Source organism: Carassius gibelio, chromosome B5 (genome assembly GCF_023724105.1).
Source record: "Carassius gibelio isolate Cgi1373 ecotype wild population from Czech Republic chromosome B5, carGib1.2-hapl.c, whole genome shotgun sequence".
Classification (NCBI taxonomy): Eukaryota; Metazoa; Chordata; class Actinopteri; order Cypriniformes; family Cyprinidae; genus Carassius; species Carassius gibelio.
Window position 1 is genome coordinate 18446284 of NC_068400.1, and position 72089 is coordinate 18518372.

At 41.6% G+C, this 72089-nt stretch overlaps 2 protein-coding genes across 2 annotated transcripts; one reads left to right on the top strand and one right to left on the bottom strand.

Annotated features, from left to right (window-relative positions):
• Window positions 1-17968: 17968 nt before the first annotated feature.
• LOC127958744 (ADP/ATP translocase 2-like) lies at window positions 17969-48399 on the top strand. Its single transcript, XM_052557701.1, has 4 exons — window positions 17969-18129; window positions 38707-39193; window positions 46747-46887; window positions 47652-48399. Exons 1-4 carry the CDS (start codon window positions 18019-18021, stop codon window positions 47807-47809), a joined length of 897 nt encoding a protein of 298 aa, XP_052413661.1. The 5' UTR covers window positions 17969-18018; the 3' UTR covers window positions 47810-48399.
• Window positions 48400-49194: 795 nt separating this feature from the next.
• si:dkey-251i10.2 (uncharacterized protein LOC562682 homolog) lies at window positions 49195-51063 on the bottom strand. The gene is made up of 5 exons (XM_052555396.1): window positions 50815-51063; window positions 50325-50437; window positions 49845-49954; window positions 49586-49650; window positions 49195-49451 (listed from the first exon to the last, which is right to left on the bottom strand). The coding sequence occupies exons 1-5, from the start codon at window positions 51005-51007 to the stop codon at window positions 49318-49320; spliced, it is 615 nt and encodes a 204-aa protein (XP_052411356.1). The 5' UTR covers window positions 51008-51063; the 3' UTR covers window positions 49195-49317.
• Window positions 51064-72089: the final 21026 nt, after the last annotated feature.

A 72089-nucleotide genomic window follows, 5' to 3' on the forward strand; every position in this document is an offset into this window, starting at 1 on the left:
ACGTTACCATGCTAAACATTCCAAGAGTCATCATGACAGAAATATTGATGTTTTGCAACCTTTCTTCCTTCCAGTATGACACGGGTGCCACTACAAAGTTGCCCAGACTTAAGACATCTTTCAAATTAGAACAAGTTGGAACAGAGAGGGATTAAGGTAAAGTAAAGTTGAAGATGAAGAGAGGTGTGATGACCAATTATGCTGCTACGTTCTTACCCCAAAATGAAAATTCTGTCATTAATTACTCACCCTCATGTCGTTCCAAACCCATAAGATCTTTGTTTATCTTCAGAACATAATTTACAATATTTTTGATTAAATCCAAGAATTCTCTGTGATCCCTGCATAGCGGTACTCTTGATAATGGCAGAAGACTGCTGACTGAACTTGATGGGGTAATTGTTAATGAACCTAACTGGATGGTGAAATTGTGCTGTACAGTCAGGGAGGAAGGGAAGATGAGAAGTGCTGTTGATCTTCTTGTGGAAATATGAAGATTATTTTACTATTTGACCATCCAGCTATAGGTTCATTAACAATTACCCCATCAAGTTTTTGTTATTTTAGTATAAAATATCTGTGTTTATTTTTGTCAGCTGGATGATTGCTCACACAGTCACTATTATTGCTGGTTTCACATCATATCCCTTTGACACAGTATGTTGTTGTATGATGATGCAGTCTGGATGTAAAAGAGGTAATATCCAACAATCCTCTAATGTTCCACCCAAAATTCATAGGCCTTTTTGGTGTTTGGTTCAGTCCAGTCTTAATATGATGTAAAGAAAATTTTAAGCAAAAATTGTGCATTATGTGAAAGGATTCTCACTTAACTTGTGAAGCCTGACTATTGTTGTACTAATAGTTATATAAAAGATAATATGCTTAGAATGTTTTCTTTTCTTTTCTTAAATGTTTCTTCTCTTCCCTAGCTTACATTATTGCATGTGCAATGAATGAACTTGGAGCAATACAGCTGCAGTCTTTTGTTGTTGTTGTTCAGTCGGGTGACGGGATGGGGGGGCTTATGATATTAGACTTCGTAGCCTATAATAAAAGATAATGAATTTCAAACCTTAACTAAACACATGTTTATTCAAAGATCAACGGTCTGTCATTACTCTTTGGTCTGCCACAAGAAACAACAACATTAAACTCATGAACTCAAATGTCATTGTAAATTTTGACTGTTGTAACAGTGCGTAAATCAGACCTTTCTGTAACGCTAACGCTAATGAGCTTAAACTTATTTTTTGTACACAGTGCCGCGAACTGTCAATTACTCCTGTACGCGTGCATCACTGTCCTCCTCGCAGCTGCAGCAACTTGCACTCTCTTCATCAAGCTTTAAAACATTATTTCTTCAGATTCTATCAGACCTTGTCCAGCTGCACCAGTGGACTGTCTCTTAATGGGCCCTGTTGGGTTACCCCTTCTAATCCAGCATGCATTAATTGACGTCTAGTTCGAGTCGATCTTGTTCGGTTCATTTGGATTTTGAGACTTCGTTTTCGCAGTTTAGGCTACAGCATTTAATGTCCCATACACACACAATTACTAACGAATAAGGCCCAGTGCAATTCATTAACGTGTACACGATTTGAAAAAATTGTGAATGTGCTTCACTTCACTGAAACAAATGCTTTTCAACAGGTGTCTGCAGAGTAAAGAATTACATTAATGTGCAGCATTTTGTTCAAATGGAGACATATTTGTAAATACAAATGTTATAGTTTGTATTAAAAATTATCATAATTTGTGCATGTAGGGATTAAAATGTGCATTTATGGATCAGGCGACGCTTGTGCATTCATCCAGGTCTCTTGTAAAGCGATTCTATTTGATTAATTTTAATTTTGAGACTTTCATTCCGTCCTTTAAGCTTTGCCCAATCCACACACACACAACTTGCGATCCACGCGCATTTGAGCCAAAAAACACCCCCCAAAAAAACAGTGACCACTAGATAGCCCTATAACCCCACTAACATGCGCATTACATTGTGTACAGTTTTATGAATGTTAAATTTGTGTTTTCTTAGTTTCTTTTTGGTATAACTATTCTCCTCTGCCCATAGAAATACAATAAAGATGTTTCATTGAACTTGTTGTAACTTAACTTGACTTAAGATACAAAATTGCTAATAATTTTGCCAAACAAGAACTTTGTGACAATAGCCTACCATGTTTTTTCTTTTCTCGGAGAATTGCCTATGAGCACGCTAACTCTTTTCTGAATTAGGAGTTCTCCTTTCACGTGGAGAGTTGAGTTCTCTGATTTCCAAGAAGACCTGGAATAAGCAACATCTGGCTAACCTGGGCCTTCCTCTGCCTCCCTGATGCACCAGCAATTTCAATACATTTACCCTTCAGGATTTCTGATGGACCGATTGTAGGTTAAGCCTCCCTCTTTTGGCTGAGAGCTAGGTGTTATGCTCCCTCAGCATTACACCATAGATTGAGTTGATGACTTCTCAAATAAATTGTTCTTGGGATGCACCATTTCCAGCTATGGGCTGCTCCTTTAGACTGCCACGAGGGCCCCTTAAAATGGTATCTTTAAAATCCATGTTACAGTGTGCACACAAAGTCCCTGTGCACTTTCTAAAATCCACACTGTGGTAAGATTGCACATTAAGCAATTTGTGTTCTTTCTAAAATCCTATGTACAGTATTGTTCAAAATAATAGCAGTACAATGTGACTAACCAGAATAATCAAGGATTTTGGTATATTTTTATTGCTCCATGTCAAACAGGTTACCAGTAGGTGCAGTAGTTTCTCAGAAAACAAACAAGACCCATAGCAACCGCTAGGGGACTCAATGTCTCTACAGTGAACAGACAGAGCATTAAATATAAATAAGTGTCAGTAACAGATACAATAAAGGTAGACACTGTTAAGAGTTATGAGGTACTGAGGTACTGATATAAGAACATTGGGGAAGAGAAGTGTCCAAAATGTCACTGTAGAGTGTCGCAGAGCTAGATTAAAGAAAATTTTAAGTAGCAGTGCAGATGCAATAAGTAAACTTAAGAGCAGCACGTATTTTGATTTCGTATTTCCGAGTAGAGCAGTGTCCAAAATGTCATTGTAGATTGTCACAGAGCTACATGAAAGAATATAAAAGTGTCAGTACAATAAAAATAAACTTAAGAGCAGCATGTATTCTGGTTTTAGATGAAGAATAGCTGGCTGTTAAGTAGTCTGATGGCTTGAAGATAAAAGCTGTTCTTCAGTCTGGTTGTCTGTGATCAGATGGATAGTAAGCGTCTGCCAGATGGCAGTGTGGCAAACATGTGATGAGCAGGGTGAGTAATATCCTTGATGATGCTGTGGTCCTTTCTGCAAGCAGCGAGTTTGATAGATGTCCTGTAAGGCTGGGGTCGAATGTCCAATGACGAGCTCTGCTGTTCTCACCACTCTCTGAAGAGCTTTACGGTCTAAAGAAGAGCAGTTGCCACTATACGTGGTTACATAAGTAACCTGAGACGTTTTTGTCCCAATAATGCCATGGCATTCATCTGATAAAATTTATATATGATAATTTACACTCAATATGTTATTGCATACTGTGTTTTATAATGTACTACAGTACTGAAGTATACATATTCAATGATGAACTGTCATTTTGCATTATTGAAACCTAATTAATGTTGTTCAGTTGCTTTGACAAAATCTTTTTTTTTTAAAGCACTATATAAATTAGTGGTGTCAAAAGTATTGGCATTCATTACTCAAGTAGAAGTATAGATACTAGGGTTTAAAAGGACTTTTGTAGAAGTTGAAGTATCAACTCAAGCTTTTTACTCAAGTAAAAGTGTAAAAGTACTGGTTTAAAAAACTACTTAAAGTATAAAAGTAAAAGTAATGTAAGGAAAAAAAATGGCTACATTTTTTACAATACAGTAAAAAACACTACCCCTCCTCAAAAAAAAAGTTTTTTCTAAAGGCCATAGGCCATAATGACTATAATGTTATATTAAAATGTTCATGTTGAAAAATTTGGGATGCACTAGGCTACCTCTTTCAGCCGCATATATGCCCATTGAAAATGAACGCACTTTAGTACAATGCAGATACATTAAAGGACTAGAGATATCAATAACCTTTAATTGAATGTAAATGTACATCCAAGCTTAGCTGCAGGAATCTGTGAGGGCAATCGACAAGAACACTGGTGCAGGCTTAGTAACAATTACCCTTGTATAGTTGTCTATTTACAATAAACATTATAGTGCTGTTAAAATGAATGATTAATCCAAGTGATTAATCAAAAACTAAAAATGAAAAATAACTCAATCCTGATACCTTCTTGATTGATAGTTTCCTGTATTCGTTACATATGTCTGCTATGTTCAGTGTTGGGGGTAACGAGTTACAAAGTTGGTATAGCCTAGTTATCACAACATTGTCAATTGCGTCATCAATCGCCAACGATAATTTATTAAAACATCTCACTACCGAACTACCTACAGTAGCTTAATTTGTGGAGGACGAACAGAAAGCACCCATTTGGTAAATAAGCCAGTGAGAAATAATAACTTTTAAGTAGGGTCCAGTGCCTTTTCAATACTTTTAAAATGGTACCGGCGTCTAAACATTGCCTGAACCGATACTTAAAAAAAAAAATAACCACAAAAAAACTATGGATAATATTAAAGAACATTACAAATATTTAAAATAAATCCATAGCTTTCACCTTGGATGCTCTCATTTCCCAAGTTGTGCTTCCCTTAATCTAAGGCTAATAAATGTATTTCACAATCTGGGTCATTATTTAATACAAAATCACACATAATGTTTCTACTGTATCTCTGTCACTCACTCTGATATTTAGTTAAGATGAGTGCTGCCTGTCACTGTCTTTAATCAATTTTGTGAATTACTGTATGTGTGGGGCTTAGAATAATATTCCCTGGAACGTTGATGTTAATGTTTAGAGAAAGAGTACGCCCCCCAAATGTCTTTATTTTATTTTTATTTCTTTTATTGTTCACTTAGTTCATATGTACTCTAAATTTGGAGTTAATGGAGTTAATGCAGGAAATGTGTTTAAATCGAGGTTGGTGCAAATGCATTAATTTATATTGAGTGATGCTCAAGTAGGCATGTTGTTATAGCGATCTTACAGGAGAGGGCGCCCCCAGAAGACAGGGGCGGGCGCGGAGAAGACGCAGAAGAAGAGTGGTTTTTGTAGTATTGTGAACGCACGCAAAGTTTTGTCTAATGTGAATAAATGCCGTGCAGTGAACCAGATTAAACGAACCCATCAAATTATGGGTTTTGTAAGAAGTGCGAGCCGGAGTGCGAGACGAAGTGCAAGCCGAAGGATCACTGTGAGTACGCGAGAGAGCGGAGAGTCTCGGCCGGGTAAGCGGATGTATATTAGGAGCGTGAGATGGATCTGGAAGCTCTAGCCGAACGGGTAACCGAGAGACTTTGGCTGTTGGCGCTCGACCAAGTGAAGGAGGTATGTGATTGTAACAAAATCCCTACCGCAAATGTCTCTACTAGGCGCGCACTTATCAGAAATATTACCGAGTCGATTGATGCTGCGCTTGAGAGGGAGGAGGAAGACGTGGCGAAGCACTATTTGTGTTCAATGTTGTCGTTCATGGAGGCGCAGAGTGAAAACGAGAATGGGGATGGGGAGAGATGAAATGGGAAAAATAAAAGTGAAAAATCAGCCTCAAGAACAGCATTAATTTATTGGCATAGCCCCTGAAGTCACTGTGAGAAGGGATTTCAAAGTCTGCGTGCGGTCAGATTGGAGAGAGTGGGCAAAAAGATAAACTGTCATTCACTAATTTGATGCACCAGATTGACAAAGGGCTGAGAAGAGGCCACAGTGAAGCAGAAATTATTGAAGCAGTAATAAAAGCTATCAGCCCAGGATTGAGTTTACGCAATATGCTGGAAATAAAAAGAGATCTCACTCTTTCACAGTTGAAAACAATATTGAAGGGACATTTCAAGGAGGACAGTTCTACAGATCTGTACTACAAATTGTTGAACATCACTCAAAGCACCAACAAATCACCACAAGCTTTCCTTTGTAGAGCCATTGAGCTAAAAGAAAAAACTTGTGAAGAAGGTGGTGAATATTTCAGTACAGATCACATACAGAAGAAGTTTCTACGCTCTGTTGGCACAGGTTTGATCAGCGATCATATTAAATTTCAGATGAGGCCATACCTGGACGATTCAAAAATATCAGATGATATGTTGATAAACAAAATGAATGAAGCCGCCGGTGATGAAACAGAAAGACTTAATAAACAAAAGAAGAACACTGGAAGTAAAGTGGCAAAAATACACAAATTGTGTCCAGAAATGCAGGTTCATCCATGCACGCGGGGTGAAATGACAGCCAAAGTGTTGGTTAAGGAACAGTCAAGTCGAGACACCAGCGGCGGAGGGGCGGAGAGACCTAGAATTATATGATATGGTTAAACTCTTGAGAGAGGAAGTTCAGGAGAAAGGAGAAGAGGATCGATGCGACCACTGCTTCAGATGTGGAGTCATGGGTCATGCTGCCCAGGGCTGTAGAGCGCCAAAGAATTCAGCAGAGGGCAGAAGCGATGTAAAAATATCTGTTCATTCCATGAGACCAGACAACTCAACCTCCCTTCCGAGTTATTGCGACCAACAAGAGAAAACTCAAGAGCACCTGATTAAACAGCTGGAGACGGAGTTAGAACAAAGAGGAAAAACAGAGCATGCTAGAGCTACCACCTACACCAACCACATACCTTTTCAACGACATCCAAGATTGGAAAACCTCATTGGTCCTAGATGTATGGTTGACTGTTTCTTTGAATGCGTGCCCGTGCAGGCACTCTTGGACACAGGGTCGCAGGTGACCATCATCAATGAGGAATGGAAGAATATTTGCTTTCCCTACATTGCGACACGCAAACTAAGTGAGCTGCTGGACGAAGGTGAAACCCTTATTGGCCGAGCAGCCAACCAAACTGATATACCCTTCTCGGGATGGGTGGAGTTGAAGTTTCAACTTGGGCCAAAAAGAGGGGCTCAGGCTGAACTCCTGGTACCTGTGCTTCTCTCCAGTGAGCCAGGCGTGGGGCAGCCTCCAATTATTGGTTATAATGTTATTCAACAGCTAGTGAAAAAGGGAATGGAGCTGCACCCTGATATCATTCCAGAAGTGGTAAAGGAAGCTTTCTCATGTGACTGCAAAAAAGCTGTCGTATTGATTAAAATGATGCAGGATAAGGACCATGTAGTAAAAGAAGGAATTGTGAAAATTGGACGGATTACTACTGTAGTTGCAGCTGGACAGACGAAAGCGGTGAAATGCAGAGTGAGAGCTGGTCCTATTGTTTCAAGACAGGAAGTCCTGTTTGAACCTGAAGTTATTCCACAGTGGCCTGAGGGACTTGATGTAACTAAGATGGTAATCAGTCTTCAGAAGAGAAACTGGACTAAAGTTCACATCCCAGTTACCAGCATCAGCAATGTGGACATTATGCTTGCTCCCCGCACTGTACTAGGACGAGTTCAGCAAGTCAGGTCCATTTATCCAGCAGACGCCAAACCCGCTACAGTGAAGTCAGGCTTGAATGACTTTGGGGAGGATGTTGTGGCGGCGGGAGTAGTGGTCACTGAAGGTAAGGACATGATAAGCTGTGAGGTGAAGGATCTGAACAAGAGTGACAACACTGGACAGGATACTAATAGAAAACTGTGGGACCCACCCAGTGTCAATTGACCATCTCACTCCTGAGCAACAGAGAAAAGTTAAACAGCTGCTGAGGGAGGAGTGTGCAGCATTTTCAATGGATGAAAATTATGTGGGGTGCATCCCGTCACTCCAAATGAGAATCAGGTTGAGTGACACGACACCAGTAAAGCGTACGTATGTCCATCCATCCATCCATCCATCATCTTCCGCTTATCCGGGGCCGGGTCGCGGGGGCAACAGTCTAAGCAGAGATGCCCAGACTTCCCTCTCCCTAGCCACTTCTTCCAGCTCTTCCGGGGGGACCCCGAGGCGTTCCCAGGCCAGCCGGGAGACATAGTCCCTCCAGCGTGTCCTAGGTCTTCCCCGGGGCCTCCTCCCGGTGAGACGTGCCTGGAACACCTCCCTGGGAAGGCGTCCAGGAGGCATCCGAAATAGATGCCCGAGCCACCTCAGCTGGCTCCTCTCGATGTGGAGGAGCAACGGCTCTACTCTGAGCTCCTCCCGAGTGACCGAGCTTCTCACCCTATCTCTAAGGGAGCGCCCAGCCACCCGACGGAGAAAGCTAATTTCGGCCGCCTGTATCCGGGATCCGGGATCTTGTCCTTTCGGTGACCCACAGCTCATGACCATAGGTGAGAGTAGAAATAGATTGACCGGTAAATCGAGAGCTTTGCCTTACAGCTCAGCTCCTTCTTCACCACGAAAGACCGGTACAGCGACCGCATTACTGCAGAAGCTGCACCGATCCGTCTGTCAATCTCACGTTCCATCCTTCCCTCACTCGTGAACAAGACCCCAAGATACCTGAACTCCTCCACTTGAGGCAGGAACTCTCCACCAACCTGAAGTGGGCAATCCACTCTTTTCCGACTACGTACCAAAACCTATACACAAGGAGGTGAAAGAATATGTGGAAGACCTCTTGAATAAAGGATGGATTCAAAAGTCTCGTTCCTCCTATGCATCTCCAGTTGTCTGTGTCCGAAAGAAAGACGGAAATCTACGTCTCTGTATAGATTACCGGGAGCTCAACCACAAATCCATCCCAGATCGTCACCCCATCCCACGGGTGCAGGACATGCTAAACAGTTTATGTGGAAGTACATGGTTTTCGGGTTTCTGGATCAGGGGAAGGCGTATCATCAGGGGTTTGTGGAGGAGGACAGTCGACCATACACAGCTTTCATAACACCGTGGGGCCTATATGAATGGGTCAGGATCCCCTTTGGGCTGTCCTCTGCCCCTGCCGAGTTCCAGCGCAGTATGGAGGAGTGTTTGGTGGGACTCAGGGATGACACCTGCCTTCCATACTTAGATGATAACCTCATACATAGCAAGACATTTGAGGAGCACCTCTGTGATGTTAAGGAAGTGCTACGCCGCTACCAAGCCCATGGAGTGAAGCTTAAAGCCAAGAAGTGTGCATTGTTCAGGGCTGAGGTAAAGTTCCTGGGAAAATAGTCTCTAGAGGGGGATACACTATGGACCCCAAGGAAATTGCACCCGTACAAGCACCAAGGGACCGTAAGCCTAAGACGGTCAGAGATCTGAAACAATTGCTGGGGTTCCTGTCATACTATCGCACGTACATTCCTAGTTTTTCCCAAATTGCCAGACCCCTCTATGAACTATTGTCAACAGGGAAGCCTTCAGGGAAAAGGACAAGCATTAAAAAGGACAACAGTAAGAAGGGTCAGGGTAAAGGGCGAAAACCAGCCCAACTTCATTCCAGATGGCCTATAAATTGGACAGAAAAACACCAGGATGTCATCAACCGACTACTTGAATTCTTGCTTCATCCTCCGATCTTCGGCTACCCTGATTTTGAACAGCCCTTCATCTTGCATTGTGATGCGTCGCAAGATGGACTGGGTGCAGTACTATATCAGAGGCAGAAAGGTAGACTGGTGGTCATTGGCTTTGGGTCACAGACCCTAACAGCTCCAGAGAAGAATTACCATTTGCACTCGGGGAAACTGGAATTCTTGGCGATGAAATGGGCCATCTGTGAACGATTCCGTGAATACCTGTATCACGCAACCTCCTTTGTGGTCTATACGGACAACAATCCGCTGACATATGTTTTGTCCACGGCCAAGCTCAATGCCACCACCCACAGATGGATTGCAGAGTTGGCTGACTACAATTCTACCATCAAATATAGACCAGGCTGCGTACACCGGGATGCTGATGGGCTGTCAAGGATGCCTCTGGACATGGAAAGTTACATGCAGACCTGTTCGCAAGAGGCTAGCCCAAGAGTCATAGCTGCTGTCATGGATGCACTTCTCCTGAATCCGGAGGAAGAGAGGCCCTGGATGTCTTAATAGCAATTCCAACCGTCTTAACAGCAATTTATTCTAAGGCAGAGCAGGAGCAAGGAGCAACACAAGAGACCAAAGTGACCCCAGAGGAATTGAAAGGAGCACAAGAAAAAGATCCAGTGCTTGGAAAGGTGCGGGAGTATGTGCTAGCAGAACGTTGGCCGAGGTTGGTGGGACGAGATGGTCGCGATGAGTTGACTGTTCTGTATAGGCAGAGAAACAGGTTGTATGTGGATGAGGAAGAATTATTGTGTCGACAATTGGCAGGACGTACCCAGACAGTGCTGCCCAGAAAATACCGCCAGTTGGTGTTTAAGGAGCTTCATGAGGAGATGGGTCACCAGGGAGTCGAGCGCACACTAAGTCTCATCCGGGACAGGTTCTATTGGCCTCACATGCAAGCTAATGTGGAACATTATGTCACCAAGGAGTGTAGCTGTCTGAAACGCAAGCGTCCAAATAGAGTGACGAGAGCCCCATTGGTCAATATAGTGACGACTTACCCTTTCGAACTGGTATCAGTGGATTTTCTACATCTGGAGTGCTGCAAGGGTGGCTACGAATACATCCTAGTATTAATGGACCACTTTACACACTTTGCCCAAGCGTACGCTTGCAAAAATAAGTCTGCAAAAACAGTGGCAGAAAAGATCTTCGGCGACTTTGTTCTCAGATATGGGTTCCCCACTAAACTCCACCACGATCAGGGAAGGGAATTTGAAAACAAGCTGTTTGAGCGCATGGAGGTAATCTGTGATATCTAACACTCCCACACGACCCCATACCACCCTGCTGGATATGGGCAGGTGGAAAGGTTCAACAGAACGTTGTTGTCAATGCTGAGATCCCTGCCGAGTCAAGCCAAGGCTGATTGGAAGAGCTCTCTAAACAAGGTCGTCCACGCGTATAATTGTACGTGCAGCGAATTGACAGGTTATGCCCTGTATTACCTTCTGTATGGCAGACACCCGAGGCTGCCCATTGATGTAATGTTTTGCCTGAAGCCAAGGGAGAGTGGAGTGTCACCTAGTGATTATGCTGCCAAGTGGAGAAAACGCATGAAAGAGGCATATGAAGTGGCATCAAGGACAGTTCAGAAAGAACAGAGGAGAGCAAAACAAGGCTATGACAAGAAGATATATGGAGCAGATCTCCAGCTGGGAAACAAAGTTTTGGTGAGAAATCGGGGAGAAAGAGGTGGTCCAGTGAAACTCCGGTCATACTGGGAGGATCGAGTGCATGTTGTGACCGAGAGGAAGTATGCAGACGGCCCAGTGTATGAGGTTAATCCAGAACATGGCCCAGGGGAAACGAGGGTCCTACACCGAAACCTTTTGCTGCCTTGTAAGTAAGTAAGTAAGTAAAATTTATTTATATAGCACATTTTTCACAGCAAAGCTGACCAAAGCGCTGAACATAGTCTAAGATAAACATAAAATAAACAGAACATAACAGATTATACAGTAAAACAATGGAACATAGATAAAATTCAATTTAAAATGCCTGGGAATAAAGATATGTTTTCAACTTCATTTTAAAAGTTGTGATAGATGGTGCAAGGCGAATGTCCAGTGGAAGTTGGTTCCAGAGACGAGGGGCCACAATAGAAAAAGCCCTATCACCCTTCGTTTTTAAGCGTGATCGAGGGACAACTAAAAGAGCTCTATCAGAAGATCTTAGAGATCTGGAGGATGAAACAGGAGTAAGATGATCTGAGAGATAAGATGGGGCTTGACCATTTAGAGCTTTAAAAACAAACAACAATTTTTTTTATTGAATTCTAAAATAGACAGGAAGCCAATGAAGAGAGGCTAAAACTGGTGTAATGTGATCTGTTTTCTTTGCCCCGGTCAACAGCCTTGCAGCAGCATTGTGTACCATCTGCAAGCGTGCAATGGAAGACTGAGGAAGACCCAAATATAATGAATTACAGTAGTCAAGGCGGGAGGTAATAAAAGCATGAATGACTTTCTCCAGGTCATTAAAAGTTAAAAATGATTTCAGTCTAGAGATTATCCGTAACTGATTAAAACTGTTCTTGACAACTGTATTAATTTGTTTAGTTAAACAAAGTTCAGAGTCCAGAATGACACCAAGATTTCTGACCTGGGAGGAGACTGAGGGGAAATGCTTGCCAAGCTCATTGATGAGACCACTTCTCAACTTAGGGGGGCCAAAGACAATTACTTCCGTTTTATTTTCATTAAGTCTAAGAAAGCTATTGGAAAGCCATTTCTTGATATCTCCTAGGCAGGCCAATAAAGGTTGAATGGTATCACCAGCTTTCAATGGTATGTACAACTGGGTATCATCAGCATATAAATGAAATGAAACATATATAAATTAAAAAGCAGTGGCCCTAAAATGGATCCTTGAGGCACTCCACAGATAATAGGAGCAACAGATGAAGAAAACTTACCTAACTCTACAGAAAAATACCTGTCTCTAAGATATGAATTAAACCACTGCAAAGCAATACCCCCAATACCAAACAAATTTTCTAACCGGCAGAGAAGAATATCATGATCAACTGTATCAAAAGCAGCTGTTAGATCAAGAAGCAGCAGAACTGAATTTTTACCACTATCCACTGCAAGCAAAATGTCATTGAATACTTTAAGCAAAGCGGACTCAGTGCTATGATGGGCAGAGAAACCAGATTGGAGAGGTTCTGTTAATTTAGCTGCATTTAAAAAGGAAATCAATTGTGAATATACAACTTTCTCTAAAAGTTTTGATAAAAATGAAAGCTTAGAAACAGGCCGATAATTATCAAGGCAATTTTCCTCCAAACCCTGTTTCTTAAGCAAAGGTTGAACTACAGCATGCTTAAAACATTTCGGGACTACCCCAGCACTTAGAGACGAGTTAATCAATGACTGAATGGAAGTCCCGATTTCAGAAAAAGAGGCCTTAATAATCTCAGAAGGAATGACATCAAGCGAAGAGGCAGTTTTCTTCATCTTATTGACCAAATCACAGAGTTCCCTCAAAGAAACATTTTGAAAACAAGAAAAGGAAGCCGGACTTGCCAGCGAAAACAGTGACAGATCTGATGACTGCAAGGTAAAAGAGGAGTGAATAGCTAACACTTTTTCTGAAAAAAACTGTACAATTTTTGCACAACGTTCAGTTGAGGGTTCCATATGAAACTTACAACCTGGATTAATTATTGAATTAATCGTGGAAAACAGAACTCTAGGTCCATGAGAGTGTGTATTAATCAAATCTGAAAAATACTTAGACCTAGCTGAAAGTTAAACAAACATTCTTTGAAAAACTCACAAGACACAGTTAACGAATCCTGTTTCCATTTCCTCTCCGCTTGACGACATGCCCGCCTAAGAGAGCGAGCATTGTCGTCGAGCCAATAATAAGATTTCTGCCTGGGTGACTTTAACTTAAAAGGTGCAATAACATCTAAAATATTAGAACAATTTGTATAGAGAAGAGAAGTCAGTTCATCAGGCCCAATGGAAGACTCAACAGCATTCAAAATAGATCCTTCAATAGCGTTAGAATGATAGAGTTCACTAAACTGAGGAGGAATCGATGAGTTTATACATCGAGCGTAATAGCCCAGATGTTTTTCCATAACTGCAGGATTCTCAGTATGCACATTAAAAACAATAGGGCTGTGATCAGAGAAGGAGACATTTTCTATGTTTACATCTTTTACAGCAACACCATTTGTCAAAATAAGGTCCAGAGTGTGACCATGAACATGAGTTGCTCCAATTATATGTTGCATAAAACCAAAAGATTCCAAAATATTACTAAATTCACTGACCAAGGGTCGACCTGGGCAGCACACATGTATATTAAAATCTCCCAATAATAACAGCTGATCATATGATGGCAAGATATGAGTTACAAATTCACAAAAATCTCGTATAAAAGTACTGTCAAAATTAGGTGGCCTATAAATAAGCGCACAGAACACTGCAGTGGAATCAAACTCTAAAACAATACATTGTAACTCAAATGATGCATAAGTCCCGACAGAAATGGGATGTATGTTAAGGGCTTGTGACTTTCTACCGGTTGACAATGTCCAGCAGAACAAGAGTAAAATTCAATCAAGGGGAAAAGTGACAGTGGAAAAGGGGAAAAAGGACATACACCAAGTGGATTCTGAGATGGAAGAGGATTCCGAGAATGAGGATTACTGGAGAGGCTGGACGACATTGCCGATAAAGCAATGCACAGAGAGAGAAAGCCAACCAAAAGCTGAGGAGAATGAGTGCCAATTAGGGGCAACAGAAGGAGAATTAGACCAAGAGCCAGAATGCGAACATGTACTGCCCATGGAAATGTGTGATGAAGGGGACAGAAATTCGGGAAGTCTGCAAGTGAACTGGAGGATGAAAATGAGGCGGCAGAAGGGGGAAAGGAGACATCATCCGATGAGGCAGACGACATCAGCCCAGCAGCAACTCACCAGCCACAAAGAATGTATCCTTTCAGACGAAGGCACCCACCAACAACACTGACATATGATACATTAGGCACCCCCTCTATTACACATAAAGTCATTTGATTTCATATTTGTTATGTAAAGTAGTAATAACACAGTTCACAGTTCATAGGTTCATAATGAAGAAAAAGTTAATGGGATTATGTTTCATTTAATACACATAAAGTACCAGTAAGCAGACATTGGCACATAGATTGCTTAAATATGATGATAAATTCAGAAGAGCACATATGTGGGTCTGTGTATAGAGCATAGAGTATGTTAACGGTTGAAACTTTCAGCACTTGATGCGGGGCCCGTCCTATGGCAGAGCAATGTTTCAGACATCATGTGGCCAGTGGTGTCTACTTCAACAGATGACATGAAATGGGAGACAAATGTCATTTACAGTTCAAGACTAATTAGCATCAAGTATAGAGACTGACTCCCTAATGTACTTTTTTGCAAGAATCTGTGAGACTTTGGGAACTATGGAATGCTGAGACAGCATTCATTTTTGGAGGGGAGAGTGAGGGGCTTAGAATAATATTCCCTGGAATGTTGATGTTAATGTTTAGAGAAAGAGTACGCCCCCCAAATGTCTTTATGGGAGAGTGAGGGGCTTAGAATAATATTCCCTGGAATGTTGATGTTAATGTTTAGAGAAAGAGTACGCCCCCCAAATGTCTTTATTTTATTTTTTATTTATTTTATTGTTCACTTAGTTCATATGTACTCTAAATTTATGATGGAGTTAATGCAGGAAATGTGTTTAAATCGAGGTTGGTGCAAATGCATTAATTTATATTGAGTGATGCTCAAGTAGGCATGTTGTTATAGAGATCTTACAGGAGAGGGCGCCCACAGAAGACAGGGGCGGGAGCGGAGAAGACGCAGAAGAAGAGTGGTTTTTGTAGTATTGTGAACGCACTCAACGTTTTGTATAATGTGAATAAATGCCATGCAGTGAACCAGATTAAACGAACCCATCAAATTATGCACGTCTTGGAATTGATTGATTTCGACATGCAACATATGCTCATTCTTTATAAAGTAGCAACAATGTCATTTTTAAAATACAGTACTGTGCAAAAGTCTTAGGCACATTAGTATTTTCACCACAAAAAAGGGTTTTAAGCCAGTTATTTATATCTTTTGCTGTAGTGTGTAAGTAGGAATTAGTTTGCCATTAACTTACAATCTAGTGTGATTTTGAATGCACAAGCAGTCTGACAACGGCAAAATTAATGTTTGGAAATGTAAACTGATATTTTATACTGACACACTTGAACAATATAAATAACTGGCCGAACACCATTCTTTTAAGTGAAAATACTAACATGCCTAAGACTTTTGCACAGTAGTGTGTGTATAAAGTACGTATGATTAGATTAAGTATATTCAAATAAGTGTAATTAAAGTATATGTTCGTTCATATATGTTAAGGGCTAGATTTTGGCTGGAGGAAACAGCTGTTTAGTGATGAGCTGTGAAAAAAACTTTACAAAAGGTGAGAAACCGACTGCTCCTCAGTGACCTTTTGTAAACTGTATTTATGACAAAGAACTGTACAGATACAGATATTCCAACAATCTATCGATAAACACATAACTTGTGTTCTCTGTTTGTATTTAAGTGCGCATGCGCTGCTTCGCTGGCGGTATGTGGATTGAAGAGTGCGCTGAAAGACGGGAGTAGACTGGTCTGACGCCGGTCTCATATGACATTTAAAGCTGCAGTAGGAAACTTTTGTAAAAATATATTTTTTACATATTTGTTAAACCTGCCATTATGTCCTGACAGTAGCATATGAGACAGATATTCTGTGAAAAAATCAAGTTCCTCTGGCTCCTCTCAGTGGTCCTATTGCCATTTGCAGAAATTCATCCGCTCCCGGTAAGAAACAACCAATCAGAGCTGCGGTCCGTAACTTTGTTTGTGTTCAAAATGTAGAAAAATGTATATAATAAGCGAGTACACCATGAATCCATTTTCCAAACCGTGTTTTTAGCTTGTCCTGAATCACTAGGGTGCACCTATAATAAGTGTTTATATTGGACTATTTTAGATTGCTTCGGGGATACCGCGGCGGAGTAACCCAGTACCTTTGATTGTTCATAGACATAAACAGAGAGAAGTAGTTCCGGCTACTATGTTCTTCTGCAAGACGCAAGCAGTTCTGTTTATTAACCGCTAGAGCGTCAAAAGTTACCTACCGCAGCTTTAAGGGGACTGACTCTGAGGCGATCGGATACCGGTTCCATACCCAACCCTTCTTTTTAAGAAATATATGTTTACATAAACGAACCCAAAACTGGTTATGTGCTTGCTAGAGTGTGATGTTATTTGTGTCATGTGCAGGTGCGATGGATCACGTACAAACCAATAGGGTGTCGGAATGGTATATGTTTATACTTCTCATCCAACCACAATCAAATTCTCTCCATCCGGATGGCGCGATTTATCTGGATAGTTTTAATTTTAATTTTCATTTTAATGATGACAAATGAAAACAAGCCGAAATGAAATAGAAGTAACGAACCTATTTTTAAAATGTAAGGAGTAGAAAGTACAGACACTTGCGTGAAAATGTAAGGAGTAGAAGTAAAAAGTCGGCTTAAAAATAATTACTCAAGTAAAGTATAGATACCCAAAATTTATACTTAAGTAATGTAACAAAGTATTTGTACTTCGTTACTTGACACTTCTGATATAAATAAAGGTGACTTGACTTGCCTTGACATATCTGCCACCATATTTACCTGTTGCTAAAGAAAATGCTGATATTTTGTGTAATCAGAATTTATCATTGTTTGCAAATGTAATGAGAATATATAGATTTTTTTGCCTGCCAAAAATTTTATTGTTCAGTTAAAGATATCTTAGTGTTGATACAGTTCTGTCCAATATGTACAGTATACCAATTATGAAATTAGTTAAATTGGGCAATGTACCATTATTCTTTACTACTATAAAGCCTTATTAACAAGACTTTAAAAAGAACAGTTAGCACATTTATTTGCAAGATAACAGCCTCCACAGCTGTGCTGAATTAATGTTCAGTTTGTGTCATGTGACGACATTGTAGCACACTATTCTGAAACATTTTTTTGCATATTGCATACTGTTTCAATCACTATTCTTTAAATAATAGTAGGCAGTATGCACTGTGTAGCCTACTGGGCAGTAAACAGTAAGCAATTATACCATTTGAACACAGCCTAATTCATGTTTTTTTTCTGTGGTTGCTCGGTCATTCCCGTGGGTGCTTGAACACCTGATCACCCAGGAGACCAGTGCCTACGATGTTGGTTGACTAGTTCTAGTCTAACTGGTTTTTCCAGGAAGGCAGTGCAACTGAATAGCCTATGACAGACACCAAATATTTCCATACAGAGGTCGGGTTTCCTCCACCTTAAAGCACAGATGAGTCAGTAAAGAGCAGACATCTCATTGTATCTCACGATCAGGGCCTTAGAAAAGTAATTGACTATCTATAAATTAAGACATTAACCAGCAGCATCACGGAACAATGAGTGAGACCGTTTTTTCATTTGCCCAGGACTTTTTGGCTGGTGGAATCGCCGCTGCGATTTCGGAGACTGCTGTTGCTCCCATAGAAAGAGTCAAGCTGCTCCTTCAGGTACGCTTTACAATAAACTTGTACTCTTCGTACGTGTAACATGCTTTATAATGTAGGTATGAATTATATATTTCACATGTCTGTCCATCTTGGTAAATATTGAATATGCTCTTGTCTTGATCATGCTTTTACGGAGCCTCTAAAGGGACCTTTGCAAAAAAAATAAAACACAGACTTTCGCGTGCGCACGAGACACCATTGCGTGCTCACGAGAAACTATGACGTGCTCACGAGAAACTATGACGTGCTCACGAGAAACTATGACGTGCGCACGAGAAACTTTCCCGTGCTCACGAGAAACTTTCGCGTGCACACGAGAAATGTTTTGTGTGCTCACGAGAGACTTTTGCGTGAGCACGAGAAACCTATGGCGTGCACACGCCGTGCAATTTCCGTTTTATGCATTTTGAATTAGCATCATTACTAATGTGTGGGTGAGAGTGTTTAGAGCGTAATTTTTCAAAAGATCTCAACATGGAAGAAGATTTTGTTGATTTTTTGAGGTCACGAGATATTTCTCAAGATTTGATTGAGAAAATAAAAGAGGATAAGGTAAATTACAGTTAGGATAATTAATCAATATGCATGCTTTCGTTGCCAATGTATTTATAGCTGAAATTTCCTTTTAGATCAACATAAGTGTCATTGCAATTATGACCGAAGACGAACTTGGAAAATATATTGTTAGATATGGGGATCGTCTTGCAGTTAGAGCATTTTGCCGTCAAAGACTCGCAGCATGTGAAACCACCAAATCCACTGCACTGCAGAGATTAAGAGACAAGATTCAAAAAAGAGGCAGTACATCAGCAAATGACGGGGGTTTATTAAGCAAACTTTCAGGTATCGGCAACAAACATGCATCTAAAGAGACCAGACGACTGGAAATTGGGTGGCTTCATTTTTATAAAGGAGAATTTCACCAGGTTCGGACAAGACATGGAGGAGGAACGCGACATGTGACGGTTAAAAAGAACACTTCGGTTGAGGAACTGATGATGATTGGGAAGGATTTGTTTTTTCCTAAAGGGGTTTCTTCAAAAGGCCCAGCTGCAAGCTATACTTTTGAGATGCGAGATTTCAGCCAGACCACTATTCCATTCAGTCTGACAGTGAATGAACTATATGAGCAGAGTAAACTCAGAATGCTACGACTGTACGTATGCACGATGGAAAAGGATTTGGTCAGTTCTCCCCAAGTTTCATCAGACTCGTCCTCAGATTTTACTCTTGACGAACTGGAACGAGAGCCAAGAGTGGTAAGATGGATTAAAAAAAAAGTAATTTATGTGCTTTTCTGTTGTGAATCTATTTTAGAGAGAGAGAGGTAGAGAATAGGTTGATAATGTTATGTACACTGTATATCTTTAGGTGTCTATATGCTTCCTTCCTGTGTACCTATCTATTTAAAGAAAGAGAGGATTAAACAATAATTTAGGGCTGTGCAAAAAGTCGAAGGCGCATCTAGTCAGTAAAGGCGCTCCTAGCATTCTCCAGCGTTCAGATCAGGATTGCCAGGTTTTCAAAACAAAACCCGCAATTGCTTCTCAAAACTATCCCAATTGCGTTTCGTTCCAGGCGATAAAATACACATTTTTTTGGCAGGGTTGCCTTGGTAAAATTCATATTTTAGGGGCTAAACATCACGTTATTGGAATTGAAGTCGCTTCAATTCGCGGACACGAAAAACAACCGCAGACTTGGCAACACTGGTTGGACTTTACTACACATAGCAGTAGTTCACTGGAAATCTACACAAAATCGATTTAAAAATCGCAGGCGATTTATTGCCGATTTAAAAAGCGATTATGCGTAGCTTGTCCGTGAACTACATAAGGCTCTGTGTAGTAACTGCAGCGCCACCTGAAACAGTGTTGCCAAGTCTGCGGTAGTTTTTCATGTCCTAGGGTCTAAGCGATCCCATTCCCAATAATAACGTGATATTTAGCTCCTAAAATGCAAATTTTACCAAAGCATTTCTGCCAAAACGAAATTTTGATCGGGGAACCCCATGGAAACGCGAATGAGCCTATTGGACTAGTTTTGAGAAGCAAATGGGCAGGCTTTGTTGTGAAAACCTGGCAACCCTGATCTGAACGCACGTGCTGGAAATATAGCTACGAATTCGATTTTTTTCACAGCCCTAATGTTATAATGTACACTGTATATCTTTAGATGTTTATATGCCTTCTATATATCTATTTAGAACGAGAAATAGAGAGGCAGACTGTTAATAATGTTATAATGTACACTGTATATCTTTTATTTGCCTCCTTTCAACAGACAGAGAGTACTAGGAGAACCAGAAGCATGGCAAGAATATTAGGACAACCACTTGTCCAGTCAAGTGATCCTGTGCCTGTCAGTCATTCATCACTCATTGAAGATGAGGATAGCTTCTCTACCAGTCAAAATTCCAGAGAGGAAAATTGGGCATCCACTCCTCATGACCATGAATCTGATGATGTGGTGTGTTTGAGCGAAGAGCCAGGGTCATTTGTTGCTGTGTCTTATGATCTAGAACTGGAGGACTCCGAGATCCAGATTGGAATTGCACATGATAATTTTGCCATTTTGGATTCCACTCTTTCCTGGAATACAGAAGATGGGGATCCTAGACAGGTATGACATATGTATGATATTATTTATTTATTTGTACTATTTTTTTTTATCTTATTTTTTTAAAACATAATTTAAACCCTTAAAGTGATAGTACGCTTAAAATCAGTTATTTATTTTGTTTTGATTTTATTTTTTTTACTGTGGAACACAACAGGAGAACCTTAGAATCGTTCTACACTGTAAATAATAGTAAAATATAGCCTTTGGTTCATTTAGAAATTCAAATGAGTTTTTCCTTCCACAAATTCAATTTTTTCTGTTTTATGGAAACAAAGTTAAACAGGTTTGAAATGACATTTGGTGAGTAAACTATTACAGAATTACTGTATCATTTTAACATTTACTGAAACTTGTAAAATGTCACTATCACACTCATGACAGAGGTATATATTTACATATGCTTAATGTATTTAAACTTTACAACAGCTAAGACTGACACCATAGATGTAATACAATTAAATTATCAACAGTACGCATGAAGTGGTTTGGATGTGGTTTTAATTAATTGTAAATCACAAAGGCACAGTGTTATTAATGTTACCTTCTCATGTTATAATACACTGTTTTTGAATCCTGCAGAATCCACCATTAATTGATCAACCTCAGACAGAAGGATCATTTTCTGCAGAACAGCTGATTGAAGAATCAGAGAATCCTGAGAGCATGAAAGAAATCCAAAGTGTGAAAGTGAGAAGGGTCAATATAGTAAAAGATGTTTTGGAGATCTTCTCAAAACCCGAAGTATTAAAGCAAATCCTGCGTGTAGAATTCACTAATGAAAATGCAATTGATGATGATGGAGTGTCACGTGAACTGTACACTGCCTTTTGGGAAGATTTTCTTGCTCAGTGTGAGGGTGAGGAAGAACGAGTTCCAAGACTGAGACCAGACTACTCCGAGAGGGAGTGGCAGGCTGTTGGAAGAGTGTGGGTGAAAGGCTATGTTGATCACGGTGTGATGCCCATCAGGTTGTCTCCGGCATTTATATTGGCTTGTATTGATGGTGTGGACTCCGTTGTTGAAGAGCTCTTGATGTCCTCATTTTTTAAATATCTGTCTGCATCAGAGCAATCTGTTGTTGAAAAAGCTATTCAAGGCAACCTGGATGAAAATAATGCAGAAGATTTACTTGATCTCTTCTCACGGATGGGTTCATACTGCTTGCCTCCAAAAGAAAACATTTGTTCTGCTATTTTGACAATGGCTCACAAAGTCCTCCTTCAAGAGCCCAAATTTATAATTGACTGCTTCCGGACCATTATGCCAACTGGCATTCTGAATCTGACCAGACAAAGCATACTTGAAGCATACGATTCAAAGAAAGCTACAAACAAGAAAGTGTCACAAATGATAAAGCCAGCAAAAGATTGCTTGAACCAGCAAGAGCAGCTGACCCTTAATCATCTGCAGCGCTATGTGAAAAATCTAGACCAAAGAAAGCTGGAGACTTTCTTACGATTCTGTACCGGCTCTACTGTAGTGTGTAAAGACAAAATCGAAGTCATGTTTAATGTATCATGTGGCCTTGGACGTAGGCCTGTTGCACATACATGTGGAGCAGTTCTCGACTTACCGTGTACATACAGCTCTTATCCAGAGTTTCGTGCAGAGTTTGACAATGTACTAAATGGAGATTGCTTTGCAATGGACATTCTATGACTGTATTAATTGTAATGAAATGGAGTAAGTCAGGTTAAGCTTATTTTGTGTACACTGGTGGTGTTGTTTCATGCAATTTTGTTTGTAATGTAATTTAACAATTATTAGTTGTAGTCCGGAGTAGTTTCTAAGACATTTTAAGATTTTATAGTTTGATAAACTTTAAATATGTTTTATGGAGTCAAGTTTCAATTTCCATTCTATTCCATTTTATACAAAACATTAAATTCCACTGAATTGAAAGAAGATAGAATAGCTATACTGTACATTGGTTTATAGTTGCAAATATTTTTTTGTTACAAATCAGAAGCCAGCTATTAAATACCCTATTAAAAGAATTGTTAGAAAACGGTTTAGTGTTTAGAATTAGACATGGAGGAGATTATGTAAATCATTATGTTTCACCCCATTGGTTTCAGGGAAGTTAAACTTGTTATTCAAAACTTGTATAGAAGTGTTTTTATACACAAACATGTTGACAAATTTTAGGCAAAGTCTTCCAATCTATTCCTGTTCAATTTATAATGGGGCAAAAACAGACAGGTCCTTACGCACTGTATTTTTAATCCATTTAATATTGTTGACACTGACATTTTTTTTTTTCTTTCCTTTACAATTTACTGTAATGCAGGAAAAACATGTATGAGTATCCATGTTTGTAAACATTGTTAGATGTCAGCAAAACATTGTCTGTATTCTAGTATAATAATCAATAAAATGACCCCAACTGTGTTAACATCTTTCTGTATTCAGTGCATTTGATGCTTATTAAATTATATCAAGGGAGGAAAAATAATACTGCATACGAGTCTAAAGTGATTGTTCACAAGAAAATCACAGTTCTGTTATTTATTTGTGTTGCTTCTAAACAAGATTGACTTTGAGGTTTAACAGAATTTCAGGCATTAGCAGCCTGAGAAAACATTTACAACAATTGTATGAAAAATGTTGACAGAGGATGCTGATAACTGCTCTATGCACATTCTGCTAAACATTTGTGTTCCACAGAAGAAAAAGTCTGAATTTGGAAAAACACAATTGTAAATAAATTACATAATTTTCATTATTTAATAAGACTAATAGAAAGTACCTTGCCTAAACAAATAATAACATATACTCAATAACATTAAAGGGTTAGTCCACCCAAATATAAAAATTACGCCATTAGTAACTCACCCTCATGTCGTTCCAAACCCGTGAGACCTCCGTTTATCTTCAGAACACAGTTTAAGATATTTTAGATTTAGTCCGAGAGCTCTCAGTTCCTCCATTGGAGCTGTGTGTACGCTATACTGTCCATGTTCAGAAAGGTAAGAAAAACATCATCAAAGTAGTCCATGTGACATCAGAGGGTCAGTTAGAATTTGTTGAAGCATCGATAATACATTTTCTGTTGTGAGTGCGACTGCTGTGACCGTTGATGTATGACGCTGCTGACGTGTTTTCCAGTGTGCCCAATAACAAAAAAAAAAAACATGTCAGCAGCGTCAGATGAATGGAGGTCTCACGGGTTTGGAACGACATGAGGGTGATTGATTAATGAACATTTTTATATTTGGATGAACTAACCCTTTATGTATTTTAGAGAAGTACTTTTCCTGAAAACTGTTGCCTAAATATTTACATAATACAAAGTGCACCTTTAAACTGCTATACAAGCCTTTTAAAATGTATATTGTTACATCATAGTACTTCTTTAGCAATAGCATTTGGGCATCGGATATCCTGTAAATAAAAAATGCCACCAACCCCTCTATTTATTTTCAGTCTGAGCACAGGTTACAATAAAGTCAGTATTGCATTCCTTAGATGCAAGTATAAGTCTATTGCTTGATAGGAGTCCTTTGGAAGCTCAACGTTTGCTTCAGTCATAACAGAATTACAAATGTCATAGACATCACTGTCACAAGGTACAGATGAACGAAATGTGCATTCTGTCTTGCACAGCTGTAGGTCTCCTGGGTCCACTGGTGACATGTAGTTCTCTGTTCTGTAGAGCTCTGGGAATAAGTACATGACATTGGGTCTACCGCTTGGCACTCTTTCGTTTTTCGATGGTCTTATTACATGCGCATCCCACACACGTGCAGTTTCATCCAATTCATCCTGCAATTAAGTAAATAATTATAGACATAAAGGTTTGCATTAAAGTTATTCAACCTGCAATTGGGAGTGTAATTTTTTTTAGTCTCTAGATCATCAATATCCATAAACACGTTTCATTTAGGTCTTCATTAAAGTGACTTTTTAATAGAAATGTAATATTTCGTAAGGAAATCGTGTTGAGAATATTGTGATGAGTAAAAAAAAAAAAAATAACAGCATATATTTATAATTATAATTATAAGTCCATGACTTAGACTTAGAATTTAAGGGATATATCATCTAAAACGTTGTTCCAAACCTGAATGAGTTCCTTTCTTCTGTTGAACACAAAATAAAATATTGTGAAGAATGCTGTTTACCAATTAGTTTTTCTTACTGTGAAAGTCGGTGTCCACCATCAGCTGTTTGGTTGTCAGTATGAAGGTAAGGAGCTCATCCAGGTTTGGAACAACATAAGGGCGAGGTCCGTGCATCTTTTGGTCATTTGATTTTCTATTTAAAAATAAATAAATATAAATGAAACGCCCCTTTCATCCCTTCTGTACTACACCGACAAGCGGCAACCGCAGCTCAGCAGTTCATTTTCACCAGGAGTGAAGCGGCAGACAGCAGAGTTTATGAATCCTGTTTTTAAAATAATTATATTTATTTATTTATTTATTTAGACCAAACAGAAATTACTTTATTCAATGCCATTTGAATTTTACTGTAGGCCTATATGATCTATAATGACATTAAATATGCAGATTTTTAGCCTACTAATTTTATTATATGCCTATTTAAGAAAAACCTCACAGGTAGCCTAACATGTTTTCATTTTCTATTACAAACAACAGCAACTGAAGCTTTATCTTGTATAGTGTAGTCTGCTGCACTTCTCTGATCGGCGGATCCCGATCCACAACTTCCATCCCGATAACTAGAGGAAAGAGCTTCAGCTCCGTCAGTTTGGGTCGTAAGACACCCTAAATAATATGAAACCCTTACAAAACTCAACAGGATGTGCTTTCTCGGTCTACATTAACTTAAATGAACCAGGCACATGCATCAGATAAACCATGTCTAGCTGGACATGCCTACTTTTAAAATAAACCATTTAAATAGAAAAATAATAATAATTTTATATTTAGGCCTATGTAATTCAAATGAAACCAAGGAGAGGTGCAGTGTTTCCCGACTGAACTCATTATCTGTAACGATGACACACCATCACTATATTCATATGGTCATCTACAGAATTCGTGAATTCAGTTCATAATTCTAAGTAGCCTACAGCCTATAATTAAAACATTTAAAGTAGACTAATTATGGGCAAAACTGAACTTATTTTAATATAAATTGTATTATAAATGTGGGGTTGGGTTTTTCCCATTTTATTTTTTTTATGAATGGCCTAGAATAAAATAAGTAGGCAAAACATTAGTAGTAGGCCTATATTTTATTCCATGTCGTTGTAGATCACAGGCTAAAGTAAAATTCAAATGGCGTTTTATGAATAAAGTTGTCAAGTCTGATTTGTCAATAGCAGCAACTGGAAAAATATATAATATTTTTTATTTTATTATTAATTTAATTAATTAATTATTATTATAATTATTATTTTATCTTGCAAGCACCACTAGCAAAGATTCCGGAGGATTAATAAACTCTGCTGTCTGCCGCTTCACTCCTGGTGAAAATGAACTGAGCTGCGGTTGCCGCTTGTAGGTGCAGTACAGAAGGGATGAAAGGGGCGTTTCAGCGCCGCCCACACATTCAAACAAATATTAAAGCATAATCTCATTTTTTTTACCCACAAACAAAAATACGAAAAATCCAGCTACATTTTCTTTTTCAGTTTCTTAAACAAAACGAAAAAAATAAAAATCAAACCGTTTCTCATTTATCTTTATTTATTTTTAAATAGAAAATCAAATGACCAAAAGATACACTGACCAGGCGAGTAAATAATTTTCAGTTTTGGAATTGAAGGGATAGTTCATCCAAGTCAGTCACACTCATGGACTTGGGGGGTTAGTTTGACCACACACAGTAAATGATCACCTATATAAAACAATATACACCTTTGATGATGCAGATTATGACATTTTCACAAATAGGCATTAGTCTTTATTTTTTATTAATGTGCATTTTTATTACACAATTATTTACTTATAAGGTTTGTTTTTACTTCAATAAAATATGAATTGTTACATTAATTCAGTAAAAACTATAAAATAAAACGAATAAATTGGCAATGTTATGGATGATAACATGGATTCGCGATACTTTTGGTGAATCTCAAAGCAATGCTTTATAGGTAAAATATGCTGTGCAGTGTGCACTATGCCTACATCGTTAACTTTTAAGACAAAACTCACCTGGATAATTCCCAAGAAACAGAAACGGATGAGATTTTTATCCAAAAATCCCCCATCAAACAATCCTCTGTCCTTCAGGTCAGTGAACAAAGAGATGAAAAATTCCATGCATTCTTTCCTGAGGAATCCCCACCAACTCTCTATTCGCTGATTGGCTGTGCTTGCACCTTCCAGGTAGCTGTCAATGTTGGAGTCTGGCAGAATGTTGCGTCTGAGCACAGGGGCGTAGCAAGCTTTTCAAAAGTGTGGGGGATGGATGTGGTTTGTTTATAAACAATAAAAATTATGAACACATTGACAGAGGGGTACAAAATGCAGGGCTTAAAGTTCTCTGGCACTGTGCGGGATTTCCGGCTTGCAGCGTTTGGCTGGGAAAAAAATAATCCTACATTAAAAAAAAAAAAAAAAATCAGAAAAGGGGAGAAAAAAAAAACGCAAAATCAGAAAAGGGGAGAAAAAAAACGCCCACACAAAGCTTTTTCTCTGGTGGTATAAATAATGTAACAATTTACTGTTTTTAAACATTAAAATAATATACACTTTTATTTCATAGTTCTTCAACAGGTATGCAAACAATATCCCAATAATAGCAATTAGCATTAGTCTAAAAAACGAAATATAATACCGAAAACACTGGACATGTCAACAAAACGATTAACAGAACATCTTCCAAAACACATATCAAGCTTATTTAAAAACCTCTAAAGCATAAACACTCATTCAAAGTACCTGGAAAAGGGAGATGTAAATAACCATAAGTTCCCGCCTCCTCAGCACGAGCTGACCGATAACACCCCAAGAGAGGCGGGACTTAAGGCAGAACAGCTAATCATCAGCCGATCACACTCAAAGCCGGTGTCATGTTTGAGAGGGAGGGGGGAGGAGGCAGCCGCGGCGAGCGCAGACACAGAGCGGTCAGAGAAACGGAGGAACGACTGTAGTAAGGCGTTTGTGCAAAACTGCGGGAAAACTGCAGAAAATGTGCGGGTGTCGAACCCTCTCACCGGGAAAAGTGTGGGTGTTAAAACCCCCACATCCCCCACGGGTGCGACGCCCCTGTCTGAGCAAACGCTGGAAGTCTCTCACGTGCCCGTTCTCTGTTCCACAGTCGCCTCTCATGATCCGAGGACAGCCACCTGAACTCTCCACTGTTTCCACGTAGTATCCTCCGACGACCTTCGGGTCACTGCTGGTTGTGAACGCATTTAGCCAAATGATCTTCCTTGAAAAGCCGTCAATACAGCCGTTAATACAAATACCATATGGCTTTAGTTTATCGTAGGAATCAAAATGCCAGATGTAATTCGGTCCTTTTGCGAAATAGTTACGCCGATGGAGACGTCGGGCTTTCCTAAATTCTACTCCAGCAGGATCTAAGAAGCTCAAAATGAAGCGAACATGTTCTTTTCTAACATGCAGTCCGTTTTCGTTACACTTTGCATGCATCCACCTGTATCGGTGGAGCTGGCCTGATGTTTGGAGTTGATGCTGAATAAATGCGATAGCGTCTTCGAAGCTTGAGTAGTCTTTTCGTCGAAACAGGCGTCTAGACCTCAAAATGCGTTTTAGATGCCGCTCAGTGATTATATATCTGTGTCGAAATGCAAGAACAGAGACAATTTCTCTGTACTGAAGGCCAAGTTTAAAATAGATCTCAATTAATTTGTGTGCATCCATGCTTTTGCTTCCAGAGAGTGATGGCAGAGAGTGAAACGGAAACTGTAACGCTTGAGCAAGCAGAAAGATTCTCGTGCGCACGCAATAGTTTCTCGTGAGCACGCAATAGTTTCTCGTGCGCACGCCATAGTTTCTCGTGAGCACGCCATAGTTTCTCGTGAGCACGCAATAGTTTCTCGTGCGCACGTCATAGTTTCTCGTGAGCACGCAATAGTTTCTCGTGCGCACGCCATAGTTTCTCGTGCGCACGCGAAATTCTGTGTTTTTATTTTTTTGCAAAGGTCACTTTAGGGGCTCCGTATGCTTTTAATGATGGTGCATAACTTTGTCTTATAATAAAAATTAGCTGGAGCAATGATGATTATTAAATAAAAATGTTCCAGGAGCATCTTCCACAAGCATCTTTTTCACACAACCGTGCACTTTTTCAAGGTTGTTCATGTTGTTAACCAGTCAACTTCTTATATTAAGTTAAAGAGCATTATGTTAAAGTAAACATTTTTATTCAACATGCATGTGCATTTTAGACACTCCTTTGTCTGTGCGGGCATTCTGGTTTATTTCGGCTGATCACATGTGCTAGTAATGTAAATAAAAAGACCCCTTTCAGGGGCAGACAGAATTACAATTTAAAATGAGCTAGTCATAGCTATACAAATGTATCTCCATATTATAATATCTACAAAATATATTTCTGTAAGTACATATGAGACTACCCCATCGACCTGCATCCTGCATATTGATGACATCACACAGCAACAGATCATAATCAACACGATTTTTGTCGACTGCAGTTTCCATTGGTGTAAGGTCATTTGTAAGGTTAGGTTTAGATTTTACATGGTCTGCGGAAACATGATATTTTAGTAACAATATTCAAGGCTAACGGTTATGAAAACAATCTAAAAGTTACAATTTATGCAGTCAATTTATTTATTGTCTAATTGTGTTAATTTTCAAGGCTTTTACATGAAACTTTTATTTATCTTTTCATTTTAGTTCAGTGTGTATTAAAATATCATAATCGAGAACAACCCAGTGCAAATTTTAAGCATCATTTTTTTATTTTTTTATTTTTGCAGGCATAAATGGAACTGCAAAAAGGGGACACCTTGTTCCAAACGAAAATGTGCAACTTAACCAGATATTCTCAAATGTAATTTGCAAAATGGCAATGTATTTCTATATTTAAATTTAAATTTCCCCATAAATACTGTATGTGCAACATTTATTGCAAAATGAAAATTCATTGATATAATTACATTTGCCATTTCCTACACTAGTTTTAATATGTATATTATATATTTATATTTATATATTTATTTATAATATGTTTATAATATGTTCATATAATTTAATATGTTTAATTAAAAACATATTTTGGAGCTTTATAAAATGAAAAATTAAAATTAAATTTTATTACCCAAATCGATTGTTTAACATGCCCAAGCAAAAACTGTAGCAAAAGTATAATTTACTTGTAATTTTTCCTAAATCCATTTAGACTTTACAGGTAGGATACTTGAGATTGCATTTTCATCATGCTACCACAAGATAATTGTAGCAAAATGCAGTGTGAATTTTTAAATATATTCTAAACCTAAGGTGCATCAAAAGGGTAGCAACATGGTGATTTAAATGTCTTTTATTTTTCTTAAATGCATTGATACTTACGGATAAGGTGTTTGAATTTAATTTTTTTTTATTAAATACCCCTAGATTATTTGAAAATGCATTCCAAGCCGATCACGCCCCTTACCTGTCAGTCATTATATCAAGACAGGGCTCAGCAATAAGATGCACAAAAGGTCAGTATTCACCATTGACCAAACGCTTTACACCTGCCGCAACATTTCACTGTTTACACTCCTATTGATGCACATAATCAAACAGACAATTCTACACTTTTACCTAATTGCCACCATACTTTATTCTTCTCCTAAAATAGATTGCGTGTCTCCGAACACCTAAGTGTTGCAGGTGCATCGCACATCACGCTGAGTGATGCAGGTAGCCTAATTTAATAGTGCAATTTTAACGTTACACTTATTTACTTCCTTACATTATATTTTGTTCCTCTCTTTAAATCCGCCATGAAAGCTCTCACTGTTTACAGCCACCGGACAATGCGATTGATGCCCATGATTTTTAATAATAAAGGATCTAACTATCTCTGGCATTTTCTGTGACAGCTGTGTCTGGATTTGACTGGTGAAGTGTCATCTTGGGCAAGCAGGAGTAGCAGCAGCATTTTCTGTACGGTCACGGGCATCAACCGGAGTGTAAACAGACCGATTTTAAGGCAACAGAACCCGTTTAATCCCACCGGTTACAATAGTGACCATAATAAAATAAAAATAAATGTTTTTATTTTTAAAGCTCTAAAAACCTTACTGACTTATGTTTTAGTGTACTTCCTGCAAATATGGTAAACAATAAAGAGTCTCAATCTATGGGCAGTTTCACATGATTATTGAAAATTGTCACATGATCAGAACTTATTTCCTGTTTGCACCTTGAGAAGATGATGGCTGCATCAAAGCTCCAGAACGTCTCGGTTACGTACGTAACCCTCGTTCCCTGATGGAGGGAACGGAGACGTTATGTCGACCGACAAATGGGGTCTCACTTGGGAGGCCAATCATCTCTGATTTTAAGAGAAAACGCCAATGAAATTGGCAAGTGGATTAACACACCTGAGCCACTCCCCGTGCCAGCGGGTATAAATAGGGCGACAGGTGCATCCACTCATTAGGTTTTACGCTGAGGAGCCGAGAACGTGTCCCGGCAACAGCGAATGGTTCAAGGTTGTGGCATGGGGACATAACGTCTCCGTTCCCTCCATCAGGGAACGAGGGTTACGTACGTAACCGAGACGTTCCCTATCTGTCGGTCACTACGAGTTATGTCGACCGACAAATGGGGTCCTATGGAAAACGCCATAACCTGAACCTCGTCACAACCCTGAGGCGCTGCAATTGTTGACAAGCCTTGGCGTGCCACAAAAGCTACGCTTAAGGTCGTAACCTTCCCAAAGCCCCAGCGCAAATTCACTGACCTTGGTACCGAAGGGGCCAAAGGGTGAGTACATCGCTGCTGGAGAAGGCCATGCTGCTGTTCCGCCCACATAAAGTAAATGGAAGGGATTTCAACCTTCAGTGAAAGATTGCTTCAAATCTTCCCTATTTGTTCTTTCAGCTGGCAAGACAATGGGGAAGCGAGCCTTTAGGAAAGGTCGCTACGGAGACCACATCCTACCCGTAGGGAGGTGACATGTGGATATACCGATATGGACTGACCCAGGGGGCAGTACTACATATGGAAAGGGTCTCTGAGGCAGGTCCTACCTTGGAGTAGGGATGGAACGGCTGCCAGAAGAGACTGACAGAGCGATCTGTCAAGGGAAGACACGGGTTTGCCAAGAGGGAAACCTTACCGTGGAAGAATACACATATGGGATTACCCATAGGGAACCCAGCCATATGGACACCTAGCCTAGTACAGGGGCTGACCGGCTCCGGGCATGCTAACGCCAGTACTGGGCCTGGCGACAGACTGCTCCGCCAAGTCTGACGCCGAGGGTGCTGGAGGATGCTCGACCAGGGTACGCCAACCGGGGAACTCTACTGGGAGAAGAAGGCGCTCACATCCCCGTGTTAGGGGGAATGGCGCAGCAAGCGAGACACCCAGCCAGCCCTTCCCGCCAATTACCTGTTACCCAACACACGGGAGGAAACTGGCTCTACACGGAGGTTGTAAAACCTCGCAAAGGTGTTAGGTGTCGCCCAGCCCGCAGCTCGACAAATGTCTGCCAGAGAGGCGCCGTGCGCCAACGCATAGGAGGAGGCCACACTCCGTGTGGAGTGGGCCCTCGCCCCCAGGGGGCACGGCTCGCCTTGGGAATGGTAAGCCAAGGCGATGGCGACCACTATCCAGTGGGCCAACCTCTGCTTAGAGACAGCCTTCCCCTTCTGCTGACCTCCAAAGCAGACCAGGAGCTGCTCAGAGCTTCTGAAGCTCTGGGTGCGGTCCACGTATATGCGAAGCGCTCTTACGGGACACAGCAACGACAAGGCTGGATCTGCCTCCTCCAGGGGCAGCGCTTGCAGGTTCACCACCTGGTCTCGGAAGGGAGTGATGGGAACCTTGGGCACGTATCCAGGCCGGGGTCTCAGGACAACGTGAGAGTAGGCCGGCCCGAACACAAGGCACTCTTCACTTACCGAAAATGCTTGGAGGTCCCCGACCCTCTTGATGGAAGTGAGCGCGATCAGGAGCGCTGTCTTGAGAGACAGGAACTTCAGCTCAACCGAATCCAGCGGCTCAAAGGGACCCCTCTGAAGTCCCGCCAGGGCAATAGAGAGGTCCCAGGAGGGAATCAGGGGTGTCCTAGGAGGATGTAACCTTCTGGCACCCCTCAGGAACCTAACGATCAGGTCATGCCTCCCCAGGGACCGGCCGTCCACTGCATCGTGATGTGCTGCAATGGCAGCCACATACACCTTCAGGGTGGAGGGTGACAGCCCACGCTCCAGCCTACCTTGCAGGAAAGAAAGCACGACTCTGACCGGGCATCTCCGGGGGTCTTCCCGGTGAGAAGAACACCAATTCGTGAACAGACTCCACTTCAGAGCATAGGCCTGCCTCGTAGAAGGGGCTCTAGCCTGAGTGATAGTGTCTACCACCGCTGGGGGCAGATCACTTAGGTCTGCCGCGTCCCGTCTAGAAGCCACACATGGAGGTTCCAGAGATCTGGGCGCGGGTGCCAAATGGTGCCAGGCCCCTGAGAGAGAAGGTCTCTCCTCAGGGGGATGCGCCAGGGAGGGGCTGTCACGAGGAGCATGAGTTCCGAAAACCAGGTCCGGGTGGGCCAGTAAGGCGCAACCAACAGGACCTGTTCCTCGTCCTCCCTGACCTTGCACAGTGTCTGTGCGAGCAGGCTCACTGGGGGAACGCATACTTGCGTAAAGCCAGAGGCCAGCTGTGTGCCAGTGCATCTGTGCCCAGGGGGGCCTGGGACAGGGAATAGTACAGCTGGCAGTGGGAGGACTCGTGGGAAGCAAACAGGTCTACCTGGGCTTCCCCGAATCTACTCCAGATCATCTGGGCCGTCTGGGGATGGAGTCGCTATTCCCCGGGGAAAGTGAGCTGTCGTGAGAGCACGCTGGCTGCACGATTGAGCTCCCCCGGGATGTGGACAGCACGCAGCGACTTGAGCCACGTCTGACTCCAGAGGAGGAGATGACGGGCGAGTTGAGACATGCGACGTGATCGTAAACCGCCCTCGGTTGATGTACGAAACAGCCGCAGTGTTGTCCGTGCGGACCAACACGTGCTTGTCCAGCACTAGCGGACGAAACCGTCGCAAAGCTAGATGCACTGCCAGCAACTCCAGGCAGTTGATGTGCCACAGCAGTCGAGGTCCTGTCCAGGACCCTGAAGCTGCCTGCCCGTTGCATGTCGCGCCCCAGCCCGAGTTGGAGGCATCTGTTGTGACAACAACGTGCCGGGACACTTGTTCTAAGGGCACGCCGGCCCGTAGAAAAGCAAGGTCCGACCAAGGACTGAATAGGCGGCGACACATCAGTGTGATGGTGACACGATGTGTACCGCGGCGCCATGCCCATCTCGGGACTCGGGAGCGTAACTAGTGCTGAAGTGGTCTCATATGAAGCAACCCGAGCGGCGTGACTGCGGCTGCGGATGCCATATGCCCCAGGAGCCTCTGAAAGTGTTTCAGCGGTACCACTATCCTGCCTCTGAAGGAACTCAGGCAGTTCAGCACTGAGTGGGCACGCTCGCTGGTGAGACGTGCCATCATACTCACCGAGTCTAACTCCATACCGAGATAAGAGATTCTCTGCACAGGGGAGAGCTTGCTCTTCTCCCGGTTGACCTGAAGCCCCAACTGACTGAGGTGCCGAAGCACGAAGTCCCTGTGATCGCACAACTCTTCTCGGGACCGGGCCATAATGAGCCAGTCGTCGAGATAGTTGAGGATCCTGATGCCCACTTCCCAAAGTGGGGCAAGGGCGCCCTCCGCGACCTTCGTGAAGACACGGGGGGACAGGGAGAGCCCGAAGGGGAGGACCTTGTACTGCCATGCCTGACCCTCGGAAGCAAAGCGCAGGAACGGTCTGTGACGAGGGAGGATAGAGACATGAAAGTACGCGTCTTTCAGGTCGATCGCTGCAAACCAGTCCTGGGGCTGGACGCATTTGATAACGCGTTTCTGCGTCAACATCCTGAACGGGAGCTTGTGTAGGGCCCGATTCAAGACTCGCAGAACCAGGATAGGTCGAAGGCCACCGCTTTTCTTGGGCACGATGAAGTAAGGGCAGTAAAGCCCCGTCCTCATCTCGGCTGGAGGGACCGGCTCGATTGCATCCTTCGCCAGGAGGACAGCAATCTCCTCGCGCAAGACAGGGGCGTCCTGGACTGCCACCGAAGTCTCGAGCATGCCATTGAACTTGGGGGGGTCGCCGGGCGAACTGAATCGCATAGCCGAGTCGAACCGTCCGGATGAGCCAGCGTGACGGGTTGGGCAGCGCAAGCCACGCTCCCAGATACCGTACAAGTGGCACCAAAGGGACAGTCGACATACCCGCAGTGGTGCAGCGATGGGGAGTCGTGCCGGAAGGCCCAGAAGGCACTGCGTCCTGGGTCATCGCAACCACACTCCCCGTGTTCCCGGAGGAACTGGCCAGAGACGCGTGGAGAGGCGTTGCGTCTCCGAACCGCGACCTCTTGGCCGCTGGCGAAAGGGGGCGTCGTGGGTGAGAATGAGGAAGCTGTGCGTCGCTCATTGTCAGCCCACAAGCCTTGCAACTCGGAGGAAGGAGAAATTGCTCTTCCAATGAAAATGTGGGTGCCACTGGCCGTTCGACCAGCGGCGGAACAGAACCAGAAGATTCTCCACCCGGCCCTCCTCCGGGGGAGAGAGTGGCGCTCTCTCCGCCATCTCCTGAAGAGCAGTTCTCCGCATCTCCGAGTTGCCCGTGTCAGGGCCGCTTAGTCGACTTCCTCGAGGACTTTGCAGCCGGGAGTGACACGGGGGGCGCCGCTCTCCTGCGCGGGGCTCGACGCGCCGGCCTCGAAGAACTCTCAGCACGGGGCGAAGCTGGTGTGGAGGACGCAGGGGGGCGCCCTCGGCGACGAGCAGGCTGAGGCACTGCCTGCGACGGAATGGTGGCAACCAGAGGATCACGTCGTGGCAAGATGTGCTGTATGGCCTCAGTCTGCTGTTGTTCTGTCAGGAACTACTGGGCACAGCCCCTGACAGCGTCGCCACACAGGACAGCCTGGGACATGGGAGCATCGAGAAAATGCACTTTGTCAATGTCTCTCATACAGACCAGGCTGAACCTGAAACGGCACTACTGGACCACCAGAGTGGACATCGCTTACCCGAGGGACTGCGTTGTGACTTCCGTCACCCAGAAGGGGGAGGTCAGTCGCCATGCGCAGCTCCTGCATCAACCTCGGGTTGGTCCTACCCTCGTGCATTTGTTAAAGCCTTGGCTTGTTGGGTTTGCAGGATAGCCATGGCATGCAAAGCAGAGACAGCTTGGCCCGCAGCACTGTAAGCCTTGGTAGCGAGCGCGGCCGACAGCTTACAGGCCTTGGGTGAGGGGCGCGGACTATCCCTCCCAGTGGCGGCGTTTTGCGGACACAAGTGCACCGCAATCGCACTCTCCTGCTGGGGAATGTCAACACACCCCTAGCTGCCTCGCCATCAAGGGTAGTGAGGACGGAGGAACGAAATGAGCTGCTTCCGGCCGTAAAAGGGGCCATCCACGACTACATCACTTCCCCATGCACATCCGGGAAGAAAGGAACCAGAGTAAAACGCGGTTGTGAGTCGCGCTCCACACCGAGAACCAATCAAACAGCCATGAGCACTCAGGGCTGGCGGTGCATTCACCTCCATCCTGATGCTCACAGCTGCCCGGGCAAGCACGGCTGTCGACTCTGGGTCCAATTCGGCAGTGGCGACAACACCCGAGGGGGGCAGCCCCGCCGAATCTTCATCCACAGAGGTCGATAACCCATCCCCCGATGCTGCAATCGACATCTGATCTCCGGCGGCAAACTGAATGACCCGCTGGGACTGCCATAAGACAGCCCAGCAAAATCACCCAGCAGCTGCACAGGACAAACACTGCGGAAGGGGTAAGAGGTCCGTGGGGCGTGGCCCGGCGGAGAAGCTCTCACGGTCACCTTCAAATCTCCCAGAGCACTAGCCGGCGGTCCTCTGCTCGAGACAGAGAAACCAGAACGGGTAGTGACAGAGGGGTCTGCTCCCTTCCCTTTAAGAAAGGGGAGACGCGATCACAGCGTTGCCATGGTCACACACGCAGTGCGTGCATGAACCATCCACGAACGCGCCTTCAGCGTGCTGAATGCCCAGACACGGAAGAGAGCGAACGTGGCCGTTGTCAGAGAACAGGAAACGACCGCATCCAGAAGGACGCGGACGAAACGGCGTCTTGAAAAAGACGCGAATCGTCCGCGATTTGCTCTTTTAGGAAATCTGCTCTCTTAGTTGAAGCGCCCAGGGGAATCGCTGAAAGGGACACCGCTGTTTGCGCCGTACCGCCAACCAGAACAGCTTCCCGACACAGCAGATGAATGGCTTTGTGGAGTATAACGGCTTTCATACAACCACTCGGCTCCGAAGCAAAAATCTAATGAGTGGATGCACCTGTCGCCCTATTTATACCCGCTGGCACGGGGAGTGGCTCAGGTGTGTTAATCCACTTGCCAATTTCATTGGCGTTTTCTCTTAAAATCAGAGATGATTGGCCTCCCAAGTGAGACCCCATTTGTCGGTCGACATAACTCGTAGTGACCGACAGATAGGGAACTAAAGGCTAGTAAAGTGTCTTAACATAAATATATGACAACGATTTTTGGTGCATGATCTTTAGGGTGTCTAGTATTAATATATGCATTCACATATAGGCCTATTTAGTTTTGTTGAGTGCGCGACGCTTAGGTGCCACCACCGGACTTGCTATCTATTATGGGTTAAAAGAGAGGAAGTCAACACTGTGTCTACACCGGACTTGAGCGGCGCGACGAACAATAGTACTGAACCTATAATAATCAGTGATTCGGCTACTGTCGCATCTGGTGTAGCCATAGTATAATAAGGTGGCAAGTAAATAAGTGTAGAATTGTCTGTTTTCTTATGTTCATCAATCGGAGTGTTAAACAGTGAGATGCTAAGGCAGGTGAAAAGAGTTTGGTTAATGGTAAATATTGACCTATTGTGCCTTGTTGCCGAGCCCCACCTTGATATAATGATTGACAGGTAGGAGGCATGATCGGCTCGGAATGCATTTTCAATTTAACAACATTACCACAGGGTATTTAATTCACACGTCTTATGTGTAAGTGTAAATGCATTTAAGAAAAAATAAAAGACTGATTAAAATCACCTTTTTGCAACCAGGTTTTGCTTGGACATCTAATCAATTTGGGTAATACAGTTTAATTAAAATTTTGCAACTTATAACGCATTAAAATATTTTTTTTTAATTTACATATTAACACAAGTCTAGGAAATGGCAAATGTAAATTATATAATTGAATTTTCATTTTCATTTTACACTAAACGTTGCACATATGTATGGGAAAATGTTAATTTAAATAAATAAATGCATTTCCATTTTACATATTTGCAATTTTGCAAATTACATTTCAAAATTTATTTTGCTATCCATATTTTTCCATACCAATTGGCAATAACAAAGTTTTAACAAAGGTCCTGGCAAGGAGAATCTCTTTGCAGGAAAGGCTTAATAGCCTCATGGAGGGTTGCAACCAAGACTATAAATGCCACTGTTTTTGCCTTTAGTTTATGTCTGTTGGCTTTAATTACATTTGTATACTAATGCTGATAAAGGTAGCATATCTAAGCATTTAAAATGTGGTCTCTTTTCTGAAAAAGCAGACCAATACATGTTTTGAAGAGGCATTGAAATATTTAACGCTGACTGACAACTTGGTGTCTTGTAACTGGTGACACAAAATGCATGCAATACATTTGAATTGGTTAAATTATGTAGTGATATTTGGTAAATTGAATGATTGATACTTTTATTTTTTATTTTTTTATTTTTTGTAAAGTTTTACCCTTTTCTTGCAGATCCAGCATGCCAGCAAGCAAATTACAGTTGACAAGCAATACAAAGGTATTGTAGACTGTATAGTACGTATTCCCAAGGAGCAGGGCTTTTTGTCCTTCTGGAGAGGCAACTTGGCCAATGTCATTAGATATTTCCTAACACAAGCTCTCAACTTTGCTTTCAAGGATAAGTATAAGAATATTTTTCTGGATGGTGTTGACAAGCGTACCCAGTTTTGGAGGTACTTCGCTGGTAACCTCGCCTCTGGTGGTGCTGCTGGAGCCACGTCTCTGTGCTTTGTCTACCCGCTTGACTTTGCCAGAACCCGTTTGGCTGCTGATGTCGGAAAGGCTGGTGCAGAGAGAGAATTCACAGGCCTTGGACAATGTTTTACAAAGATCATTAAGTCTGATGGTCTGAAGGGCTTGTATCAGGGCTTCAACGTGTCTGTTCAAGGCATCATCATCTACAGGGCGGCTTACTTTGGCATCTATGACACTGCAAAAGGTGGGTTTTGTTAGGAGTAGACATAGGCCAGATTGCCCCTTAATTGTGACTTCCAAGGCCATGCTAGAATATCTAACATCTGGGACAGAGCTAGGGCTGAAATTCACAAATTATTATTATTATTATTAGTTAAAAAAAAAAAATTATAATTTGAGTATTTTTTTTTCACAGTTTATTAGAATTATTGCATTTTCACTTAAAATACTTGCATTTGTTTTATCCCACATTTAGATTTTCTATTAAAACGGCATCAAAGGTATTTATTCAGCAACCACAATTGCAAATATTGTAATCGAGACATATGTTTGGATTCATTACAGTCCATCACAGAGGCTTGTTACCAATTAACTTTAATGAAATTGTTAAAAACAGGCCAATATTGACTATGATTAGGAAAAAAGCCCATGATCAAACATGCAACACTCATTTTTAGCTAATTACACAAATGCATCCTTATGAAAAACAAGCATTTTCAGTGCTTTGGGCTATTTACCAATGGCTTGTTTTAAAAAAAAAAAAAAGAAAGAAAGAAAATATTTATATACAGAATGTTGTGGATGTTATTGACAGAAGCAAATCTCAGTACTTACTCTGCAGCAGCAGCGTAGGAGATCTAATCCGCAAAAACCAAATACACCATATATATACCACTATACCAATCCCTCCAAGAGTTGTCATGACAGAAATATTGATGTTTTGCAACCTTTCTTCCTGCCAGCATGACACAGGTGACACTACAGAGTTGCCCAGACATAAGACATATTTCAAATTAGTACAAGCTGGAACAGAGAGGGATTAAGGAAAAGTAAAAGCAAAGTTTTTTTATTTTTTGTAGAATGTAGCCAAATATTTACACGAGATGAGTTTTCAGCTGTCACTTGAATATTATCAAGGATTCAGCATTACATCAAAGATTCTGTATTCCAGATTGTCAGCATTCCACCAGCAAGGAACAGTGAATAAAGATGTTGTGGAGAGTGATTTTGTGCCTCTCTATGATGGTACAATGAGGTATTGCTCACTTACTGACCTCAGGATTCTGGAGGGGATTTAGACTCATTAAAGTGAGTGGAAGTAGGATGGTGCTGAGCCCATGGGGGATCTATACATAAGCATCAATGTCTTGAACTTGAGGCAAGCCCCAACTGGTAACCTGTGTGGAGAGATGAAAAGAGGTGTGGTGACCAATTATGCTGCAAATGAACATCTGTCATTAATTAGGCTACTCACCCTCATGTCGTTCCAAACCCATAAGACCTTTCTTTATCTTCGGAACACAAATTAAAGGGTAAGTTCAACAAAAATGAAGATTAGGCTGCATCCTAGGTGTAAATGACTTTCTTCTTTCAGACAAATCCAGTCCAGTTTTATAAAAAAAATGGTCTTTGATCTTTCGAGCGCTATCATTGCAGTCAGAGGGATTGCATTGCTTCAATCCAAAAGAAGTAAATAAAAAGTGCCTTCCATAAAAAAAAAAGTGTCTCACACAGCTCTAGGGGCTGAAAAAAGGCCTCTTGTATAGTGACTTGATGTTTTTTTTTTTTTTTTTTTTTGAAAAATATCCATATTCAAAACATAATAATCACTTTAATTTCACTTGTGCCAACAGTTGTACACGCAAGCAGTTCTGGGAGCATGACGTTTGAGGTCAGCTTGCACATTCGTGAGTCTTGTGAAAACGTCCCTAGGTTACGTATGTAACCCTAGTTCCTCGAGGGAACGAGACGCTGCGTCGATCGCATTTGGGGGAACGCCTTTGGCAAGAACAACTCTGAATATCGTGTGCAATCAGTTCAATGGAAGAGCGTGACGTCACGGACGGGGTGACGTAGCGACCAGGAAGCTATAAAGGCACGTGCCACGCAGCTGGCTTCAGCTTCGAGTAGGGAAGCAAGCGCAGGCAGGGGTGCCGGGAGTATGGCTCGGCGACGCAGCGTCTCGTTCCCTCGAGGAACTAGGGTTACATACGTAACCTAGGGACGTTCCTCTTCGGGAACTCGAGCTGCGTCGATCGCATTTGGGGAACGATGTGCCAACGCTGCCAGACTACCAAACCCCTGCCTAGTGTGTATCCGTAGAGCACAGCTTAGGACGAGAGGACAGAAGAGCCAGGAGCGGCTCGCATATCGAGATTGTAAAATCTGGCAAATGTAGAGGGCGTGGACCACCCCGCAGCGTTGCAGATGTCCAAGAGGGACACACCTGCCAGGAAGGCCTTAGAGGCAGCCATACTCCGCGTAGAGTGAGCCTTGGCTCCCAAAGGAAGGGGAAGACCAGAGGACTCATATGACTCGTTGATAGCCTCGACTATCCAACGGCTAAGGGTCTGCTTAGAGGCAGGAGAACCCCTGTTAGTAGGACCGTAGCATACAAGCAATTGGTCGGATTTTCTCCACAGGGCAGCTCTGTGGACGTATGCGTCCAGTGCTCGCACTGGACACATACAATTTAGCTTCACCTGGTCTGGCTCCCGAAAGGGAGGAGGACAGAAGGCCTGCAGTACGACAGGTTGTGGTGTGACAGAGGGAACTTTAGGAATATAACCCGCTCGAGGGTAAAGAAATGCTTTGGCCATACCAGGGGCAAAGTCTAGATAATTAGGGGCCACCGAGAGGGCCTGGAGATCTCCAACTCTCTTTAGAGAAGTAATAGCCAATAATAGGGCAGTCTTAAGTGTCAGATGTCTGTCTGATATTTCTTGAATTGGCTCGAATGGAGCTTTGCAGAGAGCCTCTAACACCACAACCAGATCCCATGGGGGAATACGGGACCGTACTGGAGGTCTCAGCCTCAGTGCACCTCGGAGGAAACGTGTAACTAGGGGGTGTCTACCCAGTGACTGGTCACTGAAAGGGACGTGGTAAGCAGCTATGGCCGCCACGTACACCTTTAAGGTGGAGTGGGTCAACCCCGCAGAGAGCCTAGCTTGTAAAAACTCCAGAACTGTACCAACTGGGCAGTTAACAGGGTCAAGGTGGCGATCTCTGCACCATGAAGTGAAGAGTTTCCACTTCAGGGCGTACAGTTTCCTCGTAGAGGGAGCTCTGGATTGGAGTAGGGTCTCAACAACCTCGGTTGAGAGACCAGCTGCTAACAGATGTGCCCCCTCAGGGGCCACACCCACAGCTTCCACAACTCCGGGCGAGGGTGAATTATTTTGCCCTGCGCCTGAGAGAGTAGATCTGTCCTGATCGGAATCTGCCATGGAGAGCCGTCGAGGAGAGAAATCAGATCTGCGAACCATACTCGGCCCGGCCAGAACGGGGCTACTAACAACAGACGGACCCCGTCCCGGCGTACTCTCGCCAGAACTCCCGGGAGCAGAGCGATGGGGGGAAAAGCATACAGACGAAGCCTCGGCCAAGTCTGTGCCATGGCATCTAGTCCCAGTGGAGCTGGGTGAACTAGAGAGAACCAGAGGGGACATTGCGATGTCTCTCGAGTCGCGAAGAGGTCCACCTGAGCTTTGCCAAATATCTGCCATATCTGCTTCACCACCTCGGGATGGAGCATCCATTCCCCGGGCCTCGGCCCCTGTCTCGACAGCATGTCTGCTCCCACATTCAATCGCCCAGGAATATACACTGCTCTTAACGAGAGGAGTTTGCCCTGGGACCACAGGAGGATCTGGTACACCAGCTTGTACAAGGGGCGTGAACGCAGACCCCCCTGGTGATTGATATAAGAGACTACCGCTGTGTTGTCGGTGCGCACTAACACATGACAGCCTCTCAGGTCTGGGAGGAAATATTTTAAAGCTCGATACACTGCTAGCATTTCTAGACAATTGATGTGCCATGTTAGATGGCGACCGCTCCACAGACCGCGGGCAGGGTGGCCACTCATGACCGCACCCCAACCGGTGAGGGACGCATCTGTCGCTAGCGTTACACGGCGACCAAGAGCTCCCAGCACCGGGCCCTGATTCAAGAACCAAGGTTTCTTCCATATGTCTAAGGCACGAAGGCATCGCCGCGTGACCTGAATAGTTCGGAAAGGATTTCCCCTCGGGGAAAACCCCTTGGTCTTGAGCCACCACTGAAGGGGCCTCATGTGCAGGAGACCAAAAGGTATCACGTTGGACGCAGCTGCCATGAGCCCTAACAGTCTCTGAAACTGCTTCACAGTGAGTGACTGGCCTTCTCTGACTCTCTTGACTGATGTGAGGATCGACTCGATCCGAGCAGGAGACATACGCGCCTGCATCGTGGTCGAATCCCATACTACGCCTAGATAGGTGGTTCTCTGAACTGGAGAAAGTACACTCTTCTTGGCATTCAGTCTCAAACCCAGCTCCCCCATGTGTGCGAGAACGACATCTCGATGTCGAACCGCCATCTGCTCTGATTGAGCTAAGATCAACCAATCGTCGATATAATTTAGAATGCGGATGCCCTGCATACGGAGGGGTACCAGAGCCGCATCTACACACTTCGTGAACGTGCGGGGTGAGAGTGCAAGGCCGAATGGAAGTACTCGATATTGATAAGCTTTGCCCCCGAAAGCGAACCTCAGAAACTTCCTGTGTTGTGGAAGGATGGATATGTGGAAGTATGCGTCTTTGAGATCTATCGTGACAAACCAGTCCTCGGATCTGATTTGAGCTACAACCTGTTTGACAGTAAGCATTTTGAACTTCAGTGACATAACTGAGAGGTTTAACTGACGTAGGTCTAAGATCGGACGCAACCCCCCATCCTTCTTTGGAACTATGAAATACCGGCTGTAGAACCCGGATTCCCTGTCTAGAGGAGGGACCACCTCGATGGCCTCCTTCCTTAATAGGGTATTCACTTCTTGTTCCATAACCAGAGCCTGCTGGGGGCCGACGACTGTCGGTGTAACCCCATTGAATTTCGGCGGTGGACGGCCGAATTGAATAGCGTAGCCTCTTTCTACTGTGTGCAGGACCCATTGAGAAACATTTGGCAGAAGTTTCCACGCTGCTCGAAAATGTACTAAGGGAATCAGTCTCTCGAGACTGACCTCTGGTGTAAGAGGCCCCCGAAGGGGAGGCGAGCTTCCCAGCTCCGCTACGCTCACGGGCGGAAATAACTGGGAGGGACGCTCGCGGGAGACCGCTGCGCCCTGAAACACTGGCAGGGTTGGCAGACCGGCCTCCGGAGGGTACCGGGGAGAGGCGGGCACCGTATACTGAGGTGGGAACCGCTCTGACCCCGTAGGGGCTACCCTCGAGGTCACTGGTAGCATGGCGTCAGGACCTCTTTGTCGAGGACTTCCTAGCTTCGATAATAGTACGAAGATCTGATTTTAATCTAGGAGCCCCCGACTCAGAGCGTCGCTTAGACCCTCGGTCCCGGCGTGGGGGAGCACGAGTGGCGACGCTCTGCTTTTGAGCCTCGCGGTATGAGGAGCCTGCTAGTGGCGTGGGTATCTCCCGTCCAGATAACCCACAAGAGCGACGAGGGAGGAAACTCTGGAACGCCGCCGCCTGTTTACGGGCCTCCTGGAACCTGTCGACGACAGTATTGACTGTGTCGCCGAACAGGCCCGAGGCTTGGAGCGGGGCGTCCAGGAGGCAGAACCTGTCACGGTCTTTAATTTGGGACAGGTTCAGCCACAAATGCCTCTCCGCGGCCACCAAGGCTGCCATAGACCGCCCAATTGCGCGAGCGGTCTCTTTGGTGGCGCGGAGGGAGAGATCAGCGGTCCGTCTAAGCTCTGCAATATCGTCGGACTTGATCCCCTCTCCCTCGTCTACATCTCTCAACAGGTCGGCCTGATATGCTTGAAGGACGGCCATGGTGTGAAGGCACGCCCCTGCCTGACCTGCTGCCACATAGCCCTTGCCCACTAACCCTGATGTCGTTCTCAATGCTTTAGTAGGCAAGGCCGGAGCCTTCAGAGACGACGCCGAACCGGGTGACAGATAGCCCGCAAGCGTCTGTTCAACCCGTGGCATCGCTCTGTAACCACGCTCATCGAGCCCTGTCACATTCCCATAATACTGCGAATCAGGGCCGAAAAGACGGGTGGAATATGGGTGTTTCCACGACCTCGCTATCTCATCATGGAGGTCGGGAAAAAAGGGAAGGCTCCGGGCTGGAGGTGGTTGTCTGGGCCTGAGATACCGCTCATCTAATTTACTTCTCTGCGGTTCATGTGATTTTTGTGGGGGCCAGTCTATTTTTAACTTCTCGACTGCGCGAGTAACCACCTCCAGCAGCTCCTCATACTGGGGCGAAAGGGGTGGCGAATCCCTGCCAACTGTCTCCACATCCACCTCATCAGACGAAGAGAGGTGGAGTGTCGACCCCTCGCCCTGGGCGGAAGAAACCGACGAGCGTGCTTCCGATCCCAGGGTTTGGGCGCCAGATCTAGCAGATGAGGAAGGAGATAAGGACGTGCCCGTCTCCATTCCCTCTGCCAGATCTACCTGCGAACCCCACGAGTGCAGCAGCCGCTCTGCCTCAGCAGAAGCGGGGCCAGAACCGCGGGGAACGCTGGCGAAGGCTCCCTCCTCGAAGAGAGCCCTCCGGGATCGAAGCGTCCGCATTGGCAATCGTTCACAATGCGGACAGTCAGCTCCCTCGAGAGCTGACTCAGCGTGCTTCGACCCCAGGCAAACCACGCATAAATCATGTGTGTCTCCAGCCGTGATGTAGCGCTGGCATGGAGGAACACACAGTTTATAGCGCGATTTGGTTTCGCCCTTCAAATGTCTAGTCTTTGCTTTGGACTTAGGCATTTTAGTCTACTGAACTGGACAGACAACAGTAAATAAGACTTACAAGACAGACTTATGAACATGCACACACAGAGCGCTTGCTGAAAGACGCGAAGCTGAAGCCAGCTGCGTGGCACGTGCCTTTATAGCTTCCTGGTCGCTACGTCACCCCGTCCGTGACGTCACGCTCTTCCATTGAACTGATTGCACACGATATTCAGAGTTGTTCTTGCCAAAGGCGTTCCCCCAAATGCGATCGACGCAGCTCGAGTTCCCGAAGAGGAACCACTGTTTGTTTACTGGATCAAAAGTGTCCTTACTTAAGCAAAGGAAAACCAGTCTCCTCTTGGCTTTTTTCAAAATCCTCTGATATTCAAGCTAGATTCAAGTAATTATTACATTTTGAATATGGATATTTTTCTTACAAAAACAGGAGGCCTTTGTTTACCGTGTGAGACATTTTTATTTTTATGAAAGGGCGCATTTTTATTTCAAGTCTTTTGGACTGAAGCAATCCAACACCTGCTGACTGCAATGATAGAGCTTGAAATATAAAAGACAATTTTTAATATAACTCTGACTGAATTTGTCTGAAAGAAGAAAGTCATATACACATAGGATGCCTCGGGGGTGAGTAAAACGCAGCCTTATTTTCATTTTTGGGTGAACTAACCCTTTAATATATTTTTGATTAAATCCGAGAGCTCTCGCTCAGTATTTTTAAAAACAAAAATAATGTGCAACAATGGCACCTTGAAATATTTTATTTTATTTGAGCAACTAATAATTAATTGTTAACCCTTAAAGGGCAGTTGCATTCATTTTGGTTTTTGTTATTTTAGTAAAAAATATCTGTGTTTTACAGGCATGCTACCCGACCCAAATAACACCCATATTTTTGTCAGCTGGATGATTGCACACTCAGTCACTATTATTGCTGGTTTCACATCATATCCCTTTGACACAGTACGTCGTTGTATGATGATGCAGTCTGGACGTAAAAAAGGTAATATTCAACAATTGTTTCTTCTAATGTTTCACCCAAAATGCATAGGCCTTTTTGGTGTTTGGTTCAGTTTAGTCTTAATATGATGTTAAATCAAATAAAAATATGCTGAAAATATTTGGAGAAATTTAGAAACCTATTATATAAGATGCTCACCAATTGATGCTCTGCAGTGAATGAAGGATCACAATAATTCACAAGTAATCCAAATGACTCCAGTCCACCAATTAACATCTTGTAAAGTGAAAAGCTACATGTTTGTAACAAATTCATCAAGACAGTTTTAACTTCAAACTGTCACTTCCAGGTAAAATATGATTATTCTATCCATAATATTGTATTTCAAGTGAAAAGTAATCTCTTCTGAATCAATATCGGAAAAACAACAGGGGATGGACTTTTTCACTGGAGGAAGTGTTATTTAAAGACTGAACATTTTGGACAGAAGTGAAAGTTTAAAGTGATGGATTTTTTTTTCATAGAAACATGCATCTTTTCACTTTACAAGGCATTAATTGTTTGACTGGAGTGGTGTGGATTTCTGTGAAGTTTTTATCAGCAGTTTGGACTCTCATTCTGACGGCACCCATTCACTGCAGAGGATCCATTGGTGAGCAAGTGATGTGATGCTACATTACTCAAAATCTGTTCTGATGATTTAATTCATTTGACATTTACAATCTTGGATGGCTTAATGGTGAGTAAATGTTTTTAAAATTTTCCTTTTTGGGGGAACTATTCCTTAAGTGTTTAATTCATTCTAGCTGACATAATGTACAGCGGCACTATTGACTGCTGGAGGAAGATTGCACGTGATGAGGGTGGAAAGGCCTTCTTCAAGGGCGCCTGGTCCAATGTGCTCAGGAGTATGGGCGGAGCCATTGTCCTGGTTCTGTATGACGAGCTCAAGAAGATTATGTGACACTATAAAAAATTCATTATTTAAAGGAAAAATTGTGAATTATGTGAAAGGACTCTCACTTTACTTGTGAAGCCTGACTAGTGTTGCACTAATAGTTATATAAAAGATAATACAGTATATGTGTATATGTTTAGAATGTTTTTTCCTTTCTTTTCTTAAATGTTTCTTCTCTTCCCTAGCTTACATTATTGCACATGCAATGAATGGACTTGACGTAATACAGATGCATTCTTTTGTTGTTGTTGTTCAGTCTTAATTTGATTTACAATACCAGAAGCTGAGGAATATTTATATTTTAATGGTACTGTAGTTCATTTTATTTCCAAACCTAAGCTAAAATGCTATTTAATTTCAGACACAAATCTTGGTTATATGATATAACAGTGCAATATATTATTCATTCCATTATTATTATTATTATTATTATTATTATTATTATTATTATTATTATTATTATTATTATTATTATTATTATTAAAGAACAACTGGAATCCATTTTCCATATGTGTTACTTTTTTAATTACTGGTCCCTATCAAACATATCATTGCTTTTTCATATTCTGAGCTGTCACATCTGGACATTCAAGAGTGTGCCCATTGTTTATGTTTTATTTATAATTTTGTTTATTATTTGACTTTTTTTTTGTGATTTGTCAAAAGGAAAGAAATAAATAAAACTGAAATAAAAGTCTGATTAAAGATTTGTACTAATACATTGGAGACAACTTTCTGAATTAAACATGCAACATACTTATGTTGTATAAGCAATGCAGCATATAACAGTTTGAAAGGATACACATGCTTAAAAAAATATTATATATAATTTGTAGTAAGAAATTCAGTTTAAGTAGTATAATGCTTTTTATAATTCACATTATTCAAAAACGTCTTCAAGGGAAATTTTATGAAACTATGTGTTTTAAAGCAAGCTGCAGCTTATAGTGGTTCAAATCTATCTTTTAAGGTATTTTATTTTATTTCTTTACAGTAATGCAGCACTGAAGTTCTGAATGATTTCTTCTGTGTCTTGAATAAGGATGTTCCATAACTGAATTTTAAATAACAAATTACTGTCAAACATGACACCAAAAATCTAACTTTAGGAAATGGCTTATTTTAACTATCATTATTTTATTTTGTTGTGTTAATCTATTATTATTAGTATCATTATTAGTAGTATTAGTAGTAGTAGTAGTATTGCAGAAATAGTGCCTGTATCCCAATCACTCCTTTCAACTTCCATTGGTGAAACAACAAAATACTCAGCAGGATAATGTTGTGTACTCAGCAGGATAATGTTCCTGATTTTCACCAGAGTGACAAGATCTTGAAATATATGTAAGGGATAATGAACATTCATCCTGTCATTAAATAAAACCCAAAACACAATAAAACATTTTTGTGCATTACATTATTTATTTTTATTTAGTGAGGCAAATAAAACTATGTCTTAATGTATATTATTGGTTAAATATTTTATATAGAGTAACTGAGCTAGTACAACTTAATCAGTATTGGATCATTATAAAGCAACCATGTATTGAACAAAATGACAAAAAGACAAAAAGTAACAGGGTTACAATCCTTGGGGTGGCAATCCTTTCGGCACTACTATATACATCAAGTGATGTTCCTCCTTTACCTGATAATAAGGAGACAAAAGGTCAAACTGTTTAATAAATGGCACATGGATTATTCCTTGCTTTTACGTATGTCAATTCTTTGTGACAGCCTTTTATTTTTTTACACAAAATGTATAAAACAAAATGTACTCACTGGAAGTCAAAGTTGAAGACATCACATCTACCCAGAACACAGTGCGTTGCTGGGCTACTGTGGCCCTAAGAAATATGTTGAGAAATATTGAAGTGTTTGATAATTTTTATAAATTATTTAAGGGGTAGTGGGGGGCTTCTAATCTAAAATTAACAACAGTATTAGCATACAAACTACTTTTTTTGCACAAACTTACAAATTACATTATTAGCACAGTCATGTAGTATGAATTTGAGTTTTTGTTTTTGTTCACTCTTACTTGAAGATCACATTTTTAGCTGTAGCTGGTGGAATCCAGGTATATACAGTGGAGTTGTTTTTTATGTTGGTGTTGGCATGGGTGATTGCACCTTGCTGGTTTCCTGAACACTAGGGAACATAAGTGTACAACCTTCACTAACTACAATTACCAAATTTAAAACACTTGTTGGTATACCAAATAACATTTCTGAATGTTTAGTTATACAACCCAGAAAAAAAGGAGGGGGTTTATCTTGTAAAATGAATAGCTATGTAGTCTCTGATTGGAGTTTCCATAATTAGTCCACTTAGTGTTAACTGTGGTAACTATGAAAATAACTTACATTTTTGTAACGGGTGCAGTTTGACATTTTTAAATTATTTAAATGGGTTCTGTTTCATTTGAATCATATCTTATCATAATACATAATATATCAGATATAGCAATTGCAGTACAATAGAAGCATAATCTTTAACTTTACACACTCCAAAGCCTTACCGCTAAGAACTTTGTGTTAGTTGGAGGTGTCTGCCAGGTTCCTATTGCTTTTGAGTCGGATCCAGAGCGAGCCTCAAGGAGAACACCACTATAGTCTGGACCTTTGATTACAACTGACAAACAACAAATAAACAACCATTAAAACCAGAGATGCTATCACCACTGTCCTCATTTTAGGTGATATACATGCATTAAATTAAAAACAAGGAAAAACAGACCAAAACAAAATAAAACAAAAAAGTAATCTCCAAGTTTTGTTTCCAAATAGATTTATGGACAACACATTTTAAATTCTTGATTGAGAGGATTTTCCATATTTTAACACTTCCTTGGTATGCAGTTATTAATTACATAACAGTATAGCAAGACTTTGGATTCAGACATGCAGATCTTGCAAAAAAAAAAAAAAAAAAAAAATGAATCAATTTACAAAATGTAGCTTCTAAAACAGTGACCCCATCATATTTGCTTTATCCAAATTGTCCCATACCTGTAATAGGTTTGCCAGTCTGAAAAGTTGTGCTGCTTGGATGGATGGTGTATGGAGCAGGGTTTGGCTTGGGCTGTACTCCTCCATGCCTGGGCATCATATCCACACAAGCAGAAGTTGGTGCCCCACTTGGATAGGACAGAACAGATGTCAAAACTTGTAATATGACAAGCCCAAAAAACACAGCATCCATGATTCCTGAAAAAGGCTTTTTCAACAGCTCATTTGCAATAATACAGTGCCACACAGCTAATTTATACACACTTTCCCAAATCACGGGGTGGACAATCGACTTTTGAAAGGCACTTTTGCTGAGTCACAATTGCATAAAAAAATTGCCATTTCATGCCAGCACAATGCATTAAGTATTCATATAGTGTCAGGTGGTATGGTTTTCAAAAAGGAAAATGTGAATGTGAAGTTTCAGTCATTGATCTGGACAAAGAAACAAAGCAATCTTCTGTTAGGAAGGAAATGAGCATGGAAAATGTACATTTTCCCTGCTCAATTTATTATCTTTCCTTGTGTTTGGGTGGTGGCATATGAGATTGGGTCTTTGTTAAACAGCCTTTTTTATGCTTTGTGTAACATAATTTATAAAACATTAAATGGTAAAGCCTAAGTTGTTATTTTATTTTATTTATCAGATTTTATTTTTTTATTTTTTATCAGTAAATGTACACAAACTACAGTGATCTCAAAAAGTATCTTGAGGCTTAAGCAAAGACTAGCAATAATTTTTTTTCAAATCCAAATAAATGAAGAGATAAATTGAATCGCATCATCATTTAAACCTTAAAAAAATACATGTTTTTTTTACATCCTGAGAGTCACTGTTGTTGTAGAGAGTACATGTTTTGCTTTGATTGCTTTTTGTTCTTCCTTTCTCTCTTTTTCACAGGATTGGATCAGGCCAAAGTGATTTCCAACTATGACTGTTGAGAGTGGAACCAAAGAGCAGAATCTGAATGCAGAGTCTCATGCTTGACATGTGACACACAGCAGGCACAATACCACTATATAACTGATATAGGTGTATGTCCTTACTGAAAAAACAAAACAAAGCCATCACAGAAACTTTTTATAGTTTTCACAACAAATAACCATTACGTACATTACAAACCATCATCTTTTAACCATTAAAACTATAAAAAAAAAATATATATAGTGCGTTTTGGGTCATATTCCATAAGGATTTATTGATTTTAACAAGCCACCTATAAACGCAAGCAATTACCAGTAAAGACCAACAGGGTCCATTAAAGTTTCCTGTAAAATCAAAACAAGTCCCATTACAACCAGTAAAACCATTAAAATATTTGGAACGGTGTCTATTGTTTTTATTTTTTTATTTTTATTTATATAGTTTTATTATTATTATCACTTTTTTTTTTATACTCCCAAAATCTATCATGAAATATCTTGATTCTCAAATATGTGGAAGTATGCATTTTGCACCTTTATAGATTATGCTAGTTGATCTAAAATGGGCGATGGGCAAAGAAGCCTTATAGGGTAATTTTTAACTTCCCATAAGCACCAGATATGGGTGTCATACCATAAACTATTTTTTTAATACAATTGACTTTGTATTTAATTTTGAATTTGATTAGAACATTGTAAGTTACTAATTATCCTGTAACACTTTTATTGTACTGTGGTGTATTTCGCCGGTTCTCAGAAGAATCACACTCAGTCAGGGGTTTCTCACCGAAGAAAAGACTTTATTTTAAACAAAACAAAGTCGAGAGGACGTTGCAAGGAACTCTCCCGTGCGTTATTTGGTTTTTCCTTATATACATCATACATGGGGCGGTCCCACATAGACATGTCTCCTTTTAGACCATCATAAATCACAAGGGGAGGGGAGGCCTTTAAGGTATGTCTGACCATATGCTTATCTCTGTGCATTCCAGGGCATAGGCAACTTGTCTATTAGATTTTAGGCCTGTAAGAGTTTAATAGAATAATAACTTTAAAACAAAAATGGCTAGATTCACATTGATTATATACTTGATTAATTGAAACTTTACTAATAAAAATCTTCCACATATTCTCCCCTTTGAGACTTAATAAGTCTCACATTTGATTATTCTTATCCAGAGTGCTACTCCATAATCCAGTCATATTAGTTACACTACCTAGTGACTAAATAAGTCACATTGTATTATCACCAGTGACTAGATTATGGAATTCCACTCTGAGGGATTACTGGACCAAACATCTCTCTCCTTATTTGACGAGGAGGGAGTAAAAGATCCAGTCTCCCAAATTCCTTCTTTAATAGTACACAATGTTAAAAGCGTGAGCGTGTAATTGGTTCAGCACTTGCCTGTGGTTATCACAGTTATGTATAAAAGACATAAAATACATACATTACATCAATAATTGAATATCACAAGATTATAAAAGTTGATCTTTGGCTCCGATACTTTATGTATCGTAGAGAGCCTCCCTGGGCCAAAGTTCAACTGGCACTTATATCCGGGGTATGGTTAACCCTTAGACATCTTCATCATCCTCAGAGTTGATAGAACTATCGTCCAAAGTTTGCTCATTCAAGTTCAGTTTGTTTAGCCATCCTTCATAATATTCCTCCAGACTCTTTTCAATGATCCTTTGTTGATTAATTGGGACTTTTATCACTCCCATTTGCTTAACAGTAGCATTGATGATTAATGATCTTAATAAAGGTAATACACAGCAAAATAATAATCCTCCTATTAATATGGCAACTCCTAAAAACATTCCTAGTTTAACAAACCATGCTCCCCATGCTCCAAATTTCACATCAATCCAATCCCAAATGTGTTGGTCTCTTCCGGCATTTGTTGTAATTTCATTTCTTAATTTTTTAATTTTTGTCATAACTTCACTGAAAGCTCCTCCAGGGGCGGTGTTATTTGGGATAAATGTACAACATTGATCTCCAAACATAACACAAACTCCTCCCTTGTCTGCCAAGAGCCAATTAAGAGCCTGTCTATTTTGCCATGTCATTCTGCTTGTTGCATGCACTTGGTCGCCTAGTAAAGTTAAAGCCTCATCAGTATAATTAATGAATCTTTGTTGATTATAATAGATATAATTAATCCACTCTGTATTTTTGTTTGGTGTGATCCAAACCAGGATTGACTCAAAACCTCCTTTTATTTCACTTCTTGCCTTGAATTTATTAGGAATTCCTCTTGGCTGTCCAATTGAGTCTAAATAAACGTCAGGGTCTGGCTCGTATCCTCTTTTAGTTCTATTGTCTTCCTTTTTCGTGCTCTGTTCTGTTCCCCATTGTGCCATGCTAACTTCTTGAAGTAACCTTACTCTTACACATATACCTTTCCATCCAGCTGGTAAAGACGGCAATAATATTTCACCTCCACAGATCCAAAAGAAATCTGCTATTATTAATGATTGATCTTCATAAATTTCTATTGGAGGTAAGGCTATAGTTTGATTTTCACATTTTTCAGGTGCTATCTTACTTCCTTTAGTTGTTCCGAATGCTAAAAGATCTGGAGCTCTAGAAGGAACTCCTGATTTCCAAGAATTTTTCTTATCTATATACCAAATAATACCACATCTTCCTTTAAATTTACCCACATCTTGGGTTCCTTTTGGTTTATGGAAACACTCATATTCTTGTTTATAATCTATGCTATACCATTTTGGAATCTCTATTTTTTGTTTTTCAATTTTTATATTTTGACCGATATCTGAATACTGACACCAGGATCCCCAGAGTGGTCTAAAGAAATAATCTGTTAATTTAGGATTTCCTAAAAATCCAAGGCATTCGGCAATACAATATGGCCTGGTAAAATCTGTTAAATGACAAAAGTTTCTTCCAAATTGGGCACATTTTCGGTAGTCATATGGATTTGGTATGGCTATTACTTTGTTTAACGGAGATTTGGAGCACAGCAAGCAATTTTCTTTTCCTGTTTCTTTAGCTGTAAAGGCTGCCCATTTATACCATTCATTATTTTGGGCTGTATCCCATAATGCATCAATTTGACTAACGTCTTCATCACCTTGAACATCATAATCAATGTCTCTACGATTTTTGATTATCGTTGGTTCTGTTGGGTTGATCACATTATCACTTTTGTTCAAAGGTTGTAAAGTCAATTGAAGGGAAGTCAGGTTGCTTTCTATCGGTTGAGTTTGAGTCTGCATTATGAGATTCATTAGGCATAGAATGGTCTTCAGACATGTTGTCAGACTTATTCTCTGTCCTCTCCAGTTTGTCTGACAGGAGGAAAGAGCTCTCGTCAGTTTGCACTTCATCATGTGTCTCTGATTCTTCCTCATTGCTCTCTCCTGTATTGTCTGGTTGTCTGCTTTCCTTTCTTTCTGCCTTTCCTGTGGGAACTCTAGTACAGTGGTTTAGATGATACCAGGTTGTGCTTCCCTCCACTTGGACTGCTGTTGGAGTAGCTCTCACCACTGTGTAGGGTCCTTCTCTCCTGGGCTCATTCCATTTTCTCCGGAATACCCTCAGATAAACTTGGTCCCCTGGAACAACTGGACAGACCGTCTCCGATTCCTCACTGGGCTCTTTTCTTTTTTCCTGTAAATAGATAGCTTTATGTATGGCAGTTAGTTTCTTCATATAAGAGCGAAGTTCCATTTGTAATTGTTCTAGAGGAGGTCCTTTATAGGGACCTCTACAATATGGCACAGGCATGGGTCGACCCGTAAGCATTTCATGCGGTGTTAAGTGTGTGCTCCTGTTAGTTTGCATGCGATAGCTCATTAGTGCGAGCGGTAATGCATCAATCCAATTAAGTTTAGTACTTTCACATATTTTGTTTATTTTAGCCTTGATAACTCCATTAACCCTCTCCACTATCCCTTGTGACTGAGGTCTATAAACGCATCCTAGTCTCTGTTTTATTCTTAATTGTTGCAACACTTGTTTCACAGTTTTTTGTATGAATGCCGACCCATTATCTGAACTTATTTCTGATGGAATTCCAAATCTAGGAATTACCTCTCTTGTTAGGAATTTAATTACAGTTCCTGCTCCTAGATCCGCGGATGGTACTGCTTCCACCCATCTGCTAAACCTGTCTATGATAACAAGCATGTATCTTTTGCCTTGTACACGCTTTATCATATCCACATAATCACATACAAGATGTTTAAAGGGGCCTTCAGGTGTTGGAATATGGCCTATTGGTGTCACCATGCCTTTTCTTACATTGTATTTAGCACATACTTCACATGTGGACAAAAATTCATCCACCATTGCATATAAATAAGGAGACCAATATCCTTGCTGTTTAATTTTTCTTACTACTTCTCCCCTTGCACAATGGTCAAAACCATGTGCATCTGTAATAAGAATATTCAACAGTGAAGTAGGTGCAACAATGTGTCCTTCATGTGTACGCCAAATTTCCTGTGAGTCTTTTTTAGCTCCCCTTTGTTGCCACATTGATTGTTCATAGGGGCCTGCTTGTTGTTGTATTCGAATAATGTCATCCAATTGAGGATGAGGCTCGATAAGTACAACAGGTGCTAATACTGCTACTTGACACCCTGAAGCTTTTTTAGCTTCTAGATCTGCTGCATTATTTCCTTTGATGACATAGTCATTTCCCTTCTTGTGTGCTTGACATTTGATTATTGCTAGTCGTTTTGGTAGCATCATAGCAGAAATCAATTGCCCTATTTGTTCACTATGTTGAATGGGAGTCCCATCACTCTTTTTGAAACCTCTTTGTTTTCACACTGCTCCGAATAGATGACATACACCATGAGCATACGCTGAATCTGTAAAAATGTTAGCAGTTTGTCCTTTTGCTAACTGACATGCAGTTGTGAGAGCTTTTAATTCTGCTAATTGAGCAGAGCAGGGCTGTACACAATGTTGTGATATCACAGATTCAAATTCTTTTTTGTTTTTCTTCACTACTGAATATCCTGTATGATTTCCTTCGTGATCCCTAAAGCTAGAACCATCTACAAAGTAAGTTACTTCTGCTTCAGTAATAGGTGTTGATTCTAGATCTGGTCGTAATCTAGTAAATGCCAAGGACTCATTCACACACTCATGAGGTTCTCCTTCAAAAGCCAAAGGAATTAATTCAGCTGGATTAACTGTATGGCATCTTTTAATAGTAATATCTGGATATGTGAGTAATGAGGAATAGGCTAGAATTCGAGCTTGTGTCAGAACAAATTTCCCTTGTTCTATTAATTCCACAACTTTGTGATGGGTATATATTGTTACTGGATACCCCATAGTTATTGTGGATGCTTTTTCATAAGCATAATACACTGCAGCTAAACCCTGTTGGTAACATGGTGGGTATCCCTGGGCTACATTGTCTAACTTTGTGCTGTAGTATGCTATAGGCTGTTTTTTCCTCCCACTACAGGTCTCTTGCATTAATACAGCTGATGCATAACCATCAACTCTATTTGCCACGTATAGATGAAACATTTTATCATATTCTGCCATTCCCAGGGCAGGGGCCTGTTGTAATTCTTTTTTTATTGCTTCAAATGCTAGTAAGGCATCTGTGTTCCATTTTAATGGATTTCTTAAATGTTGTAATCCTGCTTGTTTCATAATTTCTCTCAAAGGCCCTGTCTTAACTGCATAGTCTTCTATCCAATCGGCACTAAAGCCTGTCATTCCTAGAAACGTCATCATTTGTCCTACTGTCTGAGGTAACGGTGTTTTACTTATACCTTCTAACTGAGCTGGTGCTATAGCTCGGGTACCAAATGCAATTAATCTTCCCAAGTATTCCACTTGAGGCTGGCAATACTGCAATTTGTTTTTAGACACCTTGTGCCCTCCTTCTGCTAATTTTGTCAACACCTTAATTGAGTCTTTGTGACATTGTTCTAGTGAGGTAGAACAGATAATCAAATCATCCATGTATTGTAATAGTGTACCGTCTATTACAAGGTCTTCTAAATCATCCTTCAAAATCTTGTTGAATATATGTGGTGAATGTTTATATCCCTGAGGAAGCCTGGTATATGTATATTGCTTATTTGCAAGTGTAAATGCAAATAAATATTTACTCTCTTCTGCAAGCGGTACACTAAAGTAGGCAGAGCAAAGATCAATTACAGTAAAGTATTTGGCATCAGGAGGGACATTTGTCAGTAAAGTGTGCGGGTTTGGTACCTCAGCTGGCATATCTTCTGTTATTTCATTTATTGTTCGTAAATCATGAACAAGTCGCCATCTATTTTTGTCTGATTTGATTACAGGCATAATTGGAGTGTTACAGTAACTAGTAGTTTCTATCAATACCCCTGCCTTCACTAAGCCTTCAATTGTCTCCTTTATTCCTGCTTCCGCATCTGCCCGTAAGGGATATTGTGCTTTTCTAGGCAGACGTGCATTTGGCTTTAGTTGAACTCTTACTGGATTTGCTGATTTTATTAATCCAATATCTGTGTCATGTTGAGACCATAGCTCAGTTGGTACCTGACACTCCATTTCCTTAAATAATTCAGTCTCATTTGTGTTTATTAAATCAGATGCTGTAGTCATCTGTGTCATTTTATTTTGGCTGATAACTACTTCCTGTGGAATTCCCAGCAAACTGGTTGCACACAGAATTTTGATGTAATTTTTGTCAGCTGAATGAAAAATCAATGGGTTTTCTGTTGATTCCCATTTGCTTTGTTCTGCCCTTTTCATCATTGGTCCTAAATCTTTTGCTTTCCAATTTCTTCCTACATATACTGCAATATGCGGGACAGAGTTATTTACATTGAACCATTTTTTGACAAACTCACTTTCTGTTATGTTTAAAGCTGCTCCCTCCTTACCTATGATGATGTACTGGGAGACTATTTCAATCTGCTGTCCTTTTGTTTCTTTTTGCCATTTCTGTTCTATATCTTCATCCCTTTCTTGATCATACATCATTGTGCAATGAAATTCAGACTTTGATAGCTGTGCTTCAGGTATCTGTGCTTCAATAAACTTTCCCCATTTATTGACTGTCTGTCTCACATCTTGTTCTATCTGTCCTATCCAAAAAACATTTGCTTTTGGCTCTGCAACCATCATTTGTTTTTCTGTTCCTATTGAATCAATATATATACCTTCTGGAGAACACCAAATTTGTAGTCCTAATTTACATAATGCATCTCTTCCTAACAAATTAATAGGAGTTTGATTTGATACCAGAATGGGCATTGTTATACTTTGATCTTTTGTTTGTAGACACACTGGAGCTGTTATGGGAATCAATTGCATTTTTCCCGAGAATCCTATTGTCTTTGCAAATTTTCCAGACAAGGGGAGATGTGAAGCATATTTCAAATTAATGCATGTTAAATTTGCCCCCGTATCTACCATAAATGGAAATGGTTCTCCCTCTATTTTAATCTGCATAATAGGCTCTTGATCAGCTTTTGTTGATAAAATTGGAAGCTGACTCTCCCCTTTAGGATTCTCTGGGCACCCCTAATAGCCTGGATTGGGACCTCCCCAAGGGTTTACTGGGCCCTGCACTGGGCCCTGAGTAGGCTGTTGCCAGCTCATCTCCCTTCTACCCTGAGGTTGCTGTGGCCATTGTTGAGTTGGACAGTCAGCTTTGATGTGTCCGGGCTGTCCACAGCCCCAGCACAAGGGGGGAGGCCTGTCTCTGCCTCTGCCTCTGCCTCTGCCTCTGCCTCTTTGCTGTATGGGGTTTTTTCTCCATCCCATTTGTCCTGGCTGTTGAGTATAAACATTTATTATGGGCACAGAGTTCAAGTGTTCATTTGGAGGGACTGCTGTAAGTAGGCTCGACTGAGTAGTAGGTTGTGGAGCAATTACTGGAGGCATTAGAGTCATTTGTTCGGCTGTTGCATTTGTCACTGAAGCTTGAATATTTTTCTTATTTTTCTTTGTGAGTTCTTCAAGCTGTAATTGAGTTAGTTTACGTTGTAACTCTTTCTCTTGACTTTTAAGTTTTAGTTCATTTTTTCTTTGCTGTTCCACTGCATGAGACACATGGTCACAAAACTCTTTGTGTGTTTTAGACGTTAAACCGACCACATCCTCCAGCTTGCTTTTTACCGCTGGCGGCATAGCATCAATCACAGCTTGTCTAAACAATGTTGACATTAATGGGTCTCTTTCGGGATCCCCCTCAGTTTCTTGTTTCCACCTTTTCAGCTCTTTTTGGACATAAGTGGTTGGATTTTCTAAATCTCCAATTCCTTCTCCCTTCAATGATTTAGGATTCAGTCTGATCGGATACTCCGCACGCAATGCCTGCCATACTGCTGGGCGGAATGCATCAAAAACAATCCCATCCATATTGTGAGAGTTCACTGCTCTGTTTAGAGTCGTGGTAAGAAGAATTTCATCCATCTTTGTCCCTCCAAAAATTTTAGCCAGCAGAGCTTTAACATCTCCCACTGCCAATAGCTTTCCCATTGTTTCCTCTTCAAACACTTTAATGAATTTCCCTGCACCCTCATGAATATCAGGAAGGCGAGTGACAAGCCCCTCGAGGTCCTGCGAAGCCCAGGGGACATACTGTCCCTGCTCACCCTTGATTAAAATTGGGAGCTGTGCGGCCAGTGGTCTAAGTGTCCCTTTATCTCTGCCCTGTTCCCATTTACCGTTCTCAAATAACTCCTCTGCCTGATTCTCATCCTCACTACCATAGAACAACTTACTCTTTCCTCTTTCCAATTTATTTACCTCTCTGATCTTTTTCCCTGATTCTCTAATTTTCTCTTCCATTTCTTCTTCCAAAGCTTGTGCTTGTGCTACAATATCTCTATCTTTCCTCCGTTTTCTTTCTAATCCTTCCTCAAACCAGGTTTTGTCTTCCTGACATGCTTTCATTTTTTCTAACGCTGTACGTGCTTGTCTATAACAGTCGAGTTGCAGACCTTCTGCATTCTCCTGTCTAGTTTGCTTCTGTGTTTTTACAGCTGGTTCCTCTCTATCTTCCGTCTCTAACTGCCCTTCTAACTCTAGTTCTCCTGTTACCTCCATGGTTCCCTTGAGTAATGGGAATTCTTTTCCTAAAGGCAGATAGGGAGGGGGGTCTGCATATATCTTTTCTTTTCTCATGCTATCTTTCTCTGCCTCCTTTAGGACTTTCCTAGCCTGTTTTATACTCTTCAACATATCTTCACCTTCTTTTTTAAACAGCGCAAGTACTTCTTTCTCTTTTTCCCGTTTTGTTTCTCTTTTTTCTTTTTTCATATTGATGCTTTTAGTTTTATAGTTTTTTATCAGAGTTTCCATTTCCTCACACAATGCCACATCAAATGTCCCTTCCTTTGGCCATTTTGTCATCATATTTTTTGTTCTCTTCTGCCATTTCTTCGAGATTTTGTCTATTTGCTCTTTACACAGTGGATTTTTTAATCCAAGGATTTCCACTGGTGTGGCTGCCATATCTTTATTTATATTATTACCACCAACAATCAACTTTTTAGTTTTATATAATAAACTTGGTTACAATCTCTTCCTTTCCTTTCACTGAATTTAACTATTTTTTACCCCTTTCACCCTACTTTCTATTCTTTATTATGTGTCATACCCTTTTGAATTTAGTTTTTTATTGTCTCATGCGTTTACACTTTTTTAAATTTATATTATTATTTAACTGTCTATTTTATTTATCCTATTTTATTATCACTTTTTAGATAACTATTTCTAACAATAATTCTTTATTTTTATTTTTACTTCTCTTTCCTTTTTGTCCACCCATGTATTAAATCTTTAATGTGGGAACTTCCTCCCTTGCTCTCACTCCCACTGTACTGGGCTCAGAAAATGTTCTCCCCTTTCACACAGACATCCAAATTTCAAAACTCTATTATAGATCTCGGTTCAAACTTTATTGATACTATTTCCCTAAGCCCATTCACACTTGCTACACTCTTTATTGAGCCAGAGTGCTTATGCTTGCATACTTTTTCCCTTTATCTAAGGGATAATCATTCATTAATTGTCCTTTTATTGTCAAGGCTCATCATACATTCATCCCTCTCAAGTGGATCTGGGACGAGTCCAATTCTGCCGGTTCACACCTAAGTGAAGGTCCAGGAACGGTGCTCGACCCTTACCCACCCAATACGGAATTTATTTGTTCATACATTCATCATCGTTCATACGGTCATTCGTCCGGACACAGTTTCATCCACACAACAAAACACAGCTCTTTCTAGAGCTCGCTCTACCTAGAGCGTCCTTAAGGGCCCACTTATTCTGTCTGCTTATCCGTTTATCACTGCCCTTTCCTAGGTCACAGCTATCCAATAAACACAGACCATTGCATACAATGTCTTTTTGCCTACACCCTTTTTGTTTTAAATCTAGGTTACCTTACAAGGCTTTCCTTTCAATAAACCAAATATGTGCATGCGGTTATTTCTTCTGGAGTGAAACCCCTTTTTCAATTTGGATATCCTATGTTTTCTAAATTTGGAAGAGTAGATTTTAAGTGTCCTTACCACTCAGAACTGACCTCAACCAACACAAACGAATTTTATAAGCAAAAATGCTTACCTTGTTTTATGGTGGCCACCCGGTTGTGTTGATCATCGGTCAGCTCAAAAGCGGCTGTCCACTCTGCCACTCTTGTCCAGTCCCATCTGGGGTGCCAAATCTGTGGTGTATTTCGCCGGTTCTCAGAAGAATCACACTCAGTCAGGGGTTTCTCACCGAAGAAAAGACTTTATTTTAAACAAAACAAAGTCGAGAGGACGTTGCAAGGAACTCTCCCGTGCGTTATTTGGTTTTTCCTTATATACATCATACATGGGGCGGTCCCACATAGACATGTCTCCTTTTAGACCATCATAAATCACAAGGGGAGGGGAGGCCTTTAAGGTATGTCTGACCATATGCTTATCTCTGTGCATTCTAGGGCATAGGCAACTTGTCTATTAGATTTTAGGCCTGTAAGAGTTTAATAGAATAATAACTTTAAAACAAAAATGGCTAGATTCACATTGATTATATACTTGATTAATTGAAACTTTACTAATAAAAATCTTCCACAGTACAAAAAGAGAGCATAGAATGTTTGCAGTACATAAGTTTAAGCATTCTGAAAAACTCCCATAATAATCTCTAAAGCTGTTCACACTGTAAAATAAATATCTTTCATACATCTTCACTTTGTTGTTTCTGATGAGATAATTAGCCAGAGAATTCAGTCAGCCAACGCACATGCCGCATGTATGTAACATTACTCCCCCCTCCCGGTAGGTGCGTCCTCGCACCATAGAAACAACAGAGGGAGGCGTGGGTGGGACCTTGGAATGTCGAAGGAGCAGGCACTGGAGCAAGCTCTGGGGCTGGAGCCCTTCCTGGGCTTAACTGGGGTTCAGGAGCCCGTCCTGGGCTTAACTGGGGATCAGGAGCCCGTCCTGGGCTTGACTGGTTGCTCTCTGGCTCTCCGTCATCGGTGGGCTCGGGCTTATGCTCTGTACCGTGGGGAGATGGTGGGCTGGGCTCTGGGTCCAGAGTGGACTTGGTGGGATCCTCCATGGGACAGACAGTGAGAGGTGACCCATTTCTCGCCAGAGTCCACTACACAAATGCGGCGAATTCGGACCATCTTCGGGCAACAACGCTCTGCACTGGGAGTTCAAGCTGGCGTTCATATGTGATTGGTTATAATGTGCAGCGCTTTAAAAACGCTTGTGTCTCTGACTCTGTGCCAGCCAGCGAATGGCAGATAGCAGCTGTTGATGTTTTACTTTTTTATATATAAAATATTTGACACTGTCAATCATGAGTACAATGCTGGGTATCATCATAAAGGGCACATGGCTTCTCCTACCATTGCTATGCTGATGATACACAGCTCTACTGTATATTTCCTTTCAAACACATGATCCAATGGTAGCTGCACGAATCTCAGGCTGCCTGGTGGACATCTTGGCATGGATGAGAGAATATCAACCACAGCTCAACCTGGTAAAGACTGGGCTTCTTGTCTTCCCTGCCACTTCAACTCTACAGCATGATTTCTACATCCAGCTAGGTTCTTCTACAATTAACCCATCAACTTCGGTAAGAAATCTTGCTGTAACATTTCAAAGCTGACCTTCAAAGACCACATTGCAAAGACTGCTCGATCTTGGAGGTTTGCATGGCACAACTTTGGAAAGATCAAGCCCTTTCTAATGGACCATGCTACATAACTCCTTGTCCAGGCACTTATCACTTCTAGGCTGGACTACCATAATGCACATCTGGCTGAACTTCCGTCAAGCACAAACATCTACAAATGATTCAGAATGCAGCAGCACGACTGAGCTCAAAAGAGACCATGATATACCTCTCTTTATCTCCTTATCTTGACTTGCATCAAGTTCAAGACATTGATGCTTGCATATAGAACAGCCACAGGCTCAGCACTCGCCTACTTCCACTCACTACTACAAACGCACATCCCCTCCAGAAGTCTGAGATATGCTAGTGAGCAAAACCTCATGGTACCATCACAGTGAGGCTCAAAAACACTTTCCAGAACATTCTTGTTCACCATTTCTGGCTGGTGGAATGATCTTCCCACCCCTATCCGGAATGCTGAATCCCTGACAATTTTCAAGTGACAGCTGAAAACTCATCTCTTTCTAAGCTACTTGACTTCATCGTAAAAAATATATATATATATATATATATATATATCTTTCTCTTTATTTATTCTTTCTCTTTATTTATTCTTGCTCTTTCTATCTTTTACTTATTTGAACAATGCCTAAAACTTAAAAGCACTTCCTGCTTCTCTTTGACTCTTTAAGGAGAACCGCTTTTATGTATCCCCAAATTGTAAGACGCTTTGGATAAAAGTGTCTGCAAAATGACTAAATGTAAATGTATATATTTTACAGGACAAACTGAGCATTTCACCCAAAATTGTTTAGTGTGATATGATTCCAAATTAGGGCATGGCAAAGGCCCCCGTTTGTGGGGTGTCATATTAAAAATTGTCCTGGCTATTCCTTCATTGCAGTCAGCGGGTGTTGCAATTGAACAGTCGAAAAGTCCAATTTGTATATTGTTGTTCCTTACTTACTTTTCTATTTTTTACTCTTTTATTATCAGTGTTTTTTTCTGTTGCTGTCATTCTGTTACACTGCAGAAGCTTCTGTCATGAAAACAAATTCCTCGTATGTGTAAACATACCTGCCAATAAAGCTCATTCTGATTCTGATTCTGATTCACGTGCAGCTTTGGGCTCGCCCAGTTACTGTTGGATTCTTCTATTACCCCCATTTCAAGCATACCTCCTAATTCTCCCTGAACTACTTTTTTCTTGTTTTCAGGCAAGCAATATAGCCGGCTGCGAACCACCACACCCTGCTCTGTCTCGATATGGTGCTGAATGAGATTTGTACGGCCAGATAGGGGAGAAAACACATTAGCAAACTCCGCCTGTAATGTAGTCAAATCAATGAGCTGGGAGGGCGAGAGATGATCTCCCCCTGGGGCCAGAGCGAGATATTGTTTTTTTATATCCGCTTCTGGTCCAAGATCATCCTCTCCGCTAATCACCATTCCCAAAATCTCTGATTTTCCCTCATTCCACTTTTTTAGGAGATTGAGGTGATCAATTTGACGTGCTCCTCTCCTATCTGAGCGTATTACCTCATAATCGAGCTCTCCAACTTGCCGTGTGACCTCAAATGATCCTTGCCACTTTGCAAGTAATTTTGAACTTGATGTTGGGAGTAATACAAGCACTTTATCTCCCGGTGCAAATTTACGCAAATTGGTTCCCCTGTTATACAGCTGGCTCTGTTTGTCATGGGCCTGTAACAAATTCTCTGTAGAGAGCCGCCCCAAAGTGTGGAATTTTGTTCTCAGGTCCATCACAAACTGAATTTTGTTTTTAGGTTGACAAGGTCTGTCCTCCCAAGTCTCTCTTATGATGTCCAGCACCCCCCTGTTCTGGCGACTATAGAGCAACTATGAACTAAAACTATGAAACTAAAAGTTCGACCAGACCTTCCATTTGTGGGTGAAAGAGGCTCTTCTGAATCGATTTAATGCCCAGTAATTCGTAAAGTTCGTAAAACACGTAAGCAAAACATGGTCAAGTCAAAGTGTCTGAATAATTTTGGTCCTAATTTTTTATTTCTTAAAAAAATAAAAAATAAAAAAAATATAAAAAAATTGGGTCTCAATTAAATATGTGCAGTTTCACATGATTAGTGCAAACTGTCACATGACCAGAGCAGCTTATCTCTTATATGTACTTTAAGAAGATGGTGGCTGCATCAAAACTAATTGCTAGAAAAGTGTCTTCACATAAATATATGACAAATATTTTTGGTATACATGATATGTAGGGTGTCTAGTATTAATATATGCATTCACATATATTTAGTTTTGTTGAATGTGGTCATAGAATGAGTAAATTTGTTGATGGTCACAATAGTGACTGGTGAGATTAGTGAACTTAGGTATATAATATAAATCCAATTGCAGTTTCTAGTGAAAATGACAATAAAATGTTGCAATGACAAAATATTGCACCAAATAAAAAATTCAAATGTTACAAAAAATGTACAATAATGATGTTGTAATACTCTAAGCATTAATATAAAAATTTTATATTAGATCTTACAAAAAAGTAACAATTTTGAAATGCTGTGTTGGTGATTTTTATTCATTTATTTATTTTTTATCTCAGTGTTCCTATCAATGTTGCATAAAGATGTTATGCATATGTAGTGGGATTGCCCTTTTAATAATAGTCTGCATGGCCCTTTAAAAATGGCGCACTGATTGCATGAGGTAGGTGGGAGGGTACTTCAGGTAATCCTTTCAACCTCAGGGTTGCCAGGTCTACTTGGGATGAATGCTATAGGTGAGTGTTTTCAGGAGCTGTTTGATCAACATGGCCCAGAGCTGTTTGATCTCCCTTTAGTCAAAGAAGTTCCAGCGTGGATCTTGACAATGCAGTATTGCCAGACTGGTTGTTCTCGTAGGTCGGAATTTAGAGGGGGGTCTGTACGTGTTAGGGGTAGACATGTGGTCCGCATTCCGGCCAACACTTTGCAATGTGTCCCAGTTACTTGTGCTGCACAGTGTAGTTTCTTGTCTATGGCTCTTTATGAGCCTTTGGATAATGGGAATCCACTCCCATCTGGTTTGTTGGCGTCTGTATCCCTGGTTCCAGTGAGAGGTGGTATCGCTAAAGTCCCTATGGTTAACGTAGGTGACCATGATGTCTTTCTGCAACCACGGCTAGTGGTGGGAACGTTGTGCCAGGTCCAGCTTATGAGCTGGCCAGGGGAGATTATTGTTACTTGTCCCAGTGCAGCCACTGACCAACAGGCCGTAGTTTCTTCACAAGATGGAAGTGTTGATGGGGTAGAAGAGGTGATCCAGCAAATGGATCTCTCGCACCTCTCTGTAGAGGTGAGTCCGGTGAAGGGTCTGTTGGGTAAATATAGGTCTGTATTTTCAACAGATGATTCTGATTTGGGGTGTACCAACCTGATTACACATGAGATCCCACTATTGGATCCTGCTCCTATACAACAGTGGTATCGTCGTATCCCTCCTTCTGACTATGTTGGGGTTAAAGAACATGTGCTACAACTGCTTGCAAGTCAGGTGGTTTTGGAAAGTAGTAGCCCCTTTGCTTCTCCCATAGTTGTTAAGAAAAAAGATGGCAGAATACGGTTGTGTGTCGATTACCGACAGTTAAATCAGATGACTAGGAAAGATGCCTTCCCATTGCCCCGCATCGAGGAGACCTTGGATGCCCTTTCTGGGGCTCAGTGGTTTTCAACTGTTGACAGAGTAAGTGGCTATAACCAGGTTCCGGTGGCAGAGCAAGACAAGGGGAAGACCGCTTTTAGCACACCCTTTGGGTTATTCAAATTTAATCAGATGTCCTTTGGGTTGTGCAATGCCCCAAGTACATTCCAGCGGTTGATGGAACGCATGTTTGGGGATCAACGATTCCAAACCTTGTTGTTGTACTTGGATGACATCATTGTCTTCTCGACCAGTGTAGCCCAACATCTTGTGCGATTGGAGTTGGTTTTCAGCCGTTTGCAGCAGGAGGGCTTAAAGGCCAAACTGGAGAAATGCTGTTTTTCGTCAGGAAGTCCACTACTTGGGGCATGTTTCCAAAAGAGGAGTTTCTACTGATCCCAGTAAAATTAGCACAGTGGCAGAATGGAGGCGGTCTAGCAATGCTGCGGAGTTAAGATCTTTTTTGGGCTTTGTGAGTTGCCATCAGCGTTTTGTTGAGGGGTTTGCCAAGCTGGCTGCTCCTCTGCATCGCCTGGTAGCAGAGTTGGTCAGCACAAAGAAAAAGAGAAGCTCAGGCAGACCCATAGAGAGCTGCTGGACCCTAGAGTGTGAGCAAGGGTTCCAGTTACTCAAGGAGAAATTGATGGCCGCCCCGGTGTTGGCCTATGCTGATTTTTCTAAGCCCTTTGTCCTTGACATTGATGCTAGCCATTTGGAACTGGGGGCAGTCCTTAGTCAGGAGCAAGGTGGGATGTTACGGCCAATGGCCTATGCCAGTCGAGGGCTTAGGCCTACAGAGAAGAATATGGAGAATTACAGTTCCATGAAGTTGGAACTCCTCGCCCTTAAATGGGCGATCGCAGAAAAATTTAAGGATTATCTCCTGGGCCACCAGTGTACTGTTTATACAGATAACAACCCATTGAGCTACCTGAATTCAGCTAAGCTGGGTGCAACCAAGCAGCATTGGGTGTCCCAGTTGGCAATATTTGATTTTGAAATAAAGTATCACCCTGGTTGGGTTAATGGTAATGCCGACTCATTGTCAAGGCAGTATTCCTCTTGTATTCTGACAGAACCCTTTGGTACATCATTGCCCAAGGCACTCCGCACGGTGGATATCCACCAGAAGGTGGAAGGTGAGTTGGTAGGGGCAGAGCAGCATGCTATTGCTGCTTTCCCATTTCGCTCGAAGGAAGAGCTCCGGATGCAGATGATCCAACCTTGAGGGGATTCCTTTCATTTTTTTTTCCCCAGAAATAAGTATCCATCTAAGGTGGAGCGACAGTCATTGTCTAAGTCTGGGATTGAGCTCTTGCGACAATGGGGCCGATTGTTAGGGAGGGGTTGCTGTACCGCCGTCTCCAACTTCCTGATGGTGGGGAGGAGGTAGATCAATTGGTATTACCAGAGGTTTTATGGAGTGAGGTATTTGGGCAGTTACACAATGGGCATCGCCATCAAGGCAGGGAACGGACCTATGAGTTAATTTGTAGGAGATGCTATTGGCCAAGTATGAGTGCCTACGTTCAAGAGCATTGTCAGAACTGCAGTCAGTGTACTATTTCAAAGTCCAGTTATCCAGTAGCTCGTGCTCCCTTGGGCCACTTGTTAGCATCTAAGCCCAACCAAATATTGGCCATTGACTTCACCTCCTTGGAACCATCTAGTGATGGAGGGCAAAGTGTCCTAATTATGACCAATGTATTTTCCAAATACACATTGCCTGTCCCAACTTGGGACCAGAGGGCTACCACAGTAGCCAATGTTCTGGTCCAGGAGTGGTTCTTTAAGTTGGGTGTGCCAGCCAGACTTCATTCCGATCAGGGTCGGAATTTTGAGAGTGCAGTAATTGTCCAGTTGTGTCATCTTTATGGGATTCAGAAAACTCACATGACCCCTTACCATCCTCAGGGTAATGGACAGTGTGAAAGGTTCAATCTAACACTGCACGATCTTCTTCGTTCCCTTCCACCTGAACAGAAATGTTCCTGGACTCGGCACTTGGCACACGTGGTCTTTACGTATAACACCACTTGCCATCATACCACCGGTGAGTCTCATTTTCTGATGTTCGGACAAACTCCATGGTTGCCGGTGGATTTTTTGCTGGCAGGAGTGGAGGATCCAGGCGGGGGTAATGTGGAAGATTGGGTGGCTAGGCATCAGAAGGGGCTAAGAGTTACCTATGGAAAGGTAAAAGCCCGTCTTGAAGTCGCTGCAGAACATAGAAAGAACTTGTATGATCAGACAGTAAGGTGTCAACCACTAATCGAGGGCCAGTTAGTACACTTGCGGGAGTGTGGAGTTCAAGGCCGGAATAAGATTCAGAATCATTGGTCTACTGCTTTGTATAAAATCGTAAGAGCTCTTCGGGAAGGTGGTCAGGTGTATAGTATATCTTCATTGGATGAGCCTTTGTGGGTAAAACATGTGCATAGGTCTCTGTTGATGCTGGCTCCTGAAATGGTAGAACAGGCTTATCATATTGATCTGGGCTTACAGGGACAAGATTTTCAGGAGGTCTGTGTGATGGGGACTCCGTGATTGTGCTTATTGAGCCTTCACCGCATATCCCTGTAAATGACACCTCTGTGGAAATTGTTCCAAATGTGACATCTGAATGTACCCTCCCTTTGGCCTCAGTTTTAAATTCACAGTCTAGTGAGGCCCCGATCGTGGGAGCACAGGGCATGCGGAGATCAACTAGGATAACAGCTGGCAAACATTTGAATTGTTTTCATTTGCCCAGGACTCTAAATGGCAATGTATCTGCTAGTGTATCACTACTGGCCGAGAACTCCCTCCTGGAACAAGGAGTGGACTGTCATTTCCACCCTTGGCTGTAGAAGGTAAAATCATTGGGACAATGATTGAAAATCTCGGGGTAGATTGTAGTGGTACTTCAGGTAATCACTTGCCTATATAGACACAGGTGAGATGTAGTTTCCTCATGACTTTGTATCGATGTGACCTGTTTGCGTAGGTCTTGTATCTCCTTCACTCCTCGGTAAAGATTAGTCGGTTACGTTCGGGCATTGTTAGCGAGCATGTGAGTATTATGCACGTCAAAGAAGTTGCTAGCTGCTACTTTGCTGTGGTGGCTTAAATGACGTTTCCAGTTTTGGGACACAGGATTTTTGTGCGCACGCGATTGCATTGAACGTCTACACTGTTGCCTGTATAACATTCGGGTTGGAGGTGCTGTAAAACCGTGACCTTTGATTCTGGCACCACCTGGTGTTTGCTGGTAACTCTTGTTTGTTGTTTTATGTATTTTGTTTTCAAGTGTCTGTATGCAATGGAGTTTGATTGAAATTGAGTCGGTTTCAGTTCAAGTTGCTTCATTGTATTTTACTTAAGTTTTGTTTTATTAACCAATTTATTTAGTTTATATTATTTGGGTTGGTTGTATTTCTTTGTCTTGTTTCACATTGATGCTGCTCCATTTATAAGTTGAGATTGTGGTTTATTTTTGTTCTTTTTATTTATTTGGTTGATGTAGAGTGGGTTTAAATTGTACTTTTGGTTTTGATTAGTTTGAAGTTTTTTTTTTTTTTTTTTTATCATGGAGCTGTGAAATGTGTTATGTCAAGACAGAATTCCAAAGAAAGAAACCTCCTTGTTTAGTTTGTTTTTGTGTGTATTAGATTTCTTTTTTTGTGCGTTTGGCCAGTGTAGGGGTGGTTTACCCATGTGAACTGACTAACGAAGCCCATTGGGCTAATTCATTCACATTGATTAACATGTTTTTATTGACGTTGAGCTCAAGATGTTTTAATTAAGTGAGAAATAAAATTGTAGCCTGTGGTTAGGTCTCTGCTTGTCCTTTTCATTTAGTTGAAAGTCTGTTATCGGGGAGGCTTCAAAATTGGGGTGTTGAGTACGGGCCTTACTAGTGTATGTTGATCAAGTCATTCGGTCACACATAATAACCCTAGAACAGTGGTGGACGGTAACGGATTAGCTTTACTTCGTTACTGTGCTTAAGTACAGTTTTCAAGTATCTGTACTTTACTGAAGTAGTTTTATTTTGAGTAACTTTTACTTTTACTTCACTACATTCCAAAGCATAAAATCGTACTTTTAAACACTACATTTCATAAAACATATCGTTACTCCCTATAATACATCACGTGCTCCGACACGCAGAAGAGGTGTCTGATTCATCATGAACGAACGGAGTCTTTTCAAAATAAACCTTTAAATTGGATTGCAAATTGCACCAAACGATTCGTTTACGAATTAGAATTATCCGATTGCAGCTGTTCTGGAGCCGACCACTCACTGATTCAAATGAACTGTTTAGTGCAGAGTCTACAGAAGTAAGAACCAGGAGATCTTGTGAGCGCGCGTGCATCTGATGTTGCTAAAAGTAAATTATTAATGTCGAATTTAGGATTAATTATTGTAACTGAAAATCATATTTGGGTCAAAATTGTCAGTTGTGTGGGAACTAAATCCGCTGTTAAGAGCGATTTATTTAAGTCCACTGAAATGCTCGAATGCAGACGATGCAGGCACATCAATCAGCGTCTCTGTGTTTTAGGTAAAAAAA

What these genes read in the sequence shown, in the direction of transcription:
- LOC127958744 (XM_052557701.1), top strand. Translation starts at nt 18,019, where the DNA reads ATGAGTGAGACCGTTTTTTCATTTGCCCAGGACTTTTTGGCTGGTGGA. An exon ending in CATCTATGACACTGCAAAAG is followed by an intron (nt 39,194 to 46,746) that starts GTGGGTTTTGTT and finishes TGTGTTTTACAG; the next exon opens with GCATGCTACCCGACCCAAAT. An exon ending in GCAGTCTGGACGTAAAAAAG is followed by an intron (nt 46,888 to 47,651) that starts GTAATATTCAAC and finishes AATTCATTCTAG; the next exon opens with CTGACATAATGTACAGCGGC.
- si:dkey-251i10.2 (XM_052555396.1), bottom strand. Translation starts at nt 51,007, where the DNA reads ATGGATGCTGTGTTTTTTGGGCTTGTCATATTACAAGTTTTGACATCT. An exon ending in GACTGGCAAACCTATTACAG is followed by an intron (nt 50,438 to 50,814) that starts GTATGGGACAAT and finishes GTTGTTTGTCAG; the next exon opens with TTGTAATCAAAGGTCCAGAC. An exon ending in GCTAAAAATGTGATCTTCAA is followed by an intron (nt 49,651 to 49,844) that starts GTAAGAGTGAAC and finishes CATATTTCTTAG; the next exon opens with GGCCACAGTAGCCCAGCAAC.